The sequence below is a fragment of the Vigna unguiculata genome, chromosome 2 (assembly GCF_037176805.1).
Source record: "Vigna unguiculata cultivar grain cowpea cultivar isolate G323 ecotype 2 chromosome 2, ASM3717680v1, whole genome shotgun sequence".
NCBI lineage: Eukaryota > Viridiplantae > Streptophyta > Magnoliopsida > Fabales > Fabaceae > Vigna > Vigna unguiculata.
This window is the reverse complement of record NC_140793.1, coordinates 3157351-3218298: the sequence shown is the minus strand read 5'-3', so window position 1 is coordinate 3218298 and position 60948 is coordinate 3157351. Positions and strand designations below refer to the sequence as shown.

At 34.1% G+C, this 60948-nt stretch overlaps 3 protein-coding genes and 1 long non-coding RNA gene across 7 annotated transcripts in view; 2 read left to right on the top strand and 2 right to left on the bottom strand.

The window, feature by feature from the left end:
• Window positions 1-18759: 18759 nt before the first annotated feature.
• On the top strand, window positions 18760-22253 carry LOC114166463 (DNAJ heat shock N-terminal domain-containing protein). The gene is made up of 4 exons (XM_028051202.2): window positions 18760-19224; window positions 20124-20380; window positions 20706-20886; window positions 21365-22253. Exons 1-4 carry the CDS (start codon window positions 18790-18792, stop codon window positions 21980-21982), a joined length of 1491 nt encoding a protein of 496 aa, XP_027907003.1. The 5' UTR covers window positions 18760-18789; the 3' UTR covers window positions 21983-22253.
• Window positions 22254-25537: 3284 nt separating this feature from the next.
• LOC114174285 (thioredoxin-like protein YLS8) lies at window positions 25538-27840 on the bottom strand. 2 transcript variants are annotated; one of them, XM_028059101.2, is made up of 3 exons: window positions 27557-27840; window positions 27061-27387; window positions 25538-26155 (listed from the first exon to the last, which is right to left on the bottom strand). In XM_028059101.2, the coding sequence occupies exons 1-2, from the start codon at window positions 27674-27676 to the stop codon at window positions 27079-27081; spliced, it is 429 nt and encodes a 142-aa protein (XP_027914902.1). In that variant the 5' UTR covers window positions 27677-27840; the 3' UTR covers window positions 25538-26155; window positions 27061-27078. The 2 variants fall into 2 exon arrangements, with proteins under 2 accessions (XP_027914902.1, XP_027914901.1); XM_028059100.2 differs by lacking the exon at window positions 25538-26155 and having other exon boundaries at window positions 26920-27387.
• Window positions 27841-27989: 149 nt separating this feature from the next.
• Window positions 27990-29650, top strand: LOC114174286 (uncharacterized). 2 transcript variants are annotated; one of them, XR_014992950.1, is made up of 4 exons: window positions 27990-28178; window positions 28582-28753; window positions 28858-28930; window positions 29261-29650. It is a non-coding gene; the product is annotated as an uncharacterized LOC114174286 (long non-coding RNA). The 2 variants fall into 2 exon arrangements; XR_003602674.2 differs by having other exon boundaries at window positions 29255-29646.
• A 30589-nt stretch (window positions 29651-60239) lies between these two features.
• LOC114173781 (uncharacterized) overlaps window positions 60240-60948 on the bottom strand; it is a 7222-nt gene continuing 6513 nt past the window's right edge. The window contains exons 9-10 of one of the 2 annotated variants that reach the window (XM_085669809.1): window positions 60700-60948; window positions 60240-60555 (exon numbers count right to left, since the gene is read on the bottom strand). The exon at window positions 60700-60948 is cut by the window's right edge and continues 629 nt beyond it. In XM_085669809.1, coding sequence (XP_085525935.1) covers window positions 60704-60948 — 245 coding nt within the window. In that variant the 3' untranslated portion in view covers window positions 60240-60555; window positions 60700-60703. The other variant, XM_028058374.2, reaches the window with a different exon arrangement.

The window sequence follows — 60948 nt, the reverse complement described above, 5'->3', positions numbered from 1 at the left end:
CCAACCACATTGAACGACCCCTTGGCTCCAGCATCGCCATGTCCGGCGAAGATCTGGACCCTAGAGTAGGCCGGGATGTTCGTCTTGAACCAGTTGATGAGACCTCCCCTCTAGAGCTTCCCAACGGCCACTCTATCAACCTAGGCACCGGTTTAAACTCTGACGAGCGTGCCATCATCACACCCATCCTCATCAACAACACAGATCTTTTCGCCTAGTCAGCCGCTGACCTCCCTGGGGTGGACCCTCTAGTGGCATCCCACAAACTATCCATCTATAAAGAAGCCCGCTACGTATCCCAGAAAAAACGTAAACTTGGCGAAGAACGTCGACTAGCAGCTAAGGTCAAAGCCGATAAGTTACTAAACGCATGATTCATAGAAGAAGCTCAGTACACCACTTGGCTTTCTAATGTTGTCTTGGTGAAGAAAGCCAATGGCAAATGACGGATGTGTGTAGACTACACGGATCTAAACAAGGCTTGGCCTCGCGATGCCTACCCCTTACCCAACATCGATCGACTCGTTTACGGCGCGGCAGGAAACAAGGTGCTTAGTTTTTCTGATGCATATTCCGGGTACAACCAAATTCCCATGGCCTCATCTGACATGCACAAAACTGCTTTCATCACGGACGATGCCAACTACTTCTATAAGGTCATGCCTTTTGGTCTCAAAAATGTTGGAGCAACCTATCAACGGCTGATGGACAAGGTTTTTCAGTCATCTAATGGGACAATGTGTCGAAGTATACGTTGACGACATGGTTGTCAAGTCTCCAAGTCATCGCCAACATGCCGAGGACCTATCAGCAGTCTTCTCTGCACTACACCAATACAATCTTCGCCTCAACCCAGACAAGTGTGTATTCGGCGTCGACCGGGGTAAATTCCTTGGTTTTATGTTAACCCAGCGCGGCATAGAAGCCAACCCCGAAAAATGTAAGGCCATCATCGAGATGCGCAACCCCACTACCATCAAGGAAGTCCAACGTCTCATAGGCCGCTTCACAACCATTTCCCGCTTCCTACCCAAGCTAGCCGAACAAACCCAACCCATAGTCCAACTCTTAAAGAAATCCACCCGGTTCACGTGGACTGATGATTATGAACAAATCTTTCAAAAACTGAAAACCACCCTCACCTCACCACCTATCCTCCACAAGCCGGACACCCACCAACCCATACTCGTATACATCACAGCTACCGACTACACCGTCAGCTTTGCGCTTGTCCAAGAAATATAAGGCACGCAGCATCCTGTCTACTTCGTTAGTAGGACGCTGCAGGATCCTGAAACCAGATATCAAATGGTGGAGAAATTGGCCTTATCTTTAGTCCACGCAACTCGCCGCTTACGCCCATACTTCCAAAACCACAGCATCATCGTCAAAACCGACTACCCCATCCAAAAAATTTTGCAAAAACCAGACCTAGCCGGACGGATGTCATCCTGGGTCGTCGAGCTGTCGGAATTCAACATTCGCTACGAGCCCCATGGCCCCATCAAAGCTCAATGTCTCTTAGATTTTGTCAACGACCTCCAGCACACACCCACAGAGGACCAGTGGACGCTTCACGTAGATGGTTCCTCAAACCCAAAAGGTTCCGGCGCTGGCATTGTGTTGGAAGGACCCAACGACATCCTCATTGAAAAATCCCTTCACTTTGCGTTCAAAACGTCAAACAATCAGGTTGAATACGAAGCCATCCTCGTCGGCCTTTCTCTTGCCCGCAAAGTAGGCGTCAAGACACTGACATGCAAAACTGACTCCAAATTCACTGTAGGGCACCTAAATGACGAATTCTAGATTAAAGACCCCATCCTTCTACAATATTACCATCTGGTCCGAATAGTCATTCAATCCGCTTTTGAGCGAGTTCGCATCGAACACATCCCAAGAACCGACAACATCAGAGCCGACATCCTCTCTAAATTGGCCAGCACCAAATCAAAAAGCCGCCACCGATCCCTGTTGCAGCAAACACTATCTACACCCTCCATAACACACACTTGTCAAAACCTAACCCACCCCCCAACAGACAGCACCGTCCCTCCCTAAAACCATAACTGGACCACCCCCTATATCCAATACCTAAAAGCCGGCAACCCCCCACAGGATGCGGACAAAACTTGGCTGGCTAAGGCCGCCAGGTATACCATGATAGGCGATGACCTTTACAAGCGCGGATACGGCCAACCTCTTCTCAAATGTGTCACGGCAAAGCAAGCACAATATATTATAAAAGAGCTACACAAAGGCATTTGTGGCTACCATTCTGGCGCACGTACCATGGCCACTAGAGTCCTTAGAGCCGGGTACTTCTGGCCGACTATAGAAGTAGACTGCCAAGACTATGTCAGAAAGTGCAAACCATGCCAAAAACATGGCAACCTCATCCACCAGAAACAAGAACAACTCCATCATATACTATCCCCATGGCCCTTTGCTAAATGGGGAATGGACATCCTTGGCCCCTTCTCACCCGGCAAGGGGCAAGTAAAGTTCCTAATTGTAGCCGTCAACTACTTCACCAAGTGGATAGAAGCCAAGCCCCTAACCACCATCACGGCCCAACAAGTTCAACAGTTTATTTGGAAAGATATTATATGCAGATATGGCGTTCCACATACCATCATCACAGATAATGGCCGACAATTTATAGATAAGGAGCTAGCCAAGTTCTACACTGGCCTGGGCATCAAACACATCATAAGTTTTGTAGAACACCCACAAACGAATGGACAAGCAGAGGCGGCCAACAAGGTTATCCTAGTGGAACTGCGCAAGAGATTAGACAGTGCCAAAGGCCGATGGCCCGAAGAGTTAGTAGAAGTTCTATGGGCTTACAGGTGTAACCCTCAATCATCAACAAACGAATCCCCATTCAGCCTAGTTTACGGCGCATACGCCATGATACCGGTTGAAATTGGCGAACCCACCCTGCGTCGAGAACTATACGACCCAACCCACAACCACCAAAACATGGCCACTCATCTCGATCTCTTACCCGAACTCAGAGAAAAAGCCCAAATACGCAATTTAGCTGCCAAACGAAGAGCTACCAGAAAGTACAACGCAAACCTATGTCCACAATCATTCGCAATTGGGGACTTAGTATGGAGAATGGCCAGTAGTGCAAGAAAGAAGGATGGCAAATTCTCCGCCAACTGGGACGGCCCATACCGCATACGTGAAGACGCAGGAGGAGGAGCTTATCGCCTTGAACACTTATCTAGGGAAGAAATACCCAACACATGGAATGTGTCCCACCTCAAATTCTATTTCAGTTAAATGTATATTGCACTAAGCCGAATACTTGTAACCCTAGGTGTAGTCTTTTTCCTCACCTGGTCTTTTTTCCCTAAGGAGGGTTTTGGCCAGGGAGGTTTTAACGAGGCACCCCATATTCAATAAATAAAACGAAGGATTCTCAACTATACAACTCTCCTACGTTTTTACTCTTATAATCGTTTAAGTTCCCCACCCTTACCACAAGTAAGCGGCTTGGGTCGAACACCCTTAACCTGTGCTTAATTCGTTTAAGTTCCCCACCCTTACCACAAGTAAGCAGCCTGGGTCGAACACCCATAACTTGTGCTTAATTCGTTTAAGTTCCCCACCCTTACCACAAATAAGCGGCCTGGGTCGAACACCCTTAACTTGTGCTTAATTCGTTTAAGTTCCCCACCCTTACCACAAGTAAGCGGCCCGGGTCGAACACCCTTAACCTGTGCTTAATTCGTTTAAGTTCCCCACTCTTACCAAAAGTAAGCGGCCTGGGTCGAACACCCATAACTTGTGCTTAATTCGTTTAAGTTTCTCACCTTTATCACAAGTAAGCAGCTTGGGTTGAACACCCTTAACCTGTGCTTAATTCATTTAAGTTCCCCACCCTTACCACAAGTAAGCGGCCTGGGTCGAACACCCTTAACCTGTGCTTAATTTGTTTAAGTTCCCCACCCTTACCACAAATAAGCGGCCTGGGTCGAACACCCATAACTTGTGCTTAATTCGTTTAAGTTTCCCACCCTTACAACAAGTAGGCGGTCTGGGTCGAACACCCCTAACATACAATCAAACACGCCAAACATACATCAGAAATCATCAAAATCTATAATACACAATCACATACAGAACCATAATCGCATTTAACAACAGGGCAAGAATATACCAATGTAAAGAAATGTACCAAATATTACAGACACAGGCTCAAATAATATTCTTAAATCAATGAAAATCGATATCCTAGTCTGTTGCATCAGGGGCCACCTCTTCGGCTTCGCCCACTCCTTTCTCCTTTTCCACCGCCTTCTCCTCTACCTCCCCATCAGTACTACTTTCGTCCTCCTTGACAAGCTTTCCGTCAATAACATCCTTATTTACATCGAACCTTGAGTCCGTCATGTTCACATCCGGATAGAAAAAAGCCACTTGTCGTAATCCCTTCTCAAACCCATTGATGTGCTCTTGTATAATGCAGTTCTTCAAGTCATCAAGCTCACCCGTAGCACCTTCATACTTGTCTTTTAACTCGTCATAATCTTCCTCCAACTCTTCTATTTTCTTCTTCAATTTTCCCTCCGAGTCCAAACAGCGAACCCTCCAAGTTGCCAACCTTTTTCTCTCTTCTTCTCAACCCTCCCTTTCCTTCTTCCACGCCTCCTTCTCCTCCTCAAACTTGTTGACCTTTCCCTGCAACTCCTCAACCTGTTCCCGACCTCCCTCCTTCAACTCCCTCTGATACAAAGACCCCACACGTCGGCTTAGAATCAAGGCTTTGCTTCCAAACTCCACCATCGTCCTCACAATATGATCAGCCTCCATACTATTAATAGAATTTATAACGGTATCTGGGAGGTTGATCGCTATATCACCAGACTCCGGCCCTTTCTCCCCACTGGCTGACCCCGCCCCGCTGGCCGACCCCGCCCCGATCAAGACCGCCCTCACCTTCTTCACGTCCTTCCCCTTGCCATGACGAGGCGGCAACTCAGCTTTCCTTTTCGTCCCACCATGAACGTGCACTTCCACCACAGACTCTTGCAGATTGGGAACGTCAAATTTTCCCGCTGCCTTAGCCTTAGCGGCCATCTCCTTCCTCAGCGACTGAAAAAGCGCTAAGTTCTTCTTCCCAAACTACGCCATGTGCCCTACAATAATATATTAAAACCCAGATTAAAACAACTTAGAATCATTAACAGTGTTTAAGTAACAAACAGATACCTTCAATATCTATAATCAGATGCACCGAATTATAAACTCTAACTAAGCCCTTAGTGGGCAACTTATCAACAAACTTCATTAGGATCTCCACCACCTCCTTATCCCTCGCCGATAACTCATCCATCCCTATATCCTTATACCGAGAAGGGGTACCCATCCAGCTAAATGGGAATTTTGTACTCCCATCTACATTCAAGAAATAAGGCTTGCCCTCTCCCTTCACCACCACTTTGAAGTACCCGTCCTTAAAGTGCTTAAAAGACTGGGAAAAGGCGTCAAGTCTGCTGATACTAGGACGACTGATTAGAGACAACCAAGTAGTCGGCTGCCGAGGTCTGGTGTCATAAAAGTATAGGAAGGCGTAAGGAGAAGGCTCCAAATACAGAGATTGGCACAAGATGCGAAAGGCTTGCAAGTAAGCCCAACTATTCGGGTGCAGTTGTGTGGGTGCCACGTTCAATGCGCGCGACATGCCCATAGTAAAATCATCAAACGGTAGTCGTACATGTAGCTGCGAGAAGTGACACATGTACATATAGAAGAACTTCTCCGCGGCCCCCTCCTGCCTGTGACACATACAGTCAACAGCGCTAACCCTCTCCAGGGAAACAATATCATCGTTTACCCCCTTCGAGATGACAGGCGTACAGTTCAGCCAGGAGTTCAATAAACGAGACCACCAGAACAAAGATGATTGATTACGGACATCGGCAGCCGCCCACCCGTAACCTCCTTTGGCCGGCCAATCGCTCTCGGCCAACTCTTCAGGTGGATCTTCTCGAACCTCCCTCACCATCTCCATGGGAATTCCACTTATCATACCTCCGGAACTAGTATCGTCTTCATCTACTTGCCTATCTCTACTCCTCTCTGATACCATACTCTCACTACTAGATGTGGACAACGATATACTATCACTACTAGACATACCTTTTTCGTGTTTACGAAAAGATGTCGGCTGAAATTGGGAACTAGTCGGACAGTAAAATGCACACAAGATCTTTGAATACAAAACTCTTGCGAATGAACCAAGTAACCTCTCACTCGTTTTGAAATCAGTATTTATAAGCCAGAATCCCAAACGACGAAAACCCCTTTCCCGCCAAAACAACAACTTATACCAATTGACACCATCATTACAAAATATATGACTCTTAAAAATGACGGCACCAAAACTTCCTGATTTGACCCCTAACACCCCTTCACCTACCTTCAAACGGTTATCACTTTTTAGCCTTAACACTGTTCATCACACTTAAAGGTTGGGGGACTGGTGTATCACACCTAGCCGGTTCCGCTAGCATATCAACACATATCACCCTTAACCGACACCTATGTCGGCCAAGGCTGGGGGACTGGTGTACCACACCAAGCTAACTTGTAAAAATAATGATAAAACGATCACCATATACCAAGGCAGCCGAGTAGCCGGCCAAGACCGGTAACCTAGACGTCCAGAGGAACTACCTACCTAAGACGGCACACGAGCAATACAAATCGTCAAGGGGAAGTAGTCGGTTGAGGCCGATAACTTCAGTATACTTAATAAAATGGAAGTCCCCGCGTTCAATAGGTCTTGAGGGCTTGGGTTAGGGCCCAGGCCCACTTACAGCCCAAGCTAGAGCCCAAACCAAGGCCCGGCCCATGGGATAATCAGGCATAATTAATGCTCTATAAATACGCGTGGACCCCAGTAATTAAAGGTACACATTCATTACTCCATTAATCACTGATTTGGCCTTCTGAAAGCTTGGACTTACTTGAGCTTCGGAGTTCCTTCTACAGGTAACCCCTCTTGGGTCCAAGCCGACATATGCCAACTGGGAAGAGACCAGCTGAGGAGATAACGGACTACATGGGTAAGGTGACGCTTGTGCCTAACTTATCTTGTTTGTTCTATGCAGGAACAGTTCTTCATCTCAATCTGAGGTGTTTGTCATAGAAATGAAGGGGAGAAGTCAAAAAAAGGAACCAAAGGGTGGTAGAGATAAAGGATATTGTTTTAAGAGTGTTTGTCAAGATACAAGAATTTGTAGTGTCATTATTTTTATAAAGTAGGGCACAATAAAAATATTGTTTTAAGAGGAGAAAGGACAACAAAGAGAATGAGGGAAAGTAGAAAAGGGAATGATCATGATTATGATGATTGTGTTACTACTACTATTACAAGTGGTGATCTTGTGCTTTTTCGCAACTTTGAGTCTATGAATCTTGTATCTAATGAAGGAATTTTTCACATCTTACACTTCTTGTGATTTTGGAATGTTGAAGATGGGTAATGATGGTGTTTCAAGGTTGTTGGTATTGGTGATGTTTGTTTGCAAACCAACATGGGAATGCATTTATATTACTTAGAGGAGTCAAACATGCTTTTGATGTTCGTTTTAATATGATATTTGTGCATTTGCTTAATCATAGTGGTTATAACAATCACTTTGGTCCTGGTAAATGAAGCTCACTATAGGTAACTTGGTTATGGCCAAAAGGGAGAAAAATTCTAAATTGTATTAGACTAAAGCTTTAGTTGATATAGACAACATGACTTTTATCTATACAAAGGAATCATTGTGGCACTAAAGGCTTGATCACATAAATTAGAAAAAGGCTTAATTGTTTAGCTAAAAAGGATGTGCTTTTGGGATTGAAGAATGCAAAGTGGGAGAAATTTTCTCATTGCATGGCTTGTAAACAAACCAGAGTATCCTTTAAGAAGCATCCTTCCTAAAGAAAGCCATAGTTGCTTGAATTGGTCCATTTTGGTGTTTGTGTCCCATTGAAGGTAAAGTCGTTTAGTGGTGCACTTTACTTTGTTACTTTTATTGATGATTATTCCATTGAAGTAAAATGCTAATTCTACATCTCCAAGGTACAAGGCCAAATTAGTGGTGAAAGACTTTGGACGGAAAAAAAATGTTGATTTAAATGAGATTTTCTCACTTGTGGTGAAAAAGCCATCCATTAGGATTGTTCTACGTCTACCAATTACTCTTGATTTGGAGGTTGAGCATATGGATGTGAACATAACTTTCCTTCATGGTAATTTGGAGGAAGAGATTTTCATGAAACAACCTGGTGTCTTGTTGAAGGAAAGGAAGATTATATGTGTAGGCTTTGAAAGAGTTTGTACAATTTGAAGCAGATTCCAAGATAGTGGTACAAGATTTTGAGTCATTTATCTGTGATCAAGATTATAGAAGGACTACTTTTGATCATTGTGTCTTTGTTAGAAAGTTCTCTAATGATGACTTTATAATCCTGTTGTTCTATGTTGATAACATACTTATTATTGGGAAAAATATTTTCATAAATAACAAGTTAAAGAAGACACATGGTGAGTCTTTTGTCATGAAAGACTTTGGAGTTTTTAAGAAGATTCTTGGCATAAGTATCTCACTTGATAGAAGAGAAAAGAAGATTTGACTGTCATAAGAGTACTACATTAAAAAGTTGTTATAGAGATTCCAGATGGAAAATGCTAAAGTTATAAGCACTCCCCTAACTACTCATTAAAAATTGAATGTTAACGGAATCCTTCAGATGAAGTTGGGAAGACATATATGAGCAGAGTTCCTTTGGGATTTATTAACATATTCTTGCACCGACATATTTCCCTATTGCAGGGCAAAAAACTCAACTTCTCTGTCCTATTTAGTTGTATCGGGAAAGTACTTCTCCAGGAAGCGAGTCCTGAAGTTGGCCCAATTCACTGGTTCTTCCCTCGTCTGCATTTGTTGTCGCATACCTGCCCACCAGTATTCAGCATCATTATTCAGCAGATACACAGCAAATGCTAGCTTCTGTTCGTCAGTACAATTCATCACTCCAAATATCTTCTCGCACTTGTGAAGCCAAGCATCAGCTTCATCTGGAGTGGCCCCACCTGTGAATTCTGCGGGCTTATGACGCAGAAAATCCTCCACTGTTGGCACCCTCACTGGTGCAATTGCCACTCTCGACTGTGCTGGAATAGGATTTTGCATCGCATCCACCATACGATGAATGGCTTCTGCAATCTCATCAGCACCATTAGCATTTCTCCTTCTCCTGTGAGCTGCCATTGCTTGGATACGCCATATATTCAACTGTTAAATATCACTCCATCAGTTTAACAAAACACTACCTTCTTAAATTTAAACACACACAATAACATGCACAAACAAAGCAAGCTCACTCCCCAAAAGTCCCAAAATATTTTTCCAAAACATTTTCAAAACTTTTGCTCTGATACCAACTGTAGCATCCCTAAGGAATATTACTTTTAAAATAATTATAATAAAATAAATAAACAATTTATTTACTGTCAAAACTCATTTATAACAATACTTTCCCAAAAACGCGGGAAAATTAAATCGCGAAGTTGCATACATTATAAATGTTCGCAATGCAAATTTATTACAATCCATAAAATAACTAAAATAGCTAATGTTCAAAACATAAAAATAATCAAAAGATTAAGTCTCCAAATTCCCATTTCATCCCGCTCTCTGAACTCAAGCGTCTCCTGGCTCACCTGTCAAATCATCTGCTCCTAGATAATAAATTATCTGATCATCGCCAAACACAAGCAGATAGGGTGAGCTATGCAATTATATATATATAAATATGACTCCCATCCCAATAAAACAAATTTGTATAAGTATTTCATTATTCCAAATTACCCATCTCTGATCTTATAGTCCTTCATCAGTCATATGCATGAAACTAGGTCTTGGGATTTTACTGTGCTCCCACGAAACTATCCCTTTCGTGGTCCAACCCTACGAGCCTATCTCGCTCATAGTCCTGCCGCCAGGCGCCTCCTGCAGACAATGGCCACTGCCACTGATTTAAAGCCCTACCGCCTGGCAGCTCGCCTCGCACGGCCAGGCGCCATACCAATAGCGCAATGCTACTGGTTTTTGGCACTTTTTACAGGTCTTAATAGACCCCAAACATACAATATTTCTATCACTCATAAATTATAGCATTTCAACACATAAAACCAAACCAGAATGTAATATGTACAATTAGCTCATGCCCAAGTCAACTATTATCACATCTCAACATGCCACACATGATTCACTACAAGGACAAGCCATAAGATATAAATATTATACCCACCACTTACCACAATACAAATTACACTTTACATTACCCTTCTCAAATTTCATTTACACCTAAGTCATACCGCAAAATGATCCTTAGTACACACACGTTAGAATGTTCATGCAATTCTAAAGAGTAAATCCCTGACCACTAACCCAATTCTCACAGAAATCACCCGCGACTCCCCAAGAACACAACTCACAACAAACCTCGCCAAGCACCCTCTACTCTGATGCATCGCCTGGCGGTAACCTAAGAGCCGCCAGGAGGTTCATACCAATATTGTGTTCAGCCACATATTCCAGCATTCAACAGTATTCACAAACACCCTCATTTCAGTTCACACTTAGTCTGACATGATTTCAAGTACACCTAGTATCCAGATTTCATATCCTAATCACGTTAACTTGAATTTCGATATCAACATGGCTAATCACAACGATCATCCACGTTTTCCAATTCCAATCCCACATGAACCCTAAATCCCCAATTCAAGTAAAAGTTCATGCAATAGTCCACCAATTACAAATTTACAAATAATAATCCATCATACACATCACGGCAATACCAAAAATCAGAAAGAATTGGGCAGGCCAGTTTGTGTCGCCTGGCGGACAGCACTTAGCCGCCATAGAAAAAACCCAGAAAATGGGTCCTAGAGGCACGAGCCAAAATAAAGTTGAGTTTGAGTTCTCCAAGACTTGAACCCACAACCATGCAATGCCAAATCAATGCCAAACCATCATACCAAATCATATTTCATACTAATGAATATGATTCACGTATTATCACATTCCACAACATAATTAATTTATATTTAAAAATAATACTAATTTAATAACACACAAAATGGCATACATAGGACTTGAACCCAAATCCTTTCACATAACCAAAGTACTCTTAACCATTTGAGCTATTACATTTCCATGTCATAACATTCCGCATTTATTACCTTAAAGGTTCTCATTACCCGTATTTATTAAATAATATATATATATATATATATATATATATATAGAATGAACATAATATATACATCCAATTTATCATACATTTCATACAATTTAAATGATACAAATTAAAAATAACGATTCCAGCTCCCCTAACCTAGTTTCCTTGCTTAAATTTGAATATGTGATAGTTTCTTCTTGACCAAAAATGGCTTCCCTTAGCTCTCCCCCAAATGAGCTCCAATTAAGCATTCATTAACTTTGTTTTCCCCTGGAATGGCACCCCTCACAATACTCTCAATTGTCCAGTCTCAAAACTACTCTTCTCTCCCTTAATTTGTCTCTTTAATTGGATCTTAATTGTGGTTAATGGCCAAAAACGAAAATGCCATAAAATTAGGTTTTAATTATCATCGAATGGCTATTTCATGGTGGTTTTCCAGCCCCTTGGCTCCCCTTCTACTAGGGTTTTGGCCTTTCACATTCATGCCAAAAAGAAAATTGACAAAAAGAAAGTTATTTTGCTTAGGCCAAGGTTCAAACACACAACCATACAAATAGGGATGTCAAAAAAATCCGTACCCGTGGGTATCCACGGATAAAACCCGCAACGGGTAGGAAATGGATATTAAAAATGGATACCCGATACTCGCGGGTACGGGTATTTTTGATACCCGCATAGTAACGGGGCGGGTACGGGTATCATAATATCCGTACCCGTGAATACCCGTACCCGCTAAACTTTAATTAACAAAAGTACCCTCACACACAAATATATATATATATATATATATATATATATATATATATATATATATATATATTAGTTGGCTTAATTTTTTTTAAGTTGCACATCTTGTCTTCTATCTTCATTCTTCAAACTTTAAGTATTGGTATGTTGTCTTCTTCTAATTACATCCCTTGACATTCTTCTCTTTCCTTTATTTGAAATTGGGCATATACATCAAATCCTATATAGACAATGACGTTTATGGTATGCTTGTTGTCAAATGATGGAATCAAAATAAGAATACTTGACACGTGACAATTGAGGTTTATTATTTGTTTATTTTGTTTATTTTTTTAGGAATCAATTGGAGAAAATGGACTTTTTGATAAAAACACTAATTAAAAATTTTTCATTGTGTTGAACGTCATTTTATAATTACTTTTATAATTATTTGGACTTGTATCAACTTTAGTTTATTTGAACTTTATTTAAAATTTATGACACAGATGTATTTTATTTCGTTTTATTTGAATTTATGATTAAATATTTATTTTTTAAATAATTTTGTAAATATCCGCGGGTACCCGTGGATATGAAAAAAATAGGCGGGTACCCGCATAACAGATATGGGGCGAATATTTATCAAGCGGGTAGGGTACGGGGAGCTACTACCCATACCCTACTAGCCCCAACCATTCATCCAATTCAAATTTCACTATAATTCATATAAATACATTGTTAAAATAATGTATATCAATTAAAATAACACATAAATGGCATACATAAGACTTGAACCCAAGTCCTTTCAACATAATCAAGTACTCTCAGCCATTTGAGCTAGTACTTTTTCACAAAACAATAGTCAATATTTAATGTCATAAAGGCTCCCACTACCCGCATTTATTAATTAATTAAATTTTGCGAATCTTACATTGTTAGTACATTTGGTTGATATTTTTCAAATCTAGGTAAAGAACATTTGAATGTTATGAAATGGATTTTTAGGTATCTTCGTGGTACTAATGATTTGAGACTTTGTTTTGGAGGTAATAAACATATAGTGACTAACAACTTTTGGTTTTGATAGTGGTTATGATAATCAGGAGCTTGGTTTTGTGTAGAACAATTATCTATTATTTTTGGATAGTCAAAGTGTTATCCATCCTGGTAAGAATCCAACTTTTCATTCTAGCTCCAAACATATTGATGTAATGTATCACTGGATATGTGATGCTTTGGATGTTAAATTGTTAGAGTTAGATAAAGTTTATACAGGTGACAATGGTGTTGATATGATGACTAAGACATTGTCAAGGAAGAAGTTTGAAGCTTGTTTTGAGATTGTCGGATTGGTTGGGTCACCTCTACATAGTTGTAAGTGGGGAGATGTGTTGGGTTGGGGTCCTAATTATGTGTTTAAAATGTCCAACATAATCAATTCCATTTTTTCTCACTATTTAATCTAAGTAGACAGGGGTCTTTTATGTCATAAGAGAGAATAACAAATGAGTGCATAGAGGTCTATCTAGAGAATGCAAAACACAACCTTCAGAGAGAAAAAAAAGGGAGAAAAAGTTTGTAGTGAATTTCAATATGTAGCCCCTATAAACGGAAATTTCTGTTTTGTTCACCGTTGGATCAGGTTTAAATTTTGATAGTAGATTCACAACATAAGGGTCTTAATTCCGACTGATTGGATCGTCAATAAGAGACCTGAGATTAGAGATACCAGTCCCACAAAATATCTTTTTTTTTTAGGTTTCTCTTTTCTTTGTTCTTCATATTTGAAAGCATTATTGCTTTGATGTATTGGCTGGTTATAGAAATTTGTTTGTGCTTTTGATTTAACTCTCTTGTACTCTCTTGTACCGACCTTTGCTCGTGAATTCTTACTTCTCACATCGAGAAGGTTTTCCCATGTTAAAAATATTGGTATTCTCTTTTTGTCATTATTGTTGTCATTTTATTTTGTTGTTGCTCCTAATAGATTCTTACAAGTTTGAGGGAATTATTTCCATTGTATACTTTGGTATTTTCTGTTGTTATTATTGTCCCCTCCCCATCAAGTTAGACAATATCATTTTGCAATATATTAGTTTGACATTTTGCAAACATTAAACTAACATTCTATTAGTTAAAAAACTAACCAAGTGTATTAGATGAATTGTTATAACGTTACAAACACACGAGTTTTGTATAATCTCATAAAATTGAACATATATTCGTGTTATCAATCTACATTCTTAGTAAACGGAATGCGTGAACAAATTAAAAGATGTGGATGACAATATACCTTCTGGTGTAAGAGATCCTTCACCACCACCCTTTACATGCACAAGAGAAAAAAAATCATAAGCAACACTTTAATATGTTGTACCAATAATATTAAAAGGCTTAGAAATATAGATATATGTTAAGAAGTGGACTACTTTAAGTCTTATCTAACTTACAAAATTGACTTGTAAGATGAAATTTGTATCTACTTATATATTATAAACTCACTATTACTAATCGTTGTGAAACTTCCAATAATATAGAAAAACATAGAAAAATGACTCACGTAAACGAGTTGAGTGACAAAAGGCAAGAAGGACAATAAAGATCCACACAAATTTAGTCATAACACATTATCGGAGGGATCTTCTCTTGGAATAGAACAAAATTAAGTGAGTCAAAAGGCTATGGAAGTGCAAGAGTTATATAAGCACATACCTCTCTACTTCAATTTCAAAAATATGCTTTTGTTCTCTATTCACATTAATATATTACAGTCAAATTGATAAATAATTAAATAGATATTTAATATTTTACCTCTTTTATTAAAAGTATACCTCTTCGCATCCTTTTTGCAACTTTTTAATCCAAATCAATGATCTTACAACGCAAACAGTTAACTTAATATTTTGTTGTTGTTCATATAAATACATATTTTCAAGATAAAAAATATATTCTTTTATTTTTCAAGATCCAATATGTTTAAATTTTGCTCCTACGTTAACCTCATTGGAAAAATATTATAATATTGTAAGTCTTGAATTTATGATAAATATGCATCATAAAAATATTTATTATGGGATATTGTAGAAGTATCAATCTAAAATAATTATATTTTAAATCGTACATTGTTTTATCATAATAAATGTTTATTATGGGATATTGTAGAAATATCTATCTAAAATAGTTATAGGAGTGCATATGAAGAAAAGACCAATCTAATATTGCCCAAATTTAAGTTGGAGACTTTCACGGCCATTTATTCTGGATCCGCTTACTTTCCAAGTGCACCCCTGTTGTGTGGTTAAAAGACCAAACTGTTTTCTTGTCGTCGTCACCCCTTTATCATTGTCATCATCGGTGCCCCTTTGCCATCATCGTCCCTTTTCTCGTAGTAACCCTTCTTAATGTGTTGTATCATGAACGGATTCAAGGATGTCATTTTTTTCGTAAGAAAAGTTTTTAGGTTGTTTGACCCAAGGGTTTCTTCCGGTTTGCACATTTCAAAAATATTTTTTGACCTTCAAATTGTACAATCTGAAAACCACTCTCGGATAACACAATCTGGATGTTTTTCTTATGAAAAAATGGTTTCCAGATAGTATAATACGATTTTTTTTCATGTAAAAGATAACTTTTTAATTGCATAAATTGAATGTAAAAAAGCTTTCTGATTACCCAATCCGTTGACTTCTGAATTACACAATGTAGAAGTAAAAAACACATTCAAATTGCACAATTTAGAAGTAAAATATAAATTATGAATTATGCATTCCAAAATTAAAAAATAACTTTTTATTTCATAAAATGACTTACAAATACTATCCAAGACATTTTTAAGAATAAAGTGGATATGTGTATAACAAACAATTATCTTAAATACATAAATCATATTTTAAATTCATCTTAAAAAAAATATTAAAATTAATTAAAAAAAGTTTAAATACAGTTTTGTCCCCAATTACGTCAAAGAATTTTAAATTAGTCTCTAATTGTTTTACACAATTAGGTCTATAATTTTGAAAAAAATAATATTATTTTATCCTTTTCATTCTATACCAACAACAATATACACATATGTCAGTCATGTGTTAATTAGTGATTTTTTTTCTTTTGCTTTTTTTATTTTTCTTTTCAAATTTATCACATGTCAAGCCAATATCGTGTCATGTGGCAGTGACAACAAATGAAAGGACTATTAACTTGAGTTAGATGGGAGGAATTATGTAAATCAAAAAGGGAAGGAGGAATAGGTATAAAAGACATTGAGTTGTTCAATAAAGCTTTGTTAACCAAATGAAAATTGAGACTAGGTAAGGAAGAGCATAGTCTCCAGAAAGATATTTTGGAATCAAAATATGGATCTTGGAGAGGTCTCATTGGGGAAAGTAATCAATATATGTCTACGTGGTGGAAAGACTTAAGGGAGATATACGGGAAAGGGAAAAAAGGGAGATGGTTTGACCAAAATGTAGAATGGAAAGTAGGGTCAGGCTCCATTATAAAATTTTGGGAAGATACTTGGATTAGATTCCCTAGGCTATATGGAAATTCCATACTTATGGATAAAGTCATAAAGGAGTTTGGGAAATGGGAAAACAACAAGTGGGAATGGGGAGTAAAATGGAGAAGCAAATGGTTTCGGTGGGAGTTGCCTTAAGTAGATGAATTTAAGAACCTTATACAATAAACAGGAAATAAGAAGAGTGTGGATTCTTGATTTTGGAAAGATGAAGACGGTAATCATGAATAAGGTGCCTAAAAGGATAAATCTTAAAAGGAGAGGGGTTAAATTAAGTGGTGTTTTATGTGTATTTTGTGGGCTAGAAGAACAGACTAATACACACTTATTCCTCACTTGCAATATAACAAAAAAGATTTGGCACATGTGTAAAAGGTGGGTAGAAGTGAGTACGGTGCATCATAATCAACTTAAAGCTTATTTCCAACAATTCGAATTATTGAGCCTTAACAGTAAAGGAAATAAGTTATGGAAAGGTGTATGGGTTTCAATTATAAGGAACATATGGAATCATAGGAACAAAATTGTGTTTAGGCAAGGAAAAGTAGATGTAAAAGAAATATTTACTTTGGCACAATAAAATGCTTGAGCTTGAACAAAGTATAACATTGGTAACGCTACAGACTAGATTATTTGTCCAATTCAGTGCATTCATTCTGTTACTTAGAAACATAACAACAATCACAAATAAAGGACTGGGTAGGGGGCACGAATGCCTATCAGGAAGCAAGAAATGTGATTCAGGTGCTTTATCCCTTCTCAAGACAACCTAACCTCTAACCATGTCAGGCTTTTAGTCTGGTGTTCGTTTTGTCTGTGCAGGAAATTGGGGAAGATTATGTCTCATGCAACTCTTATCATATTTAGAGACAACTTGGAAATACTAACAAGATCAGATGAAAAACAAAGGTGTATCAGTAAATGGATATCGAGGAAACAATGTATTATGGATTTATTAGAGTATGATGCTCGATTACAAACCTAAATTTGGACCTGATGTAGTTTTGTAGTCACTCTATATAAATGTCTAAAGGGAGAGTTAGTTGAGTTTTGTTAAGTTTAAGTGTATGATGTTTACAATAGATAAATGCTTTTGTAATAGGGTAGCATAGCCAAAAGACTCTATAATTATATATATATATATATATATATATATATATATATATATATATATATATATATATATATATAATTCTTTGCTGATAAAAAAAAATGTGGTAATGGCAATGTGATGTGACAGTAATAGTGCCAAATATTAGTGTTAGTACCACGTGTTATTATCTTATATTCATTTCAATCCCTATATTTGTTGTTTTGATTCAATTCACTCCCATTTTTTTGAATGAGACATTTTTATCCCTCATCAAATTGAGACAAAATTTAATTTTTATATAAATGTTATAATGATAATTTTATTAAAATTTAAATTTTATTAAATATTTTTGGAATTATTTTTAAACCAATTGTAACATTTACATAGATATTAAATGTTATATTGGTAATTTATTTTATAATTTTATATACAACTATTTGAACTATAAATTCAAATATCAAATAATATTAAAGTATGATGTAATAAAATATCAATATAAATAAATTTAAAATTTAAAAAAAAAATTTAAATAAAGTTTGACGTAAATCATAAATTTATATAAAATTAATCTTGTTAAAAAATTATTAAATTAAAATGAAGTTTAATGTAAATCAAATTTAGTCAAAAAAGAACAAAATTGTTCAATTCAAAAAAAAAACCCGAGAGAATTGATTCACCGCAGCAAATAGAATAATTTAATTAAATATATGGTGTTAACACTAACATACATGTGATATTTACTCACATGTGATATTATTATCGAAAATAACTTGACATATGAATAATTTTTTTTAAATACAAAAATAAAAAATCTACAAAATAACATAAAATATCTTGTTACTATACTAACTTACAAGGAATAAATTACATTAATTTTTCAAAATTTGAGAATAAAACAAAATACTCGAATAAAACAAAAACCTCAAGAGAACAATTTGAAATTCTCTAATGGAAAACAAAAACATATTTAAATCTTAAAAAAAATAACATATATTAAATGAGACTATGTTAAGAAAAATTTAGAAAATGAAATCTTAAAAAATCTAGTTTATGTTGAAATATAAGTATCTTGCATCCTTTTCAGGAAAAGTGAAGTGAGAAGGCAAAATATCTTACATGGTTCGCTGTCGTGGGTCATGTTCTTATATGGCAGTACCAAAGTTTTCAAACTCTACCATATGATCCGATAATGTCTTATCCTCTTTCCATGCCTTGTTCTTCTCACACTCATTCTTCCCTCAACACCAACATCGCCATGAACATGGCCACTGCTTCATCTGCATCTGCATCTCTATGCCTTCCTTCACACATCATCAAAAAGCCACTGGGATTTCACCCTTCAAGCCTCCACAACAAGTCTTTTTCAAAGTCTAATGCATCCACCTCCATCCTCACATGCAAGGCATCATCATCATCATCATCTTCTGTGATAGACTTTGACTTGTATGAGCTTCTGGGCATAGACAGCTCGTGTGATCAGTCAGAGGTGAAAGTGGCATATCGCAATCTTCAGAAGCGCTGCCACCCTGACATTGCTGGCCCTGCTGGTCATGACATGGCCATCATACTTAATGAAGCTTATGCCATTCTCTCTGACCCAAATGCACGCCATGCCTATGATAAGGTTTTTTCTCTTCCACAGTTCCTACGACTTGCTTTTGATTCAATTGTAAGGGTATTATACTTGTATAGTTATACAATTTAGCTTTATATTATATTGAGGTTAGTATATCGTGTCAATAAATCAAGTTGATCCATCTTGTACAATTGAATCCTGGTTTTGATTCACAAACTGTTCCATCGAAATTTGGAACTGGGTAAGGACAAGTTCCACACGAACATCCTCCTAGCTTCAATTCCCTCAAATTTCTTGAGGGCATTCAATAAAGCCAAACCTTTCATTACTCGTCTCATGTTTTGAAGTTCCTGTCAATTCATCACTTGTGGTTCTATGACTAATTGATTTTTTTTCTTCTATCCTATTCAAGTTTTAGGAGCAGTTTGGATGAGCTTCTGTGGAGAGCTTTTTAATTGTAAAAAAGCTAGCTTTTGTATGCAAGAATGTCAGGTTCTCTTAAGTTTGTCGTGTTAATAGACAAAAAGTTAGAAGTGATTTTTTGAAAAAGCCAAGGAGCTTGTTGAGTTTTACAACAATTATCATAAAAGTCATAATTTTGATTGATTAATTGTCTGAGTCCAAGGAAATTAAACTGTTACGGTTGTCTGTTACTCTTAACTTATACCAGAAATTTGACTCATTTTGTCTTTTTTTTTTTTTTCCTTTGAAGTGTTTGTTCAGGAGTTTATCCAAATTGGGGCTTAGTCCATTTCCAGTCTTTGATTATGAAATAGTGTTTGGGTCATGAGATGGATACACTGTTTGTTTCATGGACAGAGAAAAGCAGAAAAACATAAAATTTTGCGTTTGAACTGGGAGAAAGTATCAGTGAATCCATGTTTTTGGATAGTGTTTGAATTTGTTTGGGTTGGCTGTTTATGCAAGAAAGTGTTCATGTGGTGCAGGAGCAAGCAAAGAGTTCAGAATTCAAAGGCTTCACAGGCAGACCCATATACTCGGTTTGGTGTGGATCAGAAAGTGAGCAGCGAGCAATATTTGTTGACGAGATCAAATGTGTTGGCTGCCTCAAATGTGCACTGTTAGCAGAAAAGACTTTTGCTGTTGAATCAGTTTATGGAAGAGCAAGGGTTGTTGCTCAGTGGGCTGATTCCCCACAAAAAATTGATGAGGCAATAGAATCTTGCCCTGTTAATTGCATTTCGTAAGTTCAGAGAATCATGAGATTTTCTTTATTGTTACCTTTACAATACGTTACTTGTTCTGATTTACATCGGATGATATTCTTGATACTTAGAATAGTGTAGTGCCATATTTTGTTGTAAATTTTTTCACACCTTCAGGCACACTATAGCATCATCATCACTGTGGTGAATTCATGTAGCAATCTGAATTAATAGGAAAAGACTTTTGTTGTTTTGTTGTTAATGTGAAAAGTATCTTGGTCAGGAGATTTTAAATCACGATTCTCCCTTTTCCATTTCACTTCTTGTGAATAATCATTCTTCTTATGCTTTTGAACAAACTAGAGTTGTTGAGAGGTCCAACCTTGCAGCTTTGGAGTTCTTGATGTCCAAGCAACCACGTGGCAATGTAAGAGTAGGCGCAGCTCATACAGCAGGTGCTCGTGTTGCTAACATATTTGTAGACGTGGAGAAGTTTCAAACTAGATTCCAAGAATCAAAACAAAAAGCTTCCAAGTCTTCTAAGGTTAGTTTGAAATGTAATGGGGTAATACATAGAGAACAAGAATGGACATGACAAATTGTCTTCATTATGCTAAACTTTCATGCTTGCATTCCTTAATCATTACCTATGATGCACCGATACTTCAATTTGGATAACCTTTCCATGTTCGATACTTTAGGATACTTTATCAATACTTATTTATGAGATATCTAATCTATAAAACAATAATACTTTTATAATGACAATAATTTATAATTTTTTTTTCACCGTGTTTATTTTAAGTTGAATTCACATGATAACAATCATATATTTATCATATTTTCAAGAATTTTGTACATTTTTTAATACATTTTTCAATAATTTATATCATGTATCACATCCTATTATTTTTAAAATAAACGTATCAACGTGTTGTATCCGATACACATATCTTAGCTGTGCATCATAATCCAGTACTCTTTCTCCATTTTGTGGATTGACTAGAGTACATTGCTTACAGGAAACAGACCTCCAAAGACAATCAAGAATGTCAGCAATTCAAGCAATAAGATCAATTTCCAATTGGTTATACTGGCAAACACCTAGTGCAAGCAGTGGCTCATCAAAATCTGAAAAAAGCATGACAAGAGTTGTATATAAATTGCCTGAACCAGATATCAGCAAGCTCAGAGACGCAGCTGCAAGGAAGAAAGTCAGAGAAAGGACAAGGACCAAACATCAAGCCCCATTAAATTGTATTCATCCAGAGGATTATTGGACTCCTTCAACTCATGTCCTTCCTTCTTCAACTACAACTACTGCTACTCCAACCCCACCTGAGAAGCCTTCAGTTAAAGGACAGAAAAACACAAAGGAAATTGATCATGAATCATATGAGAATCAAAATAGCCCTATTAGATGGGGACTACCAATGGTTACTGCATTGACTGCAGTGGTTACAGTTCATGTACACACACTTGGGTCAACACCTGAGTTGCAAGAACATGTGGGTGGTTCTCTTGCTCTGGATATTGTTAATAGCTCTTGGTTGCAGAGCATACTGGCAGCAGCTACATGGTACATGATTGGAATGGCAATTACAGAACTTTTAGCCTTAATTGGAAGTAAAAATAGATAGAAGTACATATTAGGTACTTTAAAGTTTAGTAGCAAAGATATATAGATACAATACAAGTAATAAGGTGTAAGGTATATAAAATTGCACATGAATCACAGTAGATTATGTATAACAACTTCTCCATTAAGAATGCCATACTTCATCAATTCCTGAAACTCTGGTGTTTGTTGGGATTTAATGTTGACCACTTTCTTGTAGCTTTGCCCCCACATGTCTCGGAGGTGACTTTGTTCACTTCCCTTAAATATTGACAACACAATATTTTGGTGAACGCTTATGAACCAATTTTTATCCTTATATTTTGGATATCGCTACATGTTAATAGCTTATTTTACTTTTTCAGACTCAATTTTTGGATGTTTTCCCGCAGAAGTTGTTGCAGGAATTTATAGAATCAATTTGATTTCCATTTTCTCAAGTTATAAATGATTTCTGGGCTATTGGTACCCTTCACAGATGGAGGCCCATTGTTTGTCCAATGCAGCATTCTTGTCTTATTTTCAACACTGTGCTTAATGCAGTCAGCTACTTGTGTTTTCGGTTTAGATGCTGCACCTGGAGAATTAGCAGTTCCTCTCACACTCTTTTCTTGCTGCCAAGGATTATCCTGCTTTCAGTTTTAATTTAAAAAAAAAATGGAAATGAATTAGACCCCTTTAACTTGTGATGCAAGAAAAGAGAGGTATATTTTAAGATTTTGAAGTGTCAAAGCCAATCCATCAAAAATGCCTTTACCAATTTTTCCACATACCTCAAGATGTTTGATGCATTCATTTCTGTTACAGGAGAATAAACTTGATACTGAGAATGTTTCATTGCAGCATTCCTTTTGAAAATAGAATAATACCTTCCACATACACAAGTATGCGGTGCAATGTCTGCATGATACAATGAACACAGCCGAAAAACAAGTCATTAAGAACCAAATCATGTTCCAAACAAACTGAAAGTTAACACGTCTCAAAGCATCACGAAATCTACATCTAAGATATCAATGAAAGCAAGCAAATTGAACTAACAATTCTCAAAATGATGTCTTACCATGGCAAAGACAAATTGGATGAGAAAAGAAGTACTTGCATAGCAGGTAAGCCACATAACAATCCCTGTGGCATATGCGGTATATCAGCAAACCTGATGTATTTGGATAACTTAAAATTATCTCCGATTACTAAGAATAAAAAATCTTTACCGTGACCATTTCTGAAAATCAAAACTCTAATCCATATCTAAGACTTGAAGTTGTATAACTGTATGTCTCTGACCATGTGCAGTCAAAATCACACTACAACCGAGAAGAGAATGAAATATTACCATGACTAAATCCAGCATGATATGCTCTAGGAAAGGTGTGACAAACTTTCCTAGATTCAGTACAGCCTTGTAAACTTCCACATCATGTTGTAACATAACATTTGGTGGGAACATGGAAGTTTTTTGTGCAAGAAACCTGAAAGCTCCAGCATCTCCATGTTTTGTTAAGATCATATTGCAATACACTTGTTGTAAGACAGTCTTTTCAAAATGAGAGTCTTCATAGCCAGGCACTCCATACCAGGTTTTACTTTCACCTGAGTGATGATAATTTATGCTGTGAAGAAGATAGAAATATATATATATATATATATATATATATATATATATATATATATATATATATATATATATATATATATATGTCAATATCTCAGGCAAGTTAAAGTCAAACAATGATCGACGGATAGGGAAGTGGAAAAGGAGATAGTGCTAAGATGTACCTGTACAATGATCTTCTACAGGCCATGCAAACATACTGAACAAAATTCCAATGTAAAGCATAGGATCAGTTATTCCCTAAAATTTAGAAATGGAATTAGAAAGAAGAAATTGTAACTTTTGAATTCATTAGGTTTCCAACATTGCTTCTTTACTGGAATTTCCATGTCAACTAAACGTAATGCAGACTGCTGTAGCCGTGAGAAATTCTGAAATCAAATACAAAATATGGCAAAAGAATAAATATACATGCATGAAAAATGTTACTGCAAATAACAATCAATATATTAACTTCTAATAGCAGACTCAAATTTTTGAGAAAACAATGTATGACAATAAAAAAATCTATTGCAGGATGCTGATGTTAAAAAATAACACAAAAGAAATGGAGTAAGTATAAAGTCAGTAAAACAACCTTCAAATTCCATTTACTTGTTCCAAGTCTGAAATTCTTTACTTATATTTTCTTTCAGAACAGACTGAATGCGAAGTGATGTTATTACATATAAACAACTTTTGTGTTTCCTTCTTGAGTTGTGTACAGTTCAGTTTCAAATGCAATGTAAGTCACAGTCATGACAATAAGTCTCGGTGCTTCAAATGTAAATACTATATATACATACCTTTGTTTGTATTAGCGGAGGGAGCAGGAAAAAGAAGAGAGACGCACAGGAAAGAAATACCAAAGGGTAGCAAAGAACAGAAGAGATCGCGATTACACACTTTCAAAATGCAGAAAACTTTCAGAAATGGTAGCACAGTCATGACAATAAAGAATATTCAAAAGGAAGAAAACATTAACGAAGAAGAGTGAAGTTTTTGCCAAAACCTTGTTGAAGCAGTTAAATGCGGTTATTCCATCCATAAATGTTTGTGTTTGCTACGTTGGTTGGTTGCTTCAGATACGTGGTTTGAGAAACTACATAACTAAAAGAATAATGAAGTTCAGTTTTTTTTCTCTTTTATGAAGATAATTTTCTTGTATTAAGGTTTCGTGCGGCCGAAGACAGAGAGCAGAGAAATGACGACTGGGCCATGGTCAGCATCCACAAGCTCTGGTCTCTCCTGCCCCGGGAGGTAAAGGACAAAGCCCTGAAACTCAAGGGCACTGCTCCTCTCATCACGTAGTTTAAGGTCCTTGAATTTTATTCACAACAATAAATTAAAACTATTACGGTCTCTTAATTAAAGAAATTAAATATCTTTTCCTATTAAAAATAACCTTTAAATAATTTTTTAAATATTTTTCTTACAAAATTATATATTATTTAAATTGTACTGTTTTCATTAATTATTCATAAAAATAAAAGAGTATATTAATGATAAAATTATATAGAAAAAATTATATGTATATATTATATAATTTTAATATAATAAAAAATTTAAATACTATGTTTCCTTAGTTCAAAGTCAATGCAATGGTGTACTTTTTCTTTAAATTAAAATTAATAACTCTCTTTCTTTAAATTAAAATTGATAACTGTCTCTCATTAAAATTAATCGTTAAAAATTTAGAGAAAAATTAAAATTTTTGAAACAACTTCATTCAATTGTATATAATAGAAAAAAGAAATTGTCAAAACATATTAGAAGAATTAAACTTTCAGTCTGCTTAAAAATCATTGATTAGGTGTTGAACCAGGCATGGAAAAACTCCAATTTGAGTACATGACATTTGAAAAAAAAAAGTTATTCAAACGACACCACTATTCAGCAAAAGACAAATACAATTTTTTCCAGAGTTTAGAGTTTAATAAGGTGTTCACAAATAAGCCAAAATGAAAATAATTTTTGATAAAATGACGAGTAATAGAAGAGTATTTTATTCAAGACCAAATTTTGTACTTCAAGTTCAAGGTACAGGTTCAGTTGATATGAATTGGGAATCCCATCTCAATTCATCCTCGTTATTTCCGAAGGATAATTCTACTAAGATTTCATTCTTGACAAGGCCCATAGAAATAATTGATATTGTGGAAAACTAAGACAAAACTGCAAGTACTGTTGCATACAATTCACAGACATTCAAGACTAAGATAAAGCTGCTATATAAATTGCATTCACAGGGTCCCAAAATTGACAAATGTGATTGGGAGATGAATTGCATTTCAGGCCCTTCACTATTTTTCAAGTAGGGGGGCAGAGATTTATCAACTTCTGGTGTCATCTACCCTTAATACTGTGACATAAAAGTAGATTGTGTTTGAAGGAAAAAGTCAATTACTCGATCGAAAGTTTATTGTTCCAGTTTGCAAGCTAAACATGAAGTAGTGCCCCATTTTCCAGAACCAAGCCTGTAGTTTTTGCTTATAATTGGATTGTGTTTCAATTGGTTTTCAAATTCCAGGGATGTGAACCAAATACCACTTGACTTCTAGTTGCTATAATTGTAGGCTTTCTGCATACTTTCTCGTGTACCTATTATGTAAACATTGGGTAAGACCAAAAGTTGAATCCAACGTATCAACAACCCTGATTAAACTATAAAATGCAAAAACCATATCAAATCTAATTGCAGAATCAATTCCTCTACAGAAAACTAAACCCCTAAAATCGTTGTTCTAGAGAATTCAATGTAAAAACAAACACTCACTAATGCAAAACTAAATAATTATTGAAACAACACTATTCAGCAAATGACAAGAGTAATTTCAAATCATTGAGGTGGTAGTTCACTCAAATGACATGTCAGCCAAGCCAGGCAAATGAATTGGGTTTGTTAGATAATAGTTTAATATAGAAAATTAGACTAATAACTCTGAACAGTGATATTCTTCATAAGAATTAAAACACAAATAATGTTTGTAATTACCAACATAATAATAAATTTAAGGGAAGGAAAGAGTTTATTAGCAGCCTAGGATGAAGAGCGCAATGAACTGTCTTTATAATGCGCTTTAAAACAACATAATGTTCTTTTTGTTGAACCATTCTTGTCTAGAGAAAGAGTTCTCCACCCATGAACAGCAATGCTCCAATATTTTTAGAACAAATTTTTTTTTATAAGATAAATGCAAATTGGAAAACTATATCCTGTGTATTTTTGCTTTTCTGCAACGATCTATTTATAAGAACTTATCAGCCACAAGAAAAAAAAACTAAAATGTACACGACATTGTAATTGAAACAAAATGTAAATGAAAGATAGTGGTAGTGGGTAATTTACTTAATAAAAAAACAGATTTAAAACAGACAAATATATTTTTAATTTAAATTTTAAATTAGAAATATTTTTTCAACAGGGTTTAGATTGCATATCAGAACAATCAATCACACAACCACCACCACATAAGTAACATGGCAGAGTAGTTCGTTTGTTTTACTTTACAGATCCGCATGAATCAGTAGCGGTATTTGGTGGAGTAATCTTTGGGAGCGATGACGAGACCGCGACCCTTCCTCGCGCCGCGGTAAACAGTCTCGACGATGTCAATGAACTCCTGCTTGTCCTTGAGAGCCCAATTGATCTTGTTGTTGTTTCCAGTGCCGAGATCGATCATGATGTGCTTGTTCCTGAAGAAGAACATGACCGTCGAAGGATCGTAGAGCTCGTACATGGTGTTGAAATCCGGCACCTCCGTTATGTCCACCAGGTATATCACCGCGAAGTTCTTTATCGTCTCCGCCACCGAGGCCAACACCTCGTCCATCTATTCTCCCAATTTAATCAGAAATAATTGCAATTCAAATCGAAACCAGCACAGTTCACAATATGAGGTTTAATCAGTTTGAAATTCAAAATTCAAAATACGAAATTCATTATTTGCAGCATAAAACTCAAATTCATGACATGAAATTGAAATTGAAATTGAGAATTACCTGCATGCAGGTTTCGTCCCAATCGTGACCAAATCGGATAATGACGAGACGCTCTTCTTCGGCGAGGATTGCTTGATCGACGGCCCAGCCGGAGTGCAAGTGAGGCAACAGATACGACATCTTCTTCTTCTTCTTCTTCTTCTTGATTTCTTGGAACCCTAACTGAGAATCACTTCCAGCTTTCGACTCAAACGCAACAGTTATTGATTTTGGTTTGGACTGTGACTTTTATTGCTTCAGTAGGTGGCTGCATTGGTGTAGAAAGCAAATTTCCAAGCCCAATTATTACTGGCCCGTCCAATTTCTTTTAGCTAACAAACTTTTAATGTTCATAAAATTAAGGAACTGTTTATTGACGGTTTTATTTTATTAAATAACATTTTTTGTTTCTTTATATGCTTGTTGTAGACTTTCAAAATAATTAAAATTCGAAAAGAATCATAAACTTAATTTCTAATTATAATCAAAAGTGTTTTTATCATAATTTTGCTAGGTTGATAGGTTGATCCCAGGTGGAAAGAGTTTGATGTCTATGCATGATTCAGGAGTTTGATGTCCATCCGTGTTTGAGCTCCTGATTGCCAAAAAGAGGAAGTCCACCTACAAGAATTTTGACATTCAAGTTAGTAAGAAATATTTGAATATAGGATGAATATTAAGTTAGATTATTCCCTTTGATTAGGGGTATTTATAGGCTTTCATAAATTTGTTAGTATGACAATAAATAAGATAAGTTCAAGATAGATTAACAGATATAATAACTATATTTAGTTTATTATAACTAGATTATGTTTATCTTATCATAAATACAATTTTTTCTCTGATTTGAGGGGTGTTAATATTTCATATAGATCTCACACTTGAATCTCATGCTTATTACACTACCATAAAAAGTGGCTATAACGTTACCCACTTAACGTCTGCTAAAAGGAACACAGACGTCAAAAATGACCTGTGGTATTTTTGTAAATAAAACGTCAATTTTGACGTCTGTCCACCTAAGCCCCAACGTCCTTTAATGTCAGTTATCCACGCGCCCGACATCACGCGAACTTGACATCTGTTGGATATGTGCCCGACGTCACGCAACGTCGGGTATCCCCCCTTTTATAGGGCATAACAGCACCGTGACATGACATTGTTTCTCTTCTTCGTGAGGTGACCTCTGCGTTCCGCCGGCCATCGCAACCTCCATAGGTGAGTTTTTTGCCAGAAATCTTGTTGAGTTTTGATTTGTGCACTGATTTAGACATTTTGAACCGATTGGATTTTGTTTTGGTCTCCATTTCACATTAATGTAGGGTTTTCTTCCCCTTTGCACCGTGAATTTCGCCTCCTCCTCCTTCATCTGCATCCTTGAACTTGCTACTAGAGGTTAGTTTTAATTTTCCTCTTATTTTGTACATTACTTTTTGGTGCTTTTTTTTTTATTACGAAAATTATGATTTTTTAAATGTTTGGAATAAAATTTTGATTTATTATAAGATGGGTTGCATGTTAAAATGATTTTAATGTATTTTGTTGATTTTATGATAATTGATAAATTTAGTTGATAAATTTGGAATAAAATTTATATTTATTATTAGATTTGTTCCATGTTAAAATAATTTTAATTTTGTTTTTATTTTTTAATATTATTATTACATTGTTAGGGCCAATTTCAACTGTCAATTTCAGCCTTTTTTTCCTTTCTGTTAGCGCCAGTTGAACGTCGAGTGCTGATCAAACAAACGTAAAGGGACGTCGGGCACCTTATTTCCGACGTTAGCTAACATCAGTTTTATTTTCAAACGTTAATTTTAACGTCACCATATATGATGTCAGTATTTTTACAAATGTCAAAAGCTGAAAATAACAGACGTTATAGGCACTTTTTGTGTTAGTGTTATGTCATTTTGGGTCTGACAATAACAATATATTTTGGGTTGGGTATGCAGATAAGCCCCTGAGTTCGAAAGTTAACTTTTGCAGGTGGATCAAGTTATTAAATGAACGAGTTTATATGTTGTTTTTAGTTCTTTATGCTCAGTTTTATGTTACATTTAGCTCTTGGATGAGTTTTATGTTGTTTTTAGCTCATAGTTGGGTTGCACTTGGGCATCGATATCGTCATGCTCTTGGACACTTAATTATACTCTAATTTTTCTGAGTAAGTTCATAATCAAACACTTGTAAGTCCATGGTTGAACTCTAATGTACTTGAAGTGTTTTCCAAGTGGGTCCATGGTCGAACACTCATAAAATACTTAGTATTTTCCAAGTTGGTCCATGGTTGGACACTCATGCTTGCATTTACTAAGTAGTCATATATTTGACACTCATGCTCAAATTTACTGAGTAGTCACATATTTTTACACTCATGCTCGGATATACCGAGTAGTCACATATTTGAACACTGGATTAAGATTTATCGAGTAGTCATAAGTTCGGACATTGGGCTTGGATTTACCGATTAGTCGTAAGTTTGGACACTAGGCTTGGATTTACCGAGTAGTCGCATATTCAAACACTCATGCTCAAAGTAGTCGCATATTTCGAATACTCATGCTCGAATTTACTGAGTAGTCACATATTTTGACGCTTATGCTCAGATTTATCGAGTAGTCACATATTTTGACGCTTATGCTTGGATTTATTGAGTAGTCACATATTTGGACATTAGGCTCATATTTATTGAGTAATCGTATATTTAGACATTGGGCTCGAATTTGTAGACTAGTCGCAAGTTCGAATGCTATTCATGTACTTATGAAATATAAAGTGTATGTGATGTCTTGTTAAAACCTTACATAGCAAAACCTATTTTAGGAAAAAACAGGGTGAAGAATAAAGAGTACACACTTATTTGCATCGATCTGCTACAAAACATTAAAGTAAAAGCTAAATGTTTGAGGTTTTTATGATACCACGAGCCTCATCCCGTGTTATATCAAGCTCGACAGTGTATTCTTTGGGATATTTCTGATGTCATGGGCCTTATCCTATACTTCTTGTATAAAATTCATCTCAGCCGATTTCTTGTCTATTTGTGCTGAGTTCCCATATTTTTGTGGTTCAGACTTGTCCTACGTCAAACAATTATCAGTGGAATAATCCAATTTGGACTTACAGAGTATAGTTATCGATCATTTATCTAATCATTGTCACGTTTATTTCTCGCTAAGAAGCAATTTGCTTATTTGGCCAGTATTATCATGCTTTCTGATTTGAATTATGAGTGTGGACTTTTGGTACTCGGGTTGGGTCGTTATTTTTTGCAAAGAATCTAGATTAATCTCTTCCTAGTCCTCTCTATGTAATGTTGCTATCTCTAGTAAAAGGTATTGCTCGTTGTCATTGATTGATGTCGGAAGTTGCTTCTGATGAAGTGGCATTATGAGGAATTTCAAGTTTATCTCTTCTCGCTTTTCTGAACTTAAGTTCATTCTTTTACTCACGTGTTGTATTGTTGTACAACTCTTTGCTTTGCTACCTCTTCTCGTATTTGAGACTCTTCTTGTATTTCATGTTTGAGGTTTAGATATAGTTGATGATCCTCTTTGTTGTGTTTGTTGTCAAACTATTGTCTTGTCAAGCGCTAGTAGTGGGTAATTCCCTTTTCTTGTGAGGAGGATTTTGGTGAAGCTTTAGGCTTTTAAAGAAGGATGGTGTAAGTTGATATTGGAACCATCCAAATGGTTATTGTGCAAGGCACATAAGTTTTCTAGAGGAAAATATTGTTGAATGTGTACTAAGTAAACTTTTAGAAAAGGGAGGTTAGTCATAAAAGATAGACTTAAGAATCTTGTCTGTCCTAGTTAGAGTTTTCTTTAACCCTTTTACAAATTTTCTCATACAAAATTTTAAAAAGAATTCACTTTTTTAGCAATCGCACATATAATATGGTAGAGAATATCACTTGTACTTCACCATCTTTCACCTTAGTTTCTTCTTGTATCTTGTGCATAAGGTTGATCAATTCGTAAGTTATTGTTATTGTGGACTTCATCACAGTTTTGTCTTCTTAAATAGGCTTCTTCGAGTTCTACCATGTTCATAACATCGGATGAGAATGTCTCTTCACTTGATGATTGAGAAGTACGAGTTTGTATTCTTGTATTGTGACAAATGAGAAAGCTCCATATGAAACGTTGTTTCCTTTTGGTGTAGAGAATGGTTGTGATCAATCCAATTACTTTCGATTTGTAAGTAGGACTTGCCTTCTTGCTTTTGTTGGTTTGGTCCAATCCATTGATGCAGAAAGAACTTTTCCAACATGTGTCCTCTTTGACCACTCCAAAATGAAGGTGACCAAGTATTGGTCATGCACCTACAACTTTGGGAGTCTCTTTATTCTTTCCTTTGCTAGATTTGGAGGGATTATACAGAACAAAATATAAGAAAATCAAACAAAAATAACAATGGCACATTTAAAGTAATCCAGAACGAACTTTATTGAAATAGACTCGTTAGTATTTATTTGCCAGACATATATAATATAAATTAATTACATAAAATGAGATAGTGATTTAAACTTAACTTCTCTAGAATTATTTTAATAATCAATCATGTAACAACTTTATTTTAATGATATAATATTATATTAAAAAAAGAAAATATATAATTAAAATATGAATATATTATCATGTGATAAATTTGTCAAAAAGTTTATGCCTTAGGTGCACCTGAGTATATATATCCTTTCACTAAAGCAAAATTGAAGTTGAATAACTTTTTGTCGTGGGCCCGTACTCATATGCACACATGAGATTAATATATGAGTATACTATCATTCAACTCCAAAATAATTCATTCAAGTATGTAAATGACCATTAAATTATTTTAATTCTAGGTGCACTAGCTCTGGCTTTATTATATATAACTCAAGATGTGATAATCGTATCTTTCTTTGAATTTCCATATTAATAAAAGTTTGGTGCATTGGATGGTATAGCTCTCATACAGTGTTTAAGATTTGTGTATGAATGGGAAACAAGTGATGGCTTCGTGTAGAAGGGGCATGTGGAATGTGTATGTAGAAGTTATTAAAACAAGAAAAAAAAAACTGTTTCAATGCATTATAGTAAGATATTAATGTAGAAAAGAGGTAGAGTGTCAAAATAGACTCCTTAGAGGCAGGCATTACAAAATTCTGATCGTGAATGTTCATGATAGTACAAGTAAGATGATTTTAGTAGTGATGGACTATATTTACACAAGATGATCATCGTATAAAGTGTGGAGACATGATAAAGTTTTAACTGAATTCCATAGTGAATGCCAAATGTTTTTACCGAAATTTTTTTAGGTTGATCGAAGGTAGAAGGACCTTGAAGTCCACATGTATCCAAACCTTTGATCGCCAAAAATGGGAGAAATCCACCGGTAAGAATTCTGATACACAAGTTATTAAGAGAAATTTGAATATAAAATAAGTATTAAGTTACATTACCTCCATGTGATATGTGATTGAAAATATTTATATGCTGTTATGAATAAGTTAGTACGACAAAAAATAAAATAAATCTAAGATATAACACCATATTAACATATATATTGACCGATTCAATCTATTATAAGTTGGATTTTCTTTATATTGTTATAAATATCATTTTTTTTATTGGTTTTACACGTGTTAATATTTCATATAAATCTCACGCTACGATTTCATATTTATTGGACTCTGTTTGGATCTAACTATAATAACATATTTTGGACTGTACAAAAAGTTATTGGAAATAAATTTTCATTAAGCTAATTACTTATTAAAAATTACTTTTTTTTAGGTTAAATTATACTTTTAGTCCCTATTTTCATAGCAAAATTTGAATTTGGTCCCTCAATTCTTTTTTATCTCAATCTGGTCCCTATTTTGGTAAATTTGATGCAACAAGTCCTTTCTGTTAGTGGTGTAGTAACAGTGTTAGATGAAGTGCCACGTGTCAGTTCCTGGATTTTTTGAATTTTTTTTTGAATTTGTTTTCATTTTTTAAAAAATTTTAAAAAATTAAAAATTTGCCACGTGTTAAGGTGACATCGTGCCACATGGCAGTGATAATGCCACGTGTCACTATTATGCCATGTGTCATTTTCCTATTCTCAATTTGGTCCCAGTATTTTAATTTTTGTCTTAATTTAGTCCCAATTTTTGTAAAAATTGTGCAATTTTGTCTCTCTCTAAATTGAAACCAAATTTAATTTCTATATAAATGTGCACAAATATTTCTATCAAAATTGATATTTCAAGTAAATATTTTTAACAAGATTAAGTTTATTTTAATTTATATTTTATATTAAACTTTATTTAAAATTATTTTAAAGTTGTTAATAGAAAATAATGCTAATAACAAAAAAATTCATAAATTATATTGATATTTTATTACATTATACTTTAATATTGTTTTTTATTTGAATTTATATTTTAAATAATTGCATAATTTTAAAATGTGTAAAATTCAATAATTTCTATACAAATATTTTAGTTGGTATAAAAATAACAATTATATAATTTAAGAAAAATTAACTAGTTTATGTAACGATCAAAAACAAATAAATTTAAAATTTGAAAACAATTTGAAGTAAAATTGAATGTGAAACAAATTTAAATAAACTTAGTTTTATTGAAAATATATAATAAAATATGAATTTGAATAAAAAAATCAAATTTAATAAAAATATTTGTATAACATTTTATAATTTTTGTTTCAATTTGGAGGGGACGAAATTGCATCATTTTTACAAAAAAATGGGACTAAATTGAGACAAAAATTAAAATGCAGGGACCAAATTGAAAATGAGAAAATGACACATGCCATAATAGTGACACATGGCACTGTCACTGCCACGTGGCACGGTGTCAGCTTGACACGCGGTAAATTTTTAATTTTTTTAAAAATTTAAAAAAAATAAACAAAAAATAAAAAAAAAATTTAAAAAATCCAGAAGCTGACACGTGGCACCCCATTTAACACTGTTACTACACCACTAACAGAAAAGACTTGATTGCATCAAATTTTCCAAAATAGGAACTAAATTGAGATAAAAAAGAATTGAGGGACCAAATTCAAATTTTACTACGAAAATGGGGACTAAAAGTATAATTTAACTTTTTTTTATTATTATGAAGTAGCGCAAATCAACTCCTACTTCTAATCTTGCATAAATTACCCTAAAACTATTACTAACTGTGAATTTAAAACAAAATGATTTTATATGTGTTTTATTCAAAACAACAAATTAAAATGTATTCAAAATAAATGCAACAGTGTGCTTTCTCTTTAAATTAATATTAGTGTAAACACATGTTCCTATGTGTATTATTCACCTTTTTTTCTTCTGATGGTAAAAAAATTAAAAAAACAATTTTTATCATAAATATTAAAATAAAAAATATTATTATATTTTAAACATATGTTTATAAAAAGCAACTATAAAATAAATAATCTATTTAATTTTAGGTGTGTCTGTTATAGTAACTAGTTTTCCAAATTAAAAAGAAAAACTGATATAAAACTTAGAGAATAAAATAATAAAAATGAAAAATATTGATAAAAGTGAAATTGATAATGAATTGTGTACATTAAAGCTAGTTGATACAAAATAGTTAAAAAGGTAATCGTACTTATTAATAACTAGTGGTATGTGTTAATATTATTATTATTATTATTATTATAAAATTTAATATAAATAATTTTTATAATTTTGTTGTAAATAGTTTTTGTAAACCCTTTTTTCAGCTTATTCATGTTGGGCCTGGCCTTTTCGTAGGCCCAAGGCCAACCCCTTAGGGGACCCCAATACTCTGTCCAGCCCCCTCACAACCTCACTTTACTCTTTTTCAGAAAAACAGTTTCTTTCCTATCCCTCTACTGGAACTTAAGGTTTCCCGGTCTTTTCTCCTTTTGTTCGTCACTGTTTGGATACGTGGGTTGGATTAGGGTTTAACCTTATACCTTGTTGTCTTGGTTCCATGTTTCAGCTCACTACCATAGTTCTTGGAGCTGTGATACTCTTTAGTGGCGAGTCTGTTGCATTTTGTGCATCTAAGCAAGGTAAGGGAAGCTAGGTTTTTAAGTTTTAAAGTTATTTCTGCATGTTTATGTTATGTTCTATGTTTTGGGTGCTTGAATGGTATTTTTAATCATGTGCAAATGGCTGGCTCGTATTCTAGATGTTGTCTTATGTTATTTTCTGCCCTGCATGCGGGGAACCGTGGGGGAGAACTAATATTCTCGCCCAAGCGAGCTCGCTTCGCCTAGGCGAGAATAGCAGAAGCTCGCCCAAGGTTCTGCCTCAAGCGCTCGCCCAGGCGGCCCATTCAAGTTTTGAGCGACACCCCGTCTCGCTCAGGCGAGAAGGCCTCGCCTAAGCGAGAGCTCATGAAATCTGCCAAGGGCCACTGTTGCAGTCTCGCCTAAGCGAGAGCCTACAGCTTAAGCGAGGCAACTTCCCTCGCCTGAGCGAGGGCTTCTAGCTTGAGCGAGGCTAGTGCAGTGGTGCGTTCTGACACTGTTTTCTTGAATGGTTGGATGATTTGTTGCATGTTTTGTCTAGATTACTCTTCCTAAACAGGATGTACGTGAATATGCTTGGTTGTTTGAATCCTATGAATGAAATTGACATGCTTAGTATGAGATTGATAATGGATTTGTGGGTTGGTGATGTTTTAACATGAGAGTTGGATGAATGAAATAAAAGTGATGGAAATGATATGAGAAACATGATTTTGGTTGTGAGATAGGCGTAATTCCATGAGTCTCGTGGGGAGATCTCATGGTGGTGTGTAGTGTATATAATGAAGATAAGAATTCAAGTAAGGATCGCATCCCGAAACTCTAAAGGATCAGTGAGTCTCATGTAGAGCAAACTGATCCAAGTGGTGAGAGTAGCGGGAGGCCCTAGTCTCTGGCAAGATAATGGCCTTAGATGCTTGAAGGCTAACCTTATGTGTGATAGGGTGAAACCCATTGGAATTGGCTCTACAGAGCAGTAGAGGCCACCACAAGTGCAAGCGTCCAGTGAATCCGATCTTATTATATTTATCCGGATAATTGAGTCATAGTGTCTTGCTTGTTTGTTGTACCATGAATTTATGCCTACTTTGTTGCATGCTTGAGAACTATTTTAAGTATCTGTTTGCTATAATATGATAAATTATTTTACACTAGCTTACCCTTTCATTTTTGTGTATGTTCTTGTCCTGCTTTCTCTTTTTCGATGATTACCTTATTGGTGGGTGGGAGTAGAGGGGAGAAATGCTGAAGGTGGACCTGATGGTAGCAGCGATGCGGTTTAGTGGGTCCTGTTATCTTTGGCTCTTAGGAGCAGTTTTATGGCCCTAATGCCTTTTTGTCATTCCTTGCTCTAGGAGCATTGCTTTTGTAAAATTGTTGATCCCCTTTAGATTGTGTCTTGTTTATGGCATTTTGTTTGATATGCCTTAGTATCTTTTAAGCACTTTCTTGGATGACTGTAATAGTGAATCCTTATGCATACCATTCATCTGATTGCTCTTTTATTACTATAATTATGCGATGTTTTAATTTAGTAAATTTAATCTATTTACATAGGATGTCACATTTTTTATTTATTTTATAGATAGTTTTTTTAGTTAAAAAGTGTTAATTTTAAAAAAGAGAACGGTTAAAATTTAAAGAAATGGTCACCTGAACAGTAAAATTAATAAAATATTATATATTTTAATTTAAAAACCTTTATTTAAAAGACATAAATATAGAGAATTTTGATTTTTAAATGGTTAAAATTTAGTTTGATTGATAATGGTCCTAACAATATTTGTATAGAGTTGCTACAAATCAAATATAGGTGTTTTATTTTTAATAAAATATTTAATATAATATATAGGTATAATTACTCGTATAGTATCCAATTTGGGGCTAGTGTGTCAAATAGGTACCCGGTTTAAAAAAAGTGTCAATTGCATCCCAACTTTTGAAAAATGCTTCAATTAGATCCCTTTCAAACGGAGTTGACTAACGTCGTTAGTCAACGTGCCACGTGTCAGTCTGTGGTTTTTTTATTTTTAAATTTTTTGTTTAAATTTTTTTAAATTTTTTAAATTTTTTAATTTTTTTTAAATTTTTTGAAAAAAAAATTAAAATGACACGTGTTAAGTCCCTGTGTGTCACACGTGGCATTATCGCAATGCCACGTGTCAGTGTCACTATCAAATGTCATCGTGTTGATTTCGATTTAGTTCCCATATATGTCTTTTTGTTTCAAATTAGTACCTAAGTATGTGTATCTAATTCAATTTTTTCCCAATTTTTTTAAATAATTAAAATATTTTTGTAATCCATTTTTTATAAGATTAAAAATAATTAAGTATAAATATTTTTACAAAATTAAGTATCAGTATTTATATTGTTTCTCTCAATTTCAGACCAAATTTATTATTTGTATAAATGTTATACTAATATTTTTTATTAAAAACAACATATTATTTTATTAATTACTTTTTTATTAAGTACTCATGTTTTGTTAATTTTTATTTTTTTTTCTAAAATAGAACAATATTGTCTCTTACTCATTTTAAACCAAAATTTCTATGGGTATGAATGTTATACTAATTTTTTTTTATTAAAAATGACTTAATAAAATGACTTTTACCACTAAATTTTAATATAAATATCAAATACTTAATTTTTGTAAAACTTTTATACTTAATTACTTTTAATTTTATAAAAAATGGATTTTAATTATTAAAAAATATTAGGTCAAAATTGAATCAGATACACATAAGTAGGTACAAAATTGAAACAAATATATATATATATATATATATATATATATATATATATATATATGGGGACTAAATTGAAATCAACATAATGGCATCTGATAGTGATACTGACACGTGGCATTGCAATGCCACGTGGCATTGAAAATGCCATGTGTCACACACAGGGACTTGACATGTGGCATTTTTACTTTTTTTTTCAAATTTTAAAAATTAAAAAAAAATTAAAAAAAACAAAAAAAACCACATACTGACACGTGGCAGTTGACTAACGGCGTTAGTCAACTCTGTCTGAAAGGGACCTAATTGAAGCACTTTTTCAAAAATTGGGATGTAATTGACACTTTTTCAAAACCAGGTACCTATTTGACACACTAGTCCCAAACTGAGTACTATACGAGTAATTATACCTAATATATATTAGTATGAAACATCGATTTTATTAGAAATAAAAATCTAGACAGATATTTTTAGATACTTAGTGATTTTTAATTAAAAATTCAGATATTTTTTTTTAAATATAATTATTATTTGCTAACCCATCAACTATTTTATGTAATCACTCATGGTTAAAATAAATATCTATAAAATGTTATCTACGAGGTCATAAAGTTTTGTTCAATAGATATAAAAAAATAAAACGTTCTCAATGCTTTTTAAAGTAAAGGTGATTTAAGTGGTATAATAATACTAACATTTGTTTCAACAATTGAAAAGTTACATTACAACCTATGCATTAAATTGTGCATATTGAAGTATTCTTGAGAAGACATTCATATCTTAATTGATCAGACTCGCATTTAATACGCCTAAAAGTGTGACACGCTTAAATTTGACGTAGTACAAGATACTAATGCAATAAAGCAATGAAGTTGTTGAACTATTTCCCATACTAGAAGCAATGTGAAACATTGCATTATTAGATTATAATCTCATATATAATATAATCAAATCTAAATGTATAAAGCTGACAGATAAGACACATTAAGGTGAAAAGACTTGCATTTAATAACCACAAATCATGTTTCCCAGTGATATGACTTTATAGTGGTGTTAAATTTGACGGTAAAAATTCAGGATTCATCCATCCACTAGCATACAATCCCAAAAATATGAGTAATAATTATGTAAACAAAGCCTTTAGCGGATAAACTGATAAGAATTTGGTAATCAAATATGTTCAACATGGCTGAAGCACAATGTGCTCTACCTATTCATGAATTGTAGTATTAACATTTTTGTTGTTGAGGAAGGAGGAGTATGAGCTTTTTGTTGAATGTTTTCTAAATTTCGTATAGAAGTTGTTTCTACGAACTTCACATAAAACTTATGAAACTTCTTACAATGGCTGCTTATAACGTTTATATAATAGAAGTTGTTTTTGCTTATAACTTTTTAATATGTGTATTGTTTTATATACTGGGATGGGCAATGAAAATATAAACTGCAGTACAAGGGCAAGAATAAAAAGAAAAATGATAATATAAGAGAAGAGGATGAAGGCTACATGCAAACAACAGAAGCGTGTTGAAAAGAAAACCATAGATTGTACACCATTAGCTGATGTAACAACTTATTTTGCTAATGAACATACATCTGATATGGAATTACAAATTGAATGTTCTAAAGGTAGTTCATGAATATTGAAAGAAATATTACTACAAACCGAAAAAAGCCACAAAGTTTGCTTCAAAAGTTTGAAAGCAGTGTTAATATTATTACAAACGTCATTCATTCCAATATACCAACACAATAAGTTCATTTGGAAGATATTGATGAACTACAATAAGATTCAGATAAGTTAGAATCATCTGATGAACCAATAGAAGGTAAAAATATTTTGTTATAATGAAATTAATACTGATATCATGTACAAAATAATACAACTGTTTCAACCTCATTACTGATATTTTCATGACTACTTATTAACCAGTCAGTCATGAAGTTTATGATATGAACCATCAAAGCATCCACGACAATGCAAGATAAGGATTCTAAGAATTATTTTGGAATAAATAATTGTAATTATATATCAAAAGTTGAACTAACAATTATATCCATTTCCAAATTGTATGCATATATAGGGGATCCAATCTATGTTTGTTAGCATTACAATGCATATATGTGGTATTCAGAATGGATTGGCAAATTTCATGATATGATTAATCCTAACTTTCAGTTGTGTGTTCAAATGGAAAAGTTGAATTGCCAATGTATAAAAACCCCCTGATGAGCTACATGAACTTTTATTTCAATCAGATTCTAAATAGAGCAGAAGTTATCAAAAATACACTAGAACATACAACATGATGTTTGCATTCACATCTCCTGGATCAAAAATTGACAACAAATACAACAATGGAGGTGGTCCACCAAATTTAAGAATCCAAGGACAATCATGTCATGAATTGGTAGTCTTCTACCACAAATTGGACAACAGCCAAAGTTTGCTCAGTTATATATTTATGATACTGAAAATGAGATACACAATAGAATTCAATCTCTTAGGTACAATACATTAGTTTTAATAGTTGATATTATATTGTCTTGCATGATTGTATTGATCTTAAATTCAAGTAGGAATAACAATGATATTGATGCTGAAATTGTTAGAACACTAATAAATATGTTAGACAAGTACAATGTGCATGCAAAATCTTTTAGGATGGCAAGGGACAGATATGCGGAACAATCATATCCTGATCTTAAATTAAGACTTATAACTGATAGGAAAAAAGATGGACGTATATACAACATCCCCACGGTTTCAGAAGTAGTTTCATTAATAGTAGGTGATGTTGATACTGCTTCTCCTAGAGATATTATTATGGAAAGCAGAATAGAAAAGTTACAAAGAATAAATGAGTTGCACACAAGTTATTTGGGGTATCAATATCCTCTATTGTTTCCCTATGGTGAAGATGGATATAGGCATGATATTAGTCATCGTGATTCTTTAGCACTAAAACGTAACCAATTAACAATTAGGGAATGATTTTGTTTTGGAATTCAAACTCGACAATGTGAGCCAATGATTATTCTTAGGTCTAGAAGATTGTTTCAACAATTTGTTGTAGATGGATATACAATGATTGAGTTTAATAGGTTATCATTTATCAGAAACAATCAGTCAAAGCTAAGGGTTGACAATACAGTAACCTTTGTCAACCAAGTAATGAAAGTCACACTGAAGCTTCACAAAAAGGGAAATGTTTTGTGCTTCCATCGAGCTTTGTTGGTGGTAGGTGATTTATGGATCAATTATATTTTGATGGCATGGCAATTTGGGGTCATGTAGGATTCCCAGATCTTTTTGTAAATTTTACTTGCAATCCAAAATGGCCAAAGATTTCCAGAATATTGAACCCTTTAAAATTAACTCCTTCAGACAGGGCAAATATTATTGCAACAGTATTCAGAATAAAATTTAAGCAACTGTTATTAGATTTAACAAAGAAGAATATATTATGAAGGATCATAGCATATATGTATATTTGTTATAGTTGTTAAATGTACTTACTTAAACTAATTTATTATTCTAATTATGTAATTGATTTGTCATTGCATATATATATATAGTATTGAATTCTAGAAACATGATTTACCACATGCTCATTTGTTGATATTTTTGCATCCATGTAGTAAATACCCGACAATAATGGATATTAACAAGGTAATCTTAGTTGAAATACCATGTGCCAAAGAAGATCCAGAATTGTATGCCTATGTAAAAGAACATATGCTTCACGGTCCATGTAGAATATCAAAGATATCATCTCCGTGCATGAAAAATGGATCATGTTCTCGATTTTATGCAAAGAAATTTGAAAATACTACTACAATTGTAGAAGATAGTTTTCCTCATTATCGTCGAAGAAACAACGGTGTTAGCATTGTGAAGATTGCACTAGATAATTGTTTTGTGATGTCTTACAATCCTACGATATTACTCAAATATCATGCTCATGTCAATGTAGAATGGTTCAACCGATCCAATTCAATCAAGTACTTATTTAAGTAAATCAATAAGGGTTATGATAGAATTATCGTTGCCATAGTTTCCAATGACAATGATGGTTGCTCACGTGAACTTCCAACAGATGAAATCAAACAATATATTGATTGCAGATATATTTCTCCATGTGAAACATGTTGGAGAATATTTTCATTTCTAATTCATGGAAGAAATTCAATTGTTGAACAATTATTTTTTCATCTACCAGTTGAGCAATCAGTGTACTTTAAGGATGATGATGATACTGATGAAATCATGGCAAAACCAACAGTTAAGGAGTCTATGTTCACAAGTTGGATGGAGTGCAACAAGAAATATTATGATGCAAGGGATTTAACATATCCACAATTTGTAACTAGGTGTGTTTATAATAAGAATCAAAGGTGTTGGAAACCAAGGAAAAAGGGAAACACCATTGGAAGACTTATGTGGCTTCCCCCAACAATTGGTGAACTCTGCTACCTAAGGGGGATGCTAGAAATTGTAAAAGGTCCAATGTCCTACGTAGATATGCGAACTGTTGAAAACATAACATATCCTACCTTTAGAGAAGCATGTGAAGCTTCTAGATTTTTGGCAGACGATATCGAATATGTGGAAGCTATCAAGGAAGCCAAAGAATGGGGATTAGGAAACTTCTTGAGGAGATTATTTGTTATCCTCATGTCAAATAGCATTCAAAAACCTGACGATCTTTGGAAGAAAACATGGGAATGACTGTCTAATGGAATTTTATATAATCAAAGAATTATTGCTAGAAATCCAAGTAAAATTCACTTTAACAATATCAAACTTAAGTTTCATTTTCAAAACATGTTAACTTAAATCATTTGTTGCAGACCTCAATCTAAATATGGAAACGATGCAAAATTTGACCTTGATTGAAATTGAAAAGATATTACAGAATAATAGAAGAACATTAAAGGAATTCCTTTCCATGCCTTATCCTAATGATTTTGTAGTAAAGTATTGTGGAAATAGATTAGTATATGCAGAACTTGGTTACAACAAAGATGGTGAGCTACATATGTTTCAATCAAATTTTAACACTATGACAGGTTACTAATGTTTTCTAAATATGTTTCTAATACAAATTATTGGAATATAACATAATTATTATTGAATTGCAAATGAACAAAGATATATTTTTCAAAAGATTATAAGCATTGTCCATCATAAAAAATGGGAGATGTTCTTTTTATATGGATATGGAGGGACATGAAAAACATTTATGTGGAACACATTATCTTCTGCTCTTCGTTTTGAAGGAAAAATAGTGTTAACTATTGCATCAAGTGGCATAGCTTCTTTGTTATTTCCTGGAGGTAGAACAACTCATTCAAAGTTTAAGATTCCAATTCCTACACTTGAACACTTTGTCTACAACATAACAAATGATAGTGAACTATCAGAGTTGATCAAATTGGCCAACCTCATAATTTGGGATGAAGCACCAATGGCACATAAGTTTTGTTTTGAACCACTGGATTGAACTTTAAAAGATATCATGAGAGACAACAACAAATCTGATTTAGTTTTTTGTGGCAAAGTTATAGTATTTGGAGGTGATTTTAGACAAATTCTTCCTGTTATTCCTCGAGGTAGCAGATCTAATATAGTTCATGCAAATATCAAATCCCTTATCTATGAGAGCATTGCCAGATCCTGAAATTGACAAAAAACATTTGACTCTTACAACAAGGATTACACAACTCTACTATTGCTGAAATTAAAGAGTTTTCAGCCTGGATAATCAAAATTGGTGATGGTTCATTGAATGAACCCAATGCTGGTTTAGTAGATATAGAAATCCCATCAAAATTTCTAATAAAGAACTACATCAATCTTATCCAAGCTATAATCAGTACCACTTATCCACAAATAATGGAAAAATTCAAAGATGAAATGTTTCTAATATCAAGAGCTATTCTAGCCAATCAGATTAAAATAGTAGATGAAATCAATAAATCTGTTTTATATTCAATTCCAGGTGATGCTTCATTCATAATTATCATTTACACATACATTTGTATTAATTAACAACTTTAACAACTGTTATTCATCTAATTCAAGTGAAGTCAAAGAATATCTCAGCGCAGATTGCATTTATACTTCTAACACCATGGACGTTGATGTATATGACTGTATTACACTAGAATTTTTAAATTCATTGAGAACATCAGGATTACCAAACTGAAAGTTGGTACCCTAATTATGCTTTGAGAAATTTTGATCAATCTAAAGGTTTGTATAATGGAAGCAAATTAATAGTCATTAAACTCGTAAAGCATGTAATCAGTGCAAAGATTATAACTGAAAAAAACAAAGGAACAAAAATTTACATTCCACGTATGTCCATGTCACCATCACAGTCACCTTGGCCATTAAAGATGCTTAGAAGACAATTCTCAATCATGTTATCCTATGCTATGACCATAAATAAATCTCAAGGTCAATCTTTAGTTTGCGTTGGGTTGTATCTCCCTACACTAGTTTTTAGTCCTGGTCAATTATAAGTTGCAACTTCTAGAGTTAAAAGCAAGCCAGGATTAAATATTTTAATGCATGACACTGAAAACAATCCTTTGACGGCTAGCATAAATGTAGTTTTCAAAGAAGTTTTTAATAATGTATAAGTGCAATGGATGTGAACATACTTGTTTTTGTATTTTGGGAAAAATCTATGTCAGAGAGTACTTTGATGCAGGCGTGACCAACCATACCACCTCCTTAGAAGCTCCCTCAAGAAGGATCACTAGAAGCATGTCTAGAGGGGAGTCTTCTATTCCATCACCTTTATCTTTGTTTTGCATCACTTTAGTTTGAATTCCCTAAGTTGGTTTTCTAGTTGACTTATTTTGGTTGACTTGTTGACTTTGACCCAAAGTTGACCTTTGACCAAGATTAGATTAACTTAAACCAACATGTTAATCCTTGTTTGTCTTGTTTTGTAGGTAATTAAGAGAAAGTAGAGCATGGCTAGGTGGCACATGGTGATTGGAGCACATGGATGATGTGGAAGAGAGAGGAAAGAAAAAAGCATAAAGTAAAAGCAAAAGTAGACATGTACCTTGTCTCCTTTTGCCTTTTTGGTTTATTCCTTAGAAGGATACTTGGTCTCCTTCCTCTTTTGACCTAGAATCCTCATGGGAATGCATCCACCAATCACCTCCCTTCACTTGGACGAGAATCACTCTAGCATTAGGTTTTTAGGGTTTGGTTGTTAGTCCTTTTCATGTTTTTGTATTTGTTAAAGGACTCCTATGAACTCCTATTTAAAGGGTGCTCCTTGTCTTGTAAGAGGGTTGATCATTTTGTTATAAACTTTGTGCATTCAACCACCATTTCCGTGAGCTCTCCTTCCTAGAAGTGAACTCACCTTTGCCTTATCTTGCTTGCAAGTGGCGGCACCATCACTCATCTTTAGGGTATGGTTAGCTTAGATCCCCCCTATGAGTGGTGTGCTTCTTCTATTGTTCATCTTTTATGCTTTCCATTTTTATTGTTTCTTCTTTCATTTTGGTCTTTAAGTGTTGTTATTGTCGTTGTGTTTTTAAGCTTGAATCCAACTCTCTTCTTCCTTTCATGAGCTTGAGAAATGAACCTTCACATCTAGATAGCTTGCTATCTTAATGTCCAGTGGGAATTTTCAAAAAGTTTTCTTAAACAACTTCACCATATTCATAACTCTAAAAGAAAACAAGATAATCCTTCATCATTTGGTATCTAGAGCCTAGGTTATCTTCAATATGGTGTTTTTCTTGTGCTAACCTTTGTTTTGGTGGCTTGTTTGGCTTGGAGACCTCTCGGCCTTGTGGTGTTCAAGATGGTGTGCACATAATTTTTCCACTTCACTTGAGGTTAAAGTATCCAAAAACTCTATCTCTTGATATATGTTGCTTGGTGAAGTGAAAACATGAAATTTTGGTGCTTATTTTTCCTTTGGTCGAGAGCTTACTAAGTTGTTACCATGTCAAAATTTTTCTTCACGTGTTGAAAGTCTTCTTAAAATGTTCCTAGCTACTTTTGAGTCTCTTGTCATATGCTTCTTTGAGTTTTCTTGTTCTTGTTTCTAAGTATTTGAGCTATTGCATGAGATTTATGCCTTGTGTTGTTGTATGCTCCTTGAAATTGATTTTGACCTAATTTTTAAGGAACTAAGTGATCAAGACACCCTAAAATATCCTTCTCATCATGTTAAGTACCTAGTTTTGAAAAGAAAATTTATTTTCATGACAAAAAACAGTTTGGCCGAGAGCTAAAGTGTTGCTTGGTGAATCCATTTGGCCATTTTTACTAGGTGTTATGCTACCAAATTTTATACTTGGATTTTGGGTGATATTGGCAAATTAGTTGCATGATTTAACTTGGTTATGATCTTTCTTGGTGTATGCATAATTTGAGGTATAATCTTGGCTTGTTCAAATGCTTTCCATAGAGTCTTTAAAAGTGCTTTTCATTGCTTTAGTCTTGTTCAAGTTTTGTCTTTAAAACAAATTTCCTTAGAAGTTAAACTTTCTTGTTTTTGAGCTTTGCTTGCTTGTCTTTAGGTAATCTTTGTTTTTTCTTAGTTGTTTTTATTTCCTTGTTTTCCTAGAGTGTTGTGGTCGAGCCACTTGTTTTGCTTTTGAAAGGTTTTTCATCAATTTTAAGGTGTTTTCACTTGTTTGGAAGGATTTTGAGTGCTAGCCTTGCTTGTGTGCTTTGGGAATGTGATAAAAAACACTTGGGTGCTTGTGAAGACCACACTTGCTCTCAGGTTTGGCTTGTTTTATTGTCTAACACCTTTCTTGTCTCGATTTTTGGTGAGTTTTGGTGTAGGAACATGAATATGGATTCAATCTTGGAGGTAGAAGAGGAGGAGGAATCGGCTTCACCTTATTCCCTTTCCATGGTGACACCTATGGCCCATGAAAGTGAATAAATCACCCTTGCCAACATCCTACGTGAGATGGAAGTGAGTAGAAGGGAAACTTTTGATCAATTGAGGGCGGATAGGAGACAAAGTGAGATATTCCTACAAGAGCACATCCAAAGACTTGAGCTTAGAGAAGATGAGAGGAGAAGAAGGAGATCTTCTTCCGAGGACTCTAGCCATGGTGGAAGAAGAAGAAGGCACGACCATGATAGTGGAGGAAGGCGCAATCAACTTCCACAAAGACAACCTCCACCAATCAAAATTCCAAAGTTCAAGGGGGAGAATGATCCAAACCTCTACATTGAATGGGAGCAAAAAGTGGACCAAATCTTTAATATTCGTTTAGTTAGTGATCAAGAACAAGTAGACTTAGTAGTTTTAGAATTTGAGGATTATGCCATGACATGGTGGCATCAATTGTGTATGGACAATATTAACCAAGAACCACTCGCGGCCTCTTGGATGGACATTAAAACTTTGATGCGCGCTAGATTTGTTCCTTCCTACTATAGGAGGGAGACTCTTTTGAAGCTCCAAAGGCTTCAACAAGGGTCCATGTGTGTGAATGAGTATTTTAAAATGATGGAGTCCATGCTTCTCAAAGTAGGACTCCAATTTGAAAGTGAAGAAGAAAAGGTAGCTAGATTTGTGAGTGGTCTTAGAAGAGAAGTTCAAGATGTAGTTGAGTTGTATGAGTACTCTACTCTTGACAAAATTTTACACTTGGCCTTAAAAGTTGAAAGTCAATTGAAAAAGAAACAATAGGCCAAGAGGAGTACTCCTTACAATGACTACTACTCTAGGACTTGGAAAGGAAAAGAAAGAAAAGATAAGAAACCTCCTTCCAAAGACCACCCACCTAGGACCAATTCGTCTAGAAACTCCCATGAATGTGCAAACTCTTCCCAAGGTTCAAGAACTAGTTCCATAAAATGTTTTAAGTTTTTGGGCTATGGTCACATTGCTTCAAATTGCCCAACAAAAAGGAACATGATCTTGAACCCTAAAGGAGAGGTTGAAAGTTAACATTCTTCTCCCCCCTCCCCAAAAAGTTCTTCCTCCCACACTTCTTCCCAATCTTCAAGTGAAGATGAAATCAAACCTAATGAAGGAGGTTTGTTGGTGGTTAGGCGCATGCTAGGCCAAGTGCCTAAAGAATTTGAAAACCAAAGAGAAAATATTTTTCACTCAAGGTGTCAAATCAACAACAAAACTTGCTCCCTCATAATTGATAGTGGAAGTTGTGTCAATGTGGCTAGCACAAGGGTTGTAGACAAGCTTGGCTTGAAAACCATCCCTCATACAAAGCCCTATAAGCTTTCTTGGCTTAGTGAGGAAGGTGAGATCAAAGTGGATAAACAAGTCCTTATTAACTTCTCCATTGGAAACTACAAGGATGAGGTGTCATGTGACTTAGTGCCTATGGAAGCAACTCACATTTTACTAGGAAGGCCATGGCAATTTGATAGAAAAGCTTTTCATGATGGCCATGCCAACAAGTTTTCCTTTAGCTTCCAAGGGAAAAAGATTACATTACTACCACTTTCACCAAGAGAAGTCAATGAGGACCAAATTCAAATGTTAAAGAAAAGAAAAGAAGAGAAGGCGCAAGGGTATGACAATGAGTCCAAGAAGAGCATGATCGCCCTCAAAGGGGTGAAAAAGGTAATGCTTGCCCAAAAACCTATCTTCTTAGCTTATCCTAGTGAATCTTCCCCCTCCTTCCAAAACCCTCACTCTAGATGTCCCTTAGACTTGTCATCAGTCTTAGATGAGTCTTAGATGAGTTCAAAGATGTTTTTCAAGAACCTCCAAAGGGTCTCCCACCCCTAAGAGGTATAGAACACCAAATTGATTTCATACAAGGCTCATCTTTGCCTAATAGGCCAGCCTATAGGACTAGTCCCAAGGAGGCTAAGGAAATCCAAAAACAAGTGAATGAGTTGTTAGAAAAGGGGTGGGTGCAACATAGCATGAGTCCTTGTGCAATGCCCGTGATTCCTGTCCCCAAAAAGGATGGAACATGGAGAATGTGCATAGATTGTAGGGCTATCAACAACATAACCATCAAGTATAGGCATCCCATTCTTAGGTTAGATGATTTAAGGTATAATTAGTCGCAACGTACCCAGTTTCGTCCCAATGTGTCTAAATGGTACCCGCTTTTAACTTTGCATCTACTTAGTCCCCAAATTAGTTAATTTGCATCAATGTGGTCCCTTTTCGTTAACTCCGTTAAATAAGATAACGTTTGACTGAGTTGACCAGTTAAGTGAGAAAAAAATGTTATGACGTGGCACGAGAGTAGTGTGTGATGTGGAACAGTGCAGTGTAAGAGGAAATTGAAAAGAAAAAAAGACACGAATTGGGAACAGAATGGAATAGGGTTTTCTGGAGTTAGGGTTTACGAAATTTGGGCCATTTCATGTGTTGTGGACAAAATTGAAGGTGTAATTAACATCAAATTGACATCTATTTGGGATTGCAAGTGCACAAACCATTTGTTTTTGTCGTTGATTGCATTATTTGTTGTTGGGATGGTGGGGTTTAGGGTTACTAGTTGAATGTTGTGCGTGGTTTAATTTAATGGTGTTTTGGGTATTCTCAAGGAGATGGGTTATGCCAATATGAAGAAGATGTGGTATTCCACCCACGACCTAGATACAGAACCCGGAGAAGAAACGTTGTGGTTATGTGACCCACACGAACAAGACGACCACGAATAACTAAAATCATGCGACATTTTCCACTTCACTCGCCACCTTACCCCTGCAACAAATCAACTTCCCGGCAAAAAAATGAAGAAGAAGATGAAGATGAGAATGGGAAATTAGGGTTTTTTCAATGGGATAATCAATTCAAATAGGGCATGACACGTTATCCATAAATTGCCACTGTACAATTATTTTCATTGACACGTATCCGTTCTGTAATGCCACATCACTGATTTGTTAACGGCGTTTCTGAAAACTTAACGGGATGGACCACATTGATGCAAATTAACTAATTTGGGTACTAAGTAGATGCAAAGTTAAAAGCGGGTACCATTTAGACACATTGGGATGAAACTGGGTACGTTGCGACTAATTATACCATGATTTAATTGATGAGTTACATTATGCAACCATATTTTCCAAAATAGACCTGAAGAGTGGGTACAATCAAATTAGAAGCAAAGAAGGTGATGAATGGAAAACCTCTTTCAAGACTAAGTTTGGATTATATGAGTGGTTAGTCATGCCTTTTGGCTTGACCAATGCACCTAGTACATTCATGAGACTCATGCACCATGTTCTTAGAGAATTCTTAGACAAGTTTGTGGTGGTGTACTTTGATGACATTCTCATTTATAGTATGTCTCAAGATGACCACTTGCATAATTTAAGGAGTGTGTTAGAGACCTTAAGGAAGGCATCCTTGTATGCTAACATGGAGAAATGTGTGTTTGGGATGGATCATGTGATCTTCCTAGGTTTCAAAATAAATCAACATGGGGTCCATGTGGACCAAGAAAAGGTGATGGCCATCAAATATTGGCCTCCCCCAAAGAATGTGAGTGAGCTTAGGTCCTTCCATGGGTTGGCTAGTTTTTATAGGAGATTTGTGCCAAACTTTAGCACCATAGCCGCCCCTCTCAATGAATTGGTCAAGAAAGGTGTGGTCTATAAGTGGGGCAAAGATCAAGAAAGGGCTTTGGAAACTTTGAAACAAAAATTGATCAATGCACCACTTTTAGCCCTCCCTAACTTCTACAAAACTTTTGAAATTCAGTGTGATGCATCCAATGTAGGTATTGGGGTCGTGGTTCTCCAAGAAGGACACCCTATAGCCTATTTTAGTGAGAAACTCAAGGGAAGTCACATTAACTACTCCACCTATGACAAAGAGCTTTATGCTCTTGTGAGGACTTTGTAAACTTGGCAACACTATCTTCTTTCAAAGGAGTTTGTGATACATAGTGACCATGAGTCACTCAAATTTTTGAAAAGCCAAGGCAAGTTAAACAAGAGACATGCTAGGTGGGTAGAGTTCTTAGAGCAATTCCCGTATGTGATCAAACATAAGCAAGGAAAGGCTAATATTGTGGTGGATGCACTCTCAAGAAGGCATTCCCTCCTTTCCATTTTTGAAACTAAATTTCTTAGTTTTGATCATATTAAGGAATTGCATCCAAAGGATGTTGATTTCTCCCCCATTCTTAGTGAATGCCACTAAGGGACTTACAAAGACTTTTACATTCTCAATCAATATCTTTTCAAGGGTAAGAGACTTTGCATTCCCCAAGGTTCTTTAAGAGCATCACTCATTAGAGAGGCACGTGAGGGAGGTTTAATGAGGCATTTTGGGCCAAACAAGACTTTGGAAGTCTTAAAGGAACACTTCTATTAGCCTCACATGAGGAAACATGTAGATAGGCATTGCAAGAGTTGCATAACATCCATGAAAGCCAAGTCTAGAGTCCAACCCCATGGTCTTTATACCCTCTTGCCCATCCCTTCCAAGCCTTGGGTTCACATTTCTATGGATTTTGTCCTACTTTATAAAATATTTAACATATAACTAAACTTAATTTTAATTAGTTTTTTTAATATTAAAAATAAAAATACGAGGGATTAATAAATTAATAGTTAATTTTATAAAGAAAGGCTATATTAGTTATAAAATAATAATTCTAACGAATAATTATATTAAGGTTAAATATGTTTTTGTCCCTTAACCGTAGAAATTGAAATTATATCTCTTTGAAAAGTTGGTCAAATTTAGTCTCCCAACTTTAGAAATGCGTGGATTTAGTTATTTTAATAAAATTTATTTAAGTTTATTTCACATTTGATGTTTCAAATGTGTTTCATATTACATCGTTTGACACATTTGTGCTTCAATGTTAACTGAGAAATACATTTGAAACGTCATATCAACTTAACAAATTTTGGTTAAAATGACTAAATTCAAACATTTCTGAAGTTGAACAACTAAATTAGACCAAAGTTTCAAAGAGAAATTAATTCAAATTTTCACTAAAATTCAAGCGACCAAAACATATTTAACCCATTATATTATTACGCCTTTAGACATAAAATACAATATGATGAGTTTTATGAAATTAAGATATAATTTATTCCACTAGCTTATGAAAATATGATTAATTAGAAAAATAATTTTGTGAACCACCCACTACAATCCGTTCAGAAAGACGAGATTGGAAGAAAGGCCGATGGAGCAGCGGAGGCGCAACGGTTTGGAGGCCTAAAGCAAACTTAAAAAATGAGGTCTTTTATTTAAAATTTATTTTTCGAGTTTTTTTTATGCAAAGTTATTTATTAAATTGTCATAATTAATTTCATTTAACATTTCTTTCTCAATAGATAATAGTGTTAATCTGTTTAATCATTCTTAATACGTTGTTGATCTTAAATAAGTTGTTAATATCTTTAGCTTTGAGAAACTTCTCTTAGATGGAGCAACTGACACTGAAATTATTAACATTATTCTATAAGCTATATATGTATTTGGAAAAGAATTTCTTTTGTTTATATAATTAAGGATATCAATTGGTTTATCATTTTCCAAATCTATAATTTCCCTTAAGATATTTAATTCTAAAAATAAATCAAATCCATCAATATCCAACAAATTATCATGGTTTAAAGAATTTTCAAGGTTTAAGCATTTTTTTTTCAAAAATGTATAATCTAGTGACTTTAATTTTTTAACACTAAATAAAAAACTAAAAATATCTTTATATATTTTAAATTGTTCAAATTTATTCATAGCTCATTTTTGTGATGCAATTAAAGCTTGAATTCTTCTCTTCTTTTGGATATTTGAATAGCTTGATTCAAATTTGCTAGTTGACATATCTATATATTTTTATATGAAATAAAAAATTATAATATATAAAAAACTACTAAAGATAAATATATAAAACAAATGAATTAAAACAATAAAACATGGTTCTAGTTGTCAAGAAAATCAACTCGATAGTAGACATGTAGTATCTTGAAGTCTCAAGTCTTTTTTTCGTTCTCAAGTTTTAACTTTTTCACAAACCTACAGAGTTGTTTATTTTAAGATTAATCATTAATAAAAAATCAAAAAAAAATTATTGCTCTTCTCAACTAGATAGTAAGTTTTTTTCCCTAAACTTAAATTATCTTTCTACAGAAAACCCAACTTTGAATTATGCTCCAATTAATCTATTATCCACCAAGAGGTTAACCCATAATCTAATTAATAGTTTTGTAGAAAATTCACCTCCTCATCAAGATATATGCAAAAAAAAAAAAAACTCTCGAAACCCGAAAATCGAAAAGGACCGAAAAACAAAACTGGGCAAAAGAAATACATTTCTAATTTTAATACAAATTCAAAACAAAATAAAAATAACAACACAAATAGAAAAAGAAAACCATACTAACTAGAAATGATGATGAAAACATTTGTACACACGAGCAACATGAGATTCAAGAGATTTAAGGAATGTAATATGCCAAATCCCTGGAAAAAAAAAGACTCTTAGAAGAGAAGAAAGTTAAAAGAGGCAAGAAAAGTCACAAAGAGATAAAAGAAGAAAATAGAATCTAGCTTGATTATAAGAGAACAAAGATAGTTAATCATTCTCTTTCTTGTAAACAAAATCATAATTTACTAAAGAATGGTTTAACTCATTAATTATCATTTTTACTACCAATAAAATTTAACATACACTAATAATAATTTAATGAAATTTTATTCCCAAACATAAAAAATGGTTTAACCCATTAATTATCATTTTTAGGCATTTTTTTTATCTTAAACATAATTTTATAATTAGTTTAATAGAGGTATATTAATTAGTACTAAAAAAATTTTGAGGCCTTTTTTCTTAAACATAATGTTTAAATTAATTTAATAGAAAAATATTAGTAGTAAAAAGTTTTTTTGAGGCCTTCTTTTCCTTGAGACCTAAAGCCAGTGCTTTACTTGCTTTACCCTTAAGTTAGCTCTAAGTACACCATTCTATATAATATTTTTCTTTACATCTTCTATTTTTCCCCCTCATGTAAACTTACATCATTTACATCATTAAAATAACAAAATCCAATCTTGTGAACCAATTGCTCAAAAGTTTTCCTTGGTAAAGACTTTGTAAATAAATCTGCTAGATTTTCGCATGAAAGAATCTTTTGGATCTCTACATCATCCTATCAATTGAACAATGCATTATTGTCTTCATGTATGGTTGTTGATTCCATTCTTCTCAAGGATAGACCACAAGTTTGTCGCACATGTTGAATTATAAACCTTAACTAAACATATTCATGACTTACCTCATGTAATGCTAAAAATTATGCATGATTTTGATGATGTTGTTGTTATGGTCTCTTTCACATATCGTCATGAAATCATCTTGCTATCACATATGAATAAATATTTTGTTTGTGATCAACCATTGCGACATTGTGAGAATAAAAGGTAACAGAGTACATTTTTTACTCCAATCCATTTTTTTCTTGTAGTTGAAGAATTATATCTTGCTTAAAATAATTTACAGCAAATGCAATATCACATCAAGTATAACTAGAAAGATACATTAGTGCTCTTATAACACTAAGATATGGTACTTCTGGAGCAAGAAGATCTTCATCATTTTCTTGAGGTCTAAGAAGAGCATTTATCAACATCTAACGACCTCACAACTATTAGAGTTCATAATGGATGTCACTTGTCCATTTAAAACATTTTACGCGCATTAATTATATAAGTCTCTTGATGTATAAAAAACAGATTTGTTTAAATACTCAATTTGTAATCTCAAACAAAAATGTTTCCTTTTCAAGATCCTTCATCTCAAATTCTTTCTTTAAGCAATCAATTGCCTTTGTGAGCTCATTAGAAGTTCTAACGATGTTTATGTCATCTACATAAATAATAATTATGGCAAATTAATTTTTGGATCTTTTCATATAAATACAAAAACAAATAGGATCATTTCTATACCCTTCTTTTAATAATTACTCAATAAGACGATTATACCACACACATCCTCATTGCTTTAATCAATAAAAAGGACTTGTTCAATTTTATTGAATAACCTTCTTTAGAATTTGCCTTGTTTGGCAAATAAAATCCTTCAGGGATTTTCATATCAATATGATTCTTAAAAGAACCGTACAAATAGTCAGTAACATCATCCATTAGATGTAAATGCAAACCTTGTTGTCCAACTAGAATAATCAAATATTGGAATATTGTTGCATCCAAAACCAGAGAATATGTCTTTTCACAAATCAATATAAGGTTTTGTGAAAAATGTTGAGCAATCAATTGTGCTTTATATCTAACAATTTCATTATTCTTAATTTGATTTTGCATAAAAATCCATATGTACCCAACAGGTTTCACACCTTCACGTGTGCGAACTATAGGTCCAAAAACCTTTCGTTTAACAAGCAAATATAATTATGCTTCTTTGAATATTTTCATTTTGGTCAATCATTTCTTTGTCGACAATCTTCAATTATCATTGGTTATTAATCCTCATTATTATTCATAACATTCATCGCTATATTATATGTAAAATTTTCATCAATATTGACATCATTTTGGTTCCATATTATATGATTCATAACATAATTTATTGAGATCTCATCATTTTGAACAATTTCAAGTACCTATGGTTCTTCTGGAACCGAATCATTATTTATGTCAAATGAATCTTCTGGGATTTCCACCTTTTTAGGTCATCTTGCATTTTATCTCCCTTTCTCATTCAAGAGATTTTATCTTTGGAACCAATAGGCCTACCACACTTCAAGCGTGCCTTTGGAATTAATAGGCCTACCACGCTTTAGGCGTATTATGAATTAATTTCAATTATCTTCGGAGCATTAGCAATTGGTATTAGTTACCGTTTTTCTGTCAGTAAAACATAAGGTAATTGATTGACTAATTTTGAAAATGAATTATCCTTTGAACTTCTAGTTCACATTCTTTTGTACGAGGATCAAGAAGAGATAATGATAATTCATTTCAACCAATAAAATTTTCCAATTGTTTTCTTTCACCCCCTAATGTTGGAAAAACATATTCATAAAAGTGACAATTGAAAAGTCAAACGGTAAATAAGTCTCATGTTGGTAGTTTAAGATATTTAATTATTAAGGGAGAATCATATCCAACATATATTCTCAATCGTCTCTGAGGGACCATCATAGTCCCTTTTGGTGGGGAAATTGGAATTTATACACCACACCCAAAAATTCTTACATGAAAATATTAGGTCACTGACCAAAAATCAATTGCATAATAGAGTATTTGTGACAACTTGTTGGTTTGATGCGAATCAATAATGCAACATGCAAAATTGCATACCCCTAAGTAGTCATTGGAAGATTAACTCTCATAAGTAATGGTCTTGTAACAAATTTTAGACATTTTAATAATGATTCCGCAAGTCTATTTTGAGTATGAACTTGTGCTACTGAATGCTCAACTTCAATTCCAATTGATATACAATACTCATGAAAAACATTAGATGTAATTTCACCACTATTATCAAACTCAAAACAAATTTTCTTAATCAGATAATCTAGGAAGTGAACTCTTAATTCTACTAATAACTTTGCAAATACTTGATTGCGAGTTGATAATAAACAAATATATGACCATCTAGTTGATGCATCAATCAAAACCATGAAATGATCCACATGGTGGGTGTATTAGACCATAAATATCACATTGCATTCGTTTTGAAAATGAAATTGATTGATTTCTATTTTTTCTTGTGATGGTCTTATTATCAATTTTTCTTTGTGAACGTACAGTATATGAGAACTCATTGGTCTGAAGAAGTCTTTTGACTCTTAAGTGTGTGTTCACATGAGTTTTTCTACCTTTTTTGTTCGCATCATAATAACTGATCATGTCAACCAAGGAATTCATTCTAATTCGTAAACTTCTAGTTTACCATGAGATGCATTTTAATTGTACAAATATATGTGTAGTACAAACCATCCAATTGATCATGCCAAACAAGGCATCCATATTGATTCGTAAACTTCTGGTTTACCATGACATACATCTCAATTGTACTAATATATATGTAAACCATAAGAGAAGTTTGATAATTTCTCCAATACACATTTTCTTTCAACTCAATCGTAAAGATATAAAGATATTTCATATCTTTTTCATTGTTTTTTTTTCAATATGATATCTTTTTAGACAAATATCTTTGAAACTTAATAAGTTTCTATTCAACTTCTTGGTAGAAATATAATACCTCTTTCGGAGCCTTCACGTATATTTGTATTACTATAAATAATACTAACATTGATGTCCTGCATTACCAAATAAGAGAAAAATCTATTACTCTTGAGAATTGTATAAGTTATTGCACTATCAATAAGACATATCCTCATCATTGGTGTTAGTTTCAACATTTATTCTTCATATAAACATAAATATCAACATGAGAAAATCCTTTCTTTTAACACTCTCATAACCAATGAGGTGATTCATGCTTCCATTTGGTTTAACAAAGAAAATAATAATATCAAGATGAGTAGCATCCATATGGCCATAATTAGATTAACATCTTCATAAATAAAGTATGTTTCTATGTTCTTCTCATTATTTGTAAGATGTTTTGATGTACAATAAGTACAACTCGAATGGCCTTTACCATCGTAATGATAATATATACTTTAATCTTATTTGCCAACATTTTCACATTTTTTTTACCATTATTGTGCCACTTCTGGTGACAAAATGTGTCTTTGAAATTTCCTTTATAACCATGTCCATAATCAATATCACGATCATGAAAATATAAATCAAATGTTATTGCATTCACTTCTAGGAATGGAGCAGAACCAATTGGACAGGTTTCATGATTTTCTATCAAAAGCTCATTACTTTGTTCAGTCATACAAAGGCATGAAAGTGCTGCATTCACTTTTGAGAATGGAGCTGATTTGGCAAATATCATGATTTTTCATCAAAAGCTTCATTTTTTATTCAGCAATACAAAGACATGAAATAAATTCATAATATTTTTGAAATCTTTTTTCACAATATTGTTGTCGTAGGAGCAAATTAGTTGCTTAGATGCTTTATTTCTTTTTTTAATAGTATCCCAAGACCCATTGCATCTAAATGTAATTCTTCCTTGTACTATCAAAGATGACAAATTCAAAATTTCCACGATTTAACATGTTTAAAATTAGTACATAAAATAATAGTAATAATCATCATAAAAAGTAATAATAAGACAAAGATGAAAATTGATAAAGTCAAACAATTCTTATCACAAGAATAAGAATAAAAGGTAAAATTGTAAATGAAGAAAGGATTAGAAAAAGTCTGGATTAAGACACGCAGAGTATTGTCGTGAGAGAAAAAGCTTCTACCAGTCCTTAGTTGGTTGGAACATCGTGTTGATAATGTGTTATAAAATAAAGCTAATAATAGAGAGAAGAAGTAAAGAAAGAATAGAGAATGAGAGAATGAGGAGTAACTTTTTTGTTGTGTGTATCTTATTACTAATAGGAAGAGTCCTATTTATAGATACAACATGGTAACCCATAAAAGATGCAAATCAAATACTTAATACAAATATTTACATAAAGAGTAATGAATCATGAGTATCAATCATATGAGTAACTGTATCAAATTAATGGACGACCATTAATTCATAACATATTCAAACAACAACATAAGTAACAATACATATGCAAAACGAAGAAGAAACTAAGAAACACTCGAAAGTTATTACCTTTTCTTTACCAAAGAATAGGTTTACGAAACACATGAAAAACCACAAAAATTTTATGAAAACAAAACAAAAACAACAAACAACACATTCAAACAACAACATGAGTAATACATATGAAAAAAGAAGAACAAACCAAAAAACAATTGAAAACTATTACCTTTTCATCACCCCAAGAATAGGTTTCAAAACACCTGAAAACCAAAACAGGTTTATGAAAAGAAACCGAAACAAAAAATAAAATACCTTCATACACATTTGTGTTGTGTTACATTGGTAATAGTTAGAGAAGCAAGCACTTAGCTTGGGGTGGAAAGGAAGAAAAAGCTTCAAAGAGTAGCTGGGAGTGAGGAAGAAAGGGTAAAGGAGAGAGAATGAAGAAAAGAAGTGTGGCAGAATGGTAAGTGAGTATATGAGTGGTATTGAAGCTTTTGGAGAAAATTTGAAAAAGAATTAGGTTTGAACCGCATGTTGAAGCCCAACAATTAAAAACTAAACCAATTTTAAGCTACTCAAGAACGAAAAAAATCAAAGAAAATGACAAGTGTTATAAACTTAGAAATAGGTATTTAGTAATATTCCTATAGTTTAGTTTCTTAGCTTTATAGTGGACGATATGTCAAAGTTAATTTAAATATGTTCTACTGACGTTAAGATAACTTTTTCAAATTAAGGAAAAGCATGTTTCAATGTATAAAATTTGTGAATGTGTTCGTAAATTATGAAGTTTATTTTACATTTTTCATCAATACTTAAAAAAATTTCTTTGCTTTCCTTACACCAATCTCTACTTAATCATATTCTTCAACAAGATCACAAGCTTCACATAAAAATGTTTGGCAGATTCAGTTGTCCTTGGATCAACAGCTGAATTCATTATCATCTATGTGTCTGTTTAATTTGAATTGTTTCCTGTTCCATGCATTCATAGCCACCTTGAAAGGAACTATGTTGTCCAAACTTTTCTCCGATAAGAATCTTCAATATTTAATAATCCCTTCATTGCCCCTCTTCATTAGGACTTTATAATACCAACTCTACATGTCCTTTTATTGATAAAACAAAATAATAGAACCATGATACACAAACCATTTACAACATAAACCTTAAAAAGAAATAGAAAGTTAGCTACATAAATTTTAAAATCCAAAAAATAAAAGTTCATACCAGTATCGATTTTTAAACATACTAGACAGCAAATTAATTAATCTAATTCACTGTTTTTTCCAGACTATTGACTTTAACAACGGATCAAAATCAATCCAAAATTCGACCATTTTATAGTTGATGCTAGAGATAATAGAACCAAAAATACAAAATGGGAAGAGACTCTGGCACCAAGTCAATTTACAAAATATGCCTGGCAAAAAATCTGTATACAGGCCCAAAACTAAGCAAACACAAAACTCGCTACTTAAATTCACGATCATGATAAAGTGGGCTTTCAATTACTCCAACTTTTGTATATAGATTAGCCACTACCTAATAGGCAATTGCTTCCTGCACCCTGACAAAATTCTTCCTGCATCCTATCATTCACAATAAATAATTCTGGAATGTTTTTTTCCGAAACCTGTTTTATTACGGAAAGTATTTTCAGGAAAGAGTGTTGGTGGGGTGATGAAGAAATGTGATGTGGTGTAGGAAGCAACACCCTACCTAATATCATTTGTCACAAAATTTAGTCAAATGTCTTCTATCCAGTAAGTTAGTTTACCTGCCTACAAAAATCTACTGGGCCGTTTTCGCTCCCTCCTTGGCCGGTTTTGCACGGGGGAAGCAAAAAGCTCATCATCCTTTTCTTCCACAATGATATCCATTGATTTATCAACACAACCATGCAAAACAGTCTCCATCTCTTCAACATGCTTGGACATTGACCCACTGTCATCAGATATGTTGGTTGGCTTGCCTGCACAATGTTCTTCATTTAGTAATACAGATCCTGTTTTCAATTTGGAAGAGG

What these genes read in the sequence shown, in the direction of transcription:
- LOC114174285 (XM_028059101.2), bottom strand. Translation starts at nt 27,676, where the DNA reads ATGTCGTATCTGTTGCCTCACTTGCACTCCGGCTGGGCCGTCGATCAA. An exon ending in GGGACGAAACCTGCATGCAG is followed by an intron (nt 27,388 to 27,556) that starts GTAATTCTCAAT and finishes TTGGGAGAATAG; the next exon opens with ATGGACGAGGTGTTGGCCTC.
- LOC114166463 (XM_028051202.2), top strand. Translation starts at nt 18,790, where the DNA reads ATGTCTTATCCTCTTTCCATGCCTTGTTCTTCTCACACTCATTCTTCC. An exon ending in CACGCCATGCCTATGATAAG is followed by an intron (nt 19,225 to 20,123) that starts GTTTTTTCTCTT and finishes CATGTGGTGCAG; the next exon opens with GAGCAAGCAAAGAGTTCAGA. An exon ending in TGCCCTGTTAATTGCATTTC is followed by an intron (nt 20,381 to 20,705) that starts GTAAGTTCAGAG and finishes TGAACAAACTAG; the next exon opens with AGTTGTTGAGAGGTCCAACC.